The sequence below is a fragment of the Oncorhynchus tshawytscha genome, linkage group LG07 (genome assembly GCF_018296145.1).
Source record: "Oncorhynchus tshawytscha isolate Ot180627B linkage group LG07, Otsh_v2.0, whole genome shotgun sequence".
NCBI lineage: Eukaryota > Metazoa > Chordata > Actinopteri > Salmoniformes > Salmonidae > Oncorhynchus > Oncorhynchus tshawytscha.
The window spans coordinates 45,328,641-45,400,729 of NC_056435.1; the positions used below are offsets into that span (position 1 = coordinate 45,328,641).

At 43.4% G+C, this 72,089-nt stretch overlaps 2 protein-coding genes across 7 annotated transcripts in view; both read right to left on the reverse strand.

Moving 5' to 3' along the window:
- Nucleotides 1-5,526: 5,526 nt before the first annotated feature.
- Nucleotides 5,527-30,820, reverse strand: LOC112255492 (G-protein coupled receptor 22-like). The gene is made up of 4 exons (XM_042324488.1): nt 30,407-30,820; nt 8,664-9,360; nt 8,209-8,481; nt 5,527-8,042 (listed from the first exon to the last, which is right to left on the reverse strand). The coding sequence occupies exons 2-4, from the start codon at nt 9,232-9,234 to the stop codon at nt 7,507-7,509; spliced, it is 1,380 nt and encodes a 459-aa protein (XP_042180422.1). The 5' UTR covers nt 9,235-9,360; nt 30,407-30,820; the 3' UTR covers nt 5,527-7,506.
- A 35,563-nt stretch (nt 30,821-66,383) lies between these two features.
- Nucleotides 66,384-72,089, reverse strand: part of LOC112255281 (collagen alpha-1(VII) chain) — a 126,457-nt gene continuing 120,751 nt past the window's right edge. For 4 of the 6 annotated variants that reach the window (XM_042324490.1, XM_042324489.1, XM_042324491.1 and 1 more), the window contains 8 exons: nt 72,029-72,082; nt 71,815-71,863; nt 71,553-71,561; nt 70,981-71,070; nt 70,456-70,587; nt 69,695-69,757; nt 69,031-69,213; nt 66,384-67,106 (listed from right to left, as the gene is read on the reverse strand). In XM_042324490.1, the coding sequence (XP_042180424.1) occupies nt 67,078-67,106; nt 69,031-69,213; nt 69,695-69,757; nt 70,456-70,587; nt 70,981-71,070; nt 71,553-71,561; nt 71,815-71,863; nt 72,029-72,082 (609 nt within the window). In that variant the 3' untranslated portion in view covers nt 66,384-67,077. The remainder of the gene's footprint in view (nt 67,107-69,030; nt 69,214-69,694; nt 69,758-70,455; nt 70,588-70,980; nt 71,071-71,552; nt 71,562-71,814; nt 71,864-72,028; nt 72,083-72,089) is intronic. The other 2 variants (XM_042324492.1, XM_042324493.1) reach the window with 2 other exon arrangements.

Consider the following 72,089-nt stretch of genomic DNA (forward strand, 5'->3'; position numbering starts at 1 on the left):
GCTTTGTTATTCTCACAGGGTTTTGTATGACCAACATACACTGGGTTTTGTATAACTGATATACACTGGGCAGGTTCGAAAATAACCTGTGGTAATGTGCACTACCGTAAATAAAATAAACTTAATCACGAGAGGCATATTCGCCCGAGATTAAGACGGGATATTAAATAGGTGCTGGGGGATAGGACGGTGATCTAGTACAAATACTAGGCGTGGGGAGACAGGAAGGAATGCTATGCGGACAAGATAACTGGAATGGTCATTTGAATTGTGGGAGTATTGATCATCGTTCCGATTCAACAAATAGTACTGAAATATCCAAATGAGGAGGAGAGGGTAACCAAAATCTAGAGAAATGGGATAAAAGTCAAATCTATAGACAAGAGGTTCCATGCGAGAGGGAAGCCTAAGAAATAGTGGCATGAGATAACGATTATAAGCGTTCTTTGAAAGCCCTCTGACACAACCGGAAAATAAGATATTAACTAGGGATTTACGACCCCTGAGCTTATAGTTGTATAGGTAAGACCTAATATCTGAGACCTAATAAAGCTATTGACAAGGTTTCCATAAAGGTGAAAACACAAATAGAAATCCAAAGAGGTCCCGGAACTAACGGGAGATTACCGTTATAGGAGAACAAAGAGAATGGAAGGGAGGCGTCCAAAATCTGACTCAGACAAAGAACCTGAATAGAAGCTGATATTACTAAAATAGTCAGGAAGGATTTTAAATGAGGACGATTTTCTGGGAATTCTCGGTATCGAAGTTTGCGACTACAGACAATTATAATAATATAGTTATTGGCGGGGAAACTCAATCATTTTAATAGACACCAAGGTTCGTATTTCAGCTTTGAACCCAATAGACTAAAATTGATTTTAGATTGTAATTCATCTATTTGTATGTTTTGCCTGAAAAAATACGGTCGCTAGTGTTTGTATAAGATATGAACTGAATGTTTAATATGTTGTTTAGATTGAATTGAAAAAAGAAGTAATTAAAAATAATGGCGAGACAATTTCGATATAATACGCTATTTTGCCCAAAATGATCTGCTGGAATAATGTATTGAGAAGAGAGAGTCACCTAAACCGGTTTAAATGTAGGGAATAACGGAGAGATACGATACAGTTTTGTGCCACCAGGATGATATATTTTTTTATGAATCGACTGACATACGATAAATTTAGCACAGAACATGATACGTTTAAATATTAGGGTATAGAAAGTTGAGTAGTTTGGTTGGTTTTACTTTGTTGATAGAATTTAAAGCAGAACTCAATCTGAATAGGGAATATATATTTTACAGAGGCAGGCTGACTTGCGACGTCGTTTTACGTTGACAACACCGTTCCTCAAATTTAAACAGAGAAAATGGGTTGTGGCATTTAGAGGGAAAATGCATGCATTATAGCTTAGAGTTACTTTTCAAAAGTGGCTAAAAGTTCCAAATACATTTTTTTAAATGAGCTGGATAACGTAAGGATAGTCCGAAAAGATGCTACAGCTAGCAACGGAATTGCTAGGCATTCAATTGGGCTATATAGTGCACTACTTTAGACGAGAGTCCTATTCCCTATATAGTGCACTACTTTGGACTATAAAATAGGTAAGAATAGTTGAATCGTAAAAAGTTGTGATTGTTTTCCCGAGTATTGATTTTTGGTTAGGTAACGCCAGTGAATTCGAACAAGAAGTTAACGCATTCTAAAAACATGATCTGTTTTCATTACGGGGAACAAGTAAATATCTTATCTTAAAGGGACAGTGCACGTTTAGCACAGTGGTTTGAGTGTATGGCAGTGTATAAAATATTTTGGGACGACAATTTGGAGATAGACTTAATGAGTTACATGAAACGTTGAGGGATTTAAAACAAATGATGTGAAGGGATTATCATAATTATTAGGTTTCGTTGGTGTAGTAAACGTTTGGGTTAAGGGGATTTCCCTGTTCCCAGAGACAAGATATTTTAAAGGGGTACACTCACATATGGAATATTAGGAGTTTTAATTAGACAAGTGAATAATGTATTGGGAATAGAGTCGTAATTAAAATGCTAAGTCAAAGACGAGACAGTTACTTAAATCAAAATGAATTCTAAATAATAACGAAGAGACAATTATGATTTATGCCCATCGAAATGTTCGTATAAATTTAGCGAATTGAGAGATGAGAGATGTTGATTGATGTTGTAAATTCTAATTCAGGATTCAACAGATGTGATAAATTAGGTTTGGTTTATCGAACCCGTACTTCTGATGCTGCAGACAGCCAACAATTATTTACTATTCATTGAAAGTCGTTGCGAACCGGCTCTCGGTTGAGCGCTTGTTGATGACATCACTCGCAAGGCACTTTTGTCGCCACGGAAATGATGTTGTGACTGAGGGTAACGGAGAAAATTGTTTGCTGATAAAAATGTTTTGTTTATTTGGTTACTGGTTATGGTCTATTTTAGGGTTTGATTTAACTTAATTAAACATTGTATTCTGGTGTGTTTAAGTAGGATTCCTTATTCCGGGACGGATGGAAGTTATCTAAAATATGTAAATTGAAGGAGCCATGGGAGAATGCGTTTACATTTTTATTAAATATCTGGGATTAAATTACGGATTTCTTACACTGAGAAATGTACAACATTTGCGGCAGAGGGAAAAAGTAATACATTGGATAATAATGTTATCTGGTTAATTGTATCTAAGGGTAGCATGTTCATTTAAGTAAACATATATATTGACGTTGTTTAAAACTTATGATTAATGATTTGAGGTAAAGGGGAATTATGATTAGGTTTAGTTTATAGTTCACTTTGGAGTTTCTGAATTGAAGTAGCATGGTGAATGCTAGTTAGGCATTTTGAGTTCTTCTGGGAAAATTGATGTTTAGGTGTCTCACTTTTAGATGTTTCCTGGGATTATAATCTTGGGGAGATTGAGGGAATAAACGACCAAATAGAAAAAGACCTGGAAGTTTATTAAGTTGTTTATTCATTAAGCTTTGCAAATATATACACATAAAACATTTGTTAGGACTATTTGTTTTAGTGCAAAGGTATTTTAAAGAGGCACGCTCACATATGGAACTTTACGAGTTTTTATTTTATGAGTTTTAATTACACAAGTGAATTTTTATTTATTTTAAGGATAAAGGGTTCTTTAATATGTCTAATGTGGTATGGAACATGACTATAAAAGGGTGGCATGACCTATTGACCTTATCATGGCTATCTTTTGGGGTCTGATCAGCCTCAGGGGAGAGCCATTTGTATAATGAATTTGTGGTCATTTGGGTTACTAGTTTTAAGGTAAATTAATTATAATGGAGTTTTAGTTTGGGGTTAGAATTATTGTTTGAATCATTGATGAGAAAGTGTTTCGGGATTCTGTTTTACAATATTAGCTGTGAAGTTTTTGAATAGGCTATTATTGATTTGGTATTACAACAGAAAATAATCCTATTTATCATTGAGAATAAATAGGGGGAGATAAAACATGGTCCTTTGAGGTTTGGACAGGACACCTATTAAGCCAATAGGGCAGGAAATTACATAGAAAAACAAGTTTCAGTTCTTAGGGGTGATAAATTACTGTAGATAAGGTATTCCACACTATGCAACATATATTAAATTGCGTCAGGTTGTCAGTGGTCAGGTTACTGTAAACTTGGTATCGTTTGATTGGTTAATGGTGGTTGGTTTTGGTTTGAAAAAGTTACATTTTCAAGTGTTAGAAATATAATGAAATTACACACTTTGTTCAGTCTCTTAACCTGTAGCCTGTCCATGGATGAAGGTTGTATAATCCATTCTAAATTCCTAGGCTTCTAGGCATTCTCTTTGTTCAAGCTTTGTCTTGAAAGTAAACTTTAGGATCTATATTCCTAGAATTATGCTTAGTTAATGTCAGTATTGCTTTGTAACTTACGTTTTATGTCTTGTATGTATATCCTTTCATTTGACAAAGTTATTAAATAATACTAGCTTTGATATTCACTTCCTTGATATTAGTCAGCCATACCCATAATACATGATTGAACATGGTTTTACTAAGTCAAACTCTCCACAAGTAGGGGATAAACCAACGTGTCGACCATTTTACAAGGTTGATTTTGAAGTTGGACAGCAGGACTCCCTCATCACGAGACTGTGAGCCTGACTCACGTCTGCTACGTTAGCCTGCACAAAACATTGGTGAAAAACCTAGCAAAACTTGGGGCCTTAATCAGACACATCATTTATACTTTCACAGCACAATCTGATTTGACTAAATGTTATGCTGTTTGTTCTCAAATGAAACAAAATACCTTGCTCTTGTTAAAGCTTTTAGAATGGATTTGTTTGTTTGTGCATGTAGAGTGGTGTTACATTGGTAATCAATTACGTTTTTCTTTGTGTGTCAAACTCATTGCAATATTAATAGAAATTGCATGTCAATAACTTGTTCATGATTACTATTTTTTTGCCCCATGTCGTCAAATTGGTAGAACCACTTTTCACAGAGTGCTGTCATAAATTTGAATCAACTAGATGAAAATTGTAACTGAGATTGGTCTTAAAGGAAATGACAACAACAGTCAATTAAATATTTTGAAACTGACTGCTTTTAGGTCCTATAAGAGCTCTTCACACTAACCATCAAACAACACCAATCCTGAACGCTCAGAGCCCCAGTCGACGCTAACTGGGATTCATTTAAGATACTCTTTGAAGAGGTAGGATTTCAGACATTTTCAGAAGATGGGCAGGGACTCTGCTGTCCTAGCTTCAGGGGAAGCTGGTTCCACAATTGGGGTGCCAGGACACAGAAGAGCTTTGACTGGGCTGAGCGGATTGACACCCCATAGGGGTGAGATGGCCAAGAGACCAGAAGTGGTCTCGGGTTGAAATGTAGGGTTTGAGCATAGCTTGAAGGTAGGGAGGGGCAGTTCCTCTTGCTGTTCCGTAGATAACCACCATGGTCTTGTAGTGGGTGCGGGCCTCGGCTGGAAGCCAGTGGTGTGCGTATGAGTGGGGTGACATGGGAGGACTTGGGAAGGTTGAACACCAGGTGGGCTGTGGCATTCTGGATAGGTAGCAGGGGTTTGATGGTAGTCTAGACAGGAGATTACAATAGCTGTGCAGAGTTGATTGACAGGAAGACAGGTGCATGATTGGACTGGATGTGCTCTCTCTCACACACACACTCAAGCTCCTCCCTCTATCTCTCTGTAAGCTACTCACTATGTAAATGAGAAAGCATGCGTGCATGTTGGCATGTGCACATGGCAGCTCAGGAGCAGTGATGAGTGAGAGTGTGTGCTACAGGGACAACCTAATAACTCTTTATCAACCCTTTTTTCTAATAGTGTGCGGTTAAAAATATCAACTGTTCTATCGGATAGGAGACAGTTGTTGAGAGTGTGTGAATATAGTCCAATGTGTATATTTGTAAGGAATATATTCAGGGAATTTAAGTTATAAAAATGGACTCTTAAACACTTACATGGTCTCTTCAAACAAATGATTGGCACAAAAGCATACAGTAAATAGTCAATTTCTTTAATACAGACTTTGTTCTTTTCTAATAAGAAATACAATACAATAACACAATATAAATTATATACAATACTATCATATCTCTATATACATGACCATGTACAGTACACATATACAGAAACACAATACATTTAGATGTTTGATCTCTTCCACGTGTCTTCTCGCCCTCTCACTTACCATGGCTGATATTATGGCCAACAGATGACTGCTGCAACCCAAAACACTCCAACCACTCAAACCCCTAAGAGCTAGATATTAGAGTATTTACATCCCTGATCATGTACATATATATAAATACACAGGAATCCATTCCTTCCGTCTGGCTCCAAAGTGAAGAAAGAGGGAACAACGGGAGAGAAAAATGACCTATATTATAGTATCCAACAAACAAGCCTGAAAAAACTCCTTCACACTTGAGAGCCATACATAGTCTACCCAAACTGTTGATCATATGTAGCCTACCCGCATGGCAAGAACTAAGCTAATACCTATCAGAATAAGTGAATGAGGGCTGGTGCAAGGGTGTAACTGATGTTCAACATGCTTCAGAGGGAGATTGATATAAATCCCTGAGGAGGAGGGAGACACAGAGAGAAAACAACCCTCAAGAGCTGCTCCAGGACCTGTTTATCTTTGGGGCCTGGGGTGGTTCACAGCGGTGTTCCACTCTGTTGACTTGTCCCATTGATAAACAGTTGTGAGGGTTACCAAATATTGCCCTTTGATTCCTAAAAGTCCTCTATAAAATTGATGTTTCACTAGTAAATGAACACCATGTTCTAATCACATGGTTACAGTTCTACATGGTTTGGAGGTTATCTTCGCAGGTATCATGTCAGGTGCTCCACACATATCGCCATGGCAACAGGGTATTGCAGTCAATCAATAGATGAAGTCCTTCCCTCTTCTGTAGTCTAGCCCATGAGAACAAGCATGAGAACAATCCCACAATGCTTTGTTCACATCCTCAGGGAGGTCGAAGATGATCTATTATATTGATAAGATAGTCGAGTAACTGCTCTCACGTGCCAAGATGCCACGTGCGTCCACTTATATCAGTGAATTCTTAACAACCTAACCACTACGAAACTTTAATACGATCAACTAAGCCTCATGTAGCAAATTAGCAATAACATTTTTTGTTGACCAAATTTGACACTCATTGCCCTCAATACAAAAATTCCTCACTTCGTAGTCTTATTTTCGTGAACAGATTTTTTTTACTTTGCCTTTTCCTCTCTGGGGAGGCTCAGCCACTGTTGAAGCTTTATTGCACATGATCACATGATCACACACACACACACACACACACACACACACACACACACACACACACACACACACACACACACACACACACACACACACACACACACACACACACACACACACACACACACACACACACACACACACCATTCTTGTAAACACAATACACATACAGTAAAACATTCAGAACCATGGGAATCAATTAGGAATTAAGGCATGACTAATCAAATTATAAAATGTCACTGGATATTGACTCTCACTGAGTTCTGTGTGCAGGCAGATATTGTGTGCTTACTTGCTCCGTGAACGACTACAGGTTGATCAATGTGCCTGCATGTATGGATTGTGTGGATTGTTGCTGTTTACCTGTACTGGAATGTATCTAAAGTAACTAAGGTTGTGGCGGAGCAGGTGATGTCACATATTGCTTGGTAGCTTGGTGTTGCCATGGAGACGGAGCAGGCATCTTGCCTGGGGGACTAATGAGGAGCTGTGTATATCACAGAGCAGGTCTGACATTAATTAGAGCTCTGGGCTCACCTGCCATCATCACACCTGGATGGAGGGAGGAGCTAATGACGTCTCCTGACCTTTGTCAACTATCACATGTACACATAGACACAGACACACACACACACAAACAGACACACACATAAACACAGACAAACACACACACATACACACAGACACACACCCTATCATTCTCTCACAGCCACTGTCAGACAGTTACTGGTGGCATCACTGCCCTCCAGTCGAGGCTTGCGTCCCTTCCTCTGTCCTCCCCCCTCCACCCAGGAGTTGTGAATAACAGTTCCCCCGCTGGGTGCTGGGTCCACCTGCAGCAGGGACACCACCCTCTTCTTGACACGGGTCTTCAGTGCTTTACGCAGCTTCTGTCTGGTGAAGGCATAGAGCAGCGGGTGGAAGATGGTGGTGCCATATGCCATGGCCAGGAAGCAGAGCCTCACACGTACCAGGCTGTCACTGGGGCCCATGCACAGGATCAACACGTTGACCATGGACAGAGGAGCCCAGCAGCCCAGGAAGGTGGAGATTATGATAAGGGACATCTTGAAGACTCTCCGCTGGCGTTCCCGCCGGTCTCGGTGACGCCTCACGGCCCGCCTCAAGGCGATGATGGCTGACACAGAGGCCTGGACACCTGGGCGGTCTGCCGCCACCGGAGGGGGGGAGGTGGCGTCAGTGGAGGTTGGGGCCTGGGGGGCAGGGGTCGCTGGTGTGGTGGCAATGGGGGTGGTGGCGGCGGTGTTGGTGACCCCCGTGGCCCCGCTGTCAGAGATGACCAGAGGGATAGAGGAGAAGGGTGGGGGAGGTGGGGGTGGGGGTGGGAGATGGAATGAGGGGCGGGTGGGTGAGGTGCTGGTTCTGGCTGGAGGAACCTCCCCCCTCTGTGGCCAGACTCAGCCCCTTCCTCCTTCGTCTCCGCCTGCGGATCCTGCAGCCTGAGTCCTTATTGGAGGCCCGTGGGCCCCTCTTGATGTGGGTGCCGATGCGGATGTTGAGGGCCTGCAGGATGCGGTAGTATGTGAACAGCATGACAATGACTGCGATGAAGAAGCAGGGCACTTGCAGCAGAAGGTGGTAGTACATGGCCAGCCCCGTGTGGTAGCCCTGCCCCCCTACACACAGCAGTGTCCGGTTCTGCCACACTGGCGGCAGGTGGTGAGTATAGTAGGGAGTAGAGGGGGAGGAGGGGGTGAGGGTCAGCCCAGTAGGGTTTAGCCGAGTGGGGGTCAGCCCAGTAGGGGTCTCAGAGTCAGATTCTGGGCCAGAGGTTAGATCCCCCATATCCATCTCCCCCCCTCCTCTTCCTCCCTCGCTGTCTTCCACCTCCACCCCGAGAAGAAGAAATCCCCCTCCAGGAAGGGCAGGAAGAAGACGGCCAATGACATGGCCCAGACAGCGGCCAGGAGGAGTGCAGCTCGCCGCGGGGTCAACAGCCGTGTGGCTGGCCGGACGGAGATGTCGTAGCGATCCAGGCTGATGACCAGCACATTAATGGCCGTGGCCACACTGGTGAAGGTGACGCAGGCCTCATGGAAGCAGCACAGTGTAGCCAGGCTGCCCCCGCCACTACCGTCTGCTGGGAGCAGGATGACCGCCACAGTCAGCGGCAGACACAGCAAACACACCAGGATGTCCAGCACGTGCAGGCTGACCGTGACCATGTTGCTGACCGAGTCGACCAGGTTGGACTGGGCGCAGTAGAGCACCAGCACGGTCAGGTTGCTGCTGAATCCCAGCACCAACTCCAGCATCAGCACACTGGTGAGGGACACCTGAAAGCCCAGGGGTAAGGGGGGGCTCCAACCCTCCTCAGCCCCCGGCGAGTCTCCACCCTCCAGAAGCCCCGTCCCCTGCCCATCGCTAGTCTCCAGAAGGTTGCTGTAGCCCTTGGTCTCCATGGACACCGCGGCACTCGCTCACGCATAGCAATGGCCACGCCAGCCCATTTCCCGCCCTCTCCCTTTCTCTTGGCTGTGACGGGACCCCGGTGAGGGTGATTGAGTGGTGTGCAGTTCACGGAAATTCTGTGGCGAGAGAGAGAGAGGGAATAGCTCAGCTTAGCTAGTATCACCACATTCAAATATAGCACATCCTAAGTCTCCAACAACAAATGTGTGACAAACATGTTATTTTTCATGAAATAGGGTGCAGCTATGAGAAGAAACAACAGTAACAGTGTGATCAGTTTTCTTGGCAGCTGACTGTATAGACTAGGCTAGAGGTATGATGTATGTTGAGAGCTGAGACAACAACATGTGTCATGAAGGCAGTGGAAATAGTTCTGGGGGTGGGAGTACTTTCCTCTCCGAGGGTGGCACGGAGTTAATAGGTGTGTGTGTGTGTGTGTGTGTGAGTGTGTGCTGTGCAATGAGAGGTGAACAGATGGAGGTAACACAAACAGCCCACAGCTTTTAAACAAGCCATCAGGGAGATATTGGCCTAAAGAACTCCCTACCTCCTGTATTGTTCTGCCTGGCTGTATCCCTGCACCAGTAAGGAGGCATATCTCACTGCTCACACTGAGTGAGTGGGTGGGCGGTTCATCCTTACACAACATACATCCTCCATTAACTAGGTCAGATAACATACATACATTATGAAAAAGCCTGCTTTTAGCAAAGAAATACTCACAAATATATGTCCAGAAACAAGACAAGCACATTTCCAATGATATCGGTGATGATTAATCTACATATGAGTACAATCTCTCTCTGCCCACAGATGATTGTGATGCACTCCCATGAGAAGGTGAAACACAATTTAAAACTGTGGATAGCTAACGAAAGGAGAGGTTTGCCATGACAATAAGCAGGTTTCAGTTTTCCTCGTTGCGTGGGATAGCTCGCGGGGCTGGTCGACCTAGCCCAGGCCCAACCGAGTGTGGCAGTCAATAGTTTTCAGAGAGACACGTAATGAAGACGAATGATCCACAGACAGTGGCACATAAACAAGGCTAACAGGGATGGAGGACCCAACAGCAGCACTCGCCCATCTCTTCCCTCCATCTCCTTTCGCTCTTCTGTCTGTTTCTTCGTGAGCCTTGCCCTGCCTCCCTCCATCTTATGTTGTCCTAGTTGGCACATATTGACTTTCAAGTTGGATTCACTCACAGACATACGGTTCTGCATTATGCTCAGAACCTTATGCAACCCAGTTGAATTGGTTAAACTAACTCCTTAGCTTGAAATATCCCCACCCACACACCATCCAATTGCTAGCTTTTAAGTGGCTGCTGTAGCTGGCTAAAGGTGTTTCAAAAAGGCTGTCACATGTTTACGAGACAAAGGACCAGAGATCTAGGGCTCTATTTTCGTCTGGCGCTAAGGAGTCGCAAGAATCAAAGCAGGTTATTTTGCAATTTCGGCATGTAAAAACTGGCACACTGGGATTTCCCACCCCTTACATCAGGTTCTGCAATTTATCTGTCTAACATCAGCTCACTTGAGCTGAGGTGGGAGGGGTTGAAATACACTATATATACAAACGTTTGTGGACACCCCTTCAAATGAGTGGATTCGGCCATTTCAGCCACACCCGTTGCTGACAGCTGTAAAATATCAAGAACACAGCCATGAAATCCCAATAGACAAATATTGGCAGTAGAATGGCCTTAATGAAGAGCTCAGTGACTTTCAACGCGGCACCATCATAGGATGCCGTCTTTCCAACAAGTCAGTTCGTAAAATGTCTGCCCTACTAGAGCTGCCCCGGTCAACTGTAAGTGCTGTTATTGTGAAGTGGAAACGTCTAGGAGCAACAACGGATCAACCGCGAAATCGAAGGCCACACAATCTCATCTGTCCTCGATTGCAACACTCACTACCGACCTCCAAACTGCCTCTGGAAGCAAAGTCAGCACAACAACTGTTCGTCGGGAGCTTCATGAAATGGGTTTCCATGGCCGAGCAGCTAAGCTAGCCTAAGAACACCATGCTCAATGCTAAGTGTCGGCTGGAATGGTGTAAAGCTCACCGCCATTGGAAACGCGTTCTCTGGAGTGATGAATCACGCTTCACCAGCTGATGAATCTGGGTTTGGCGGATGCCAACAGAACGCTACCTGCCCCAATGCAGAGTGGCAATTGTAAAGTTTGGTGGAGGAGGAATAATGTTTTTCATGGTTTGGGCTAGGCCCCTTAGTTCCAGTGAAGGGAAATATACTTAATGGGTGGATCAGCTTTAATATTGTGGATAGATTGTTGCTTCCATCAATGTAATTGTTTGCATAATTTCCAATGAAGGGAAATCTTAATGCTACAGCGTACAATGACATTCTAGACGATTCTGTGTTTCCAACATTGTGGCAACAGTTTGGGGAAGGCCTTTTTCTGTTTCAGCCTGACAATGCCCCCGTGCACGAAGCGAGGTCAATACAGAAATGGTTTGTCGAGATTGGTGTGGAAGAACTTGCCTGCACAGTGCGCTGACCTCAACCCCATTGAACAGCTTTGGGATAAATTGGAATGGCGACTGAAAGCCAGGCCTAATCGCCCAACATCAGCACCTGCCCTCTCTAATGCTCTTGTGGATAAATGGAAGCAAGTCTCCGCAGCAATCGATGTTCCTAGAAGAGTGGAGGCTGTTATAGCAGCAGTGGAGGCTGTTATAGGACCAACTCTATATTAATGCCCATGATTTTGGAATGAGACGTTCGACGTGTAGTGTATTTGAGGTGTGTCCTTAAAAACATGCACCCATATGTCAATTTCAATCAGCTGTCCGGATGGCTGGTCTCAGACGATCTCGCAGGTGAAGAACCAGATGTGGAGGTCCAAGGTGCACCTGTGTAACGATAATGCTGTTTAATCAGCTTCTTGATATGCCACACCAGATAGGTTGATGGATTATCTTGGCAAAGGAGAAATGCTCACTAACAGGGATGTAAACAAATTTATTAAAAACATTTGAGAGAAATACGTTTTTTTGTGAGTGCAGTATGGAACATTTGTGGGATCTTTTATTTCAGCTCTTGAAACATGGGACCAACACTTTACATGTTGCGTTTACATTTTTGTTTAGTGTACTTAGAACAATGTGGACTGCAAACATGTTCAACATATTTAGAAAATATGGGATAGGCCTAGCTACAATTTGTTATTTTGTTTCTGTAGGCTATTTAACAAACTAGGCTATAACGGACTAGTGCTGCATTCGTAACCAAACCTGTGCCCTCCTCTCCTCTCCTCTCCTCTCCTCTCCTCTCCTCTCCTCTCCTCTCCTCTCCTCTCCTCTCCTCTCCTCTCCTCTCCTCTCCTCTCCTCTCCTCCTCCTCTCCTCTGCTCTGCTCTGCTCTGCCTCCTCTCCGCTCTCCTCTCTTCTGCTATCCTCTACTTGCCTCTCCTCTGCTCTGCTCTGCTCTCCTCTCCTCTCCGCTCTCTTCTGCTATCCTCTACTTGCCTCTGCTCTGCTCTGCTCTCCTCTCCGCTCTCTTCTGCTATCCTCTACTTGCCTCTCCTCTGCTCTCTTCTCCCATCATGTCTCCAGTTTAAAGCCGCAGCCAGACAAAGTACAAAAAGTCATTATGTTGAACCTTGTTCCTCGTAATCCAGTAATGGGATCCGTGGTGTTTGAGGTGTGGCTGGAACATCAATGTAAGGCATCATCGATCTGCCAATTTAACGGGCCTGAGACAAGAGAGAACACACACACTCACTCCACAGAACACCTGGAATGAAGTCGCTCTGTTGTGATACATCCTGTCACTGTGTAAGCTCTCTGGGAGGTGATTTGTTGTAACCTTTAAAAGTTGCCTGCAACTTGGGCCTAGTATTTATGTAGACACATTCTCTTTGAAAAGTTGTGACCATGGAACAAGGGAAGGGAGATGTAATGAAAAAGAAGATAAGTTTTGCATGGATGGTAAGATGATGAAAATGTATGATGTTTGAAAAGGACTTTGACATTCATAATAGACACATACTGTATATTCTGAGTCCTAAATGGCACCCTATTCCCAATATGGGCTCTGGTCGAAAGTAGTGCACTACACTCTTAGAAAAAAGGGTTCCAAAAGGGTTCTTCGTTTGTCCCCTTTTTGGTTCCAAGTTGAACTCTTTTTGGTTTCAGGTAGAACCCTTTTGGGTTCCATCTCCCTGGAACCTAAAAATATTTTTCAAAATATTTTTTGTTCTAGATAGCAAAAGAATGCCTAAGAGTGTGTGTAGGTAATATGGTGCCATTTGGGACGCACACAAAGGCTGTAACAGTATAGTATGCTAACGATGATGACACATATTGCTTTAACGTTTTTAAAGGTTGGCCTATAGTACAGTGCTGAATGGATGGCCAGTGTTTCCCAACTCCAGTTCTTGATTATCCCCATCAGCACACATTTCTGTTGGAGCCCTGACAAACTCACCTGATTCAACTCATTGAGGGCTTGATGATTAGTTGACCATTTGAATCAGGTGTGCTTGTTGGGGCGCTCGAGGACTAGAGTTGGGAAACACTGGGTTAGACCACTATGTGAGCGGATGAGATGTTGATTTGGTCGCAGAGGGACAATTAAAAACATGACAAGAACAATTGTTTTCACACCCTATCACAGAGACAAAGATATCTCAACGGTAGTTAAACACAACAACATTTACCATGAAGTCCTTCAAACTTCAATATCAATACTCTGTCTCACCTCGAAGAATAACCAAAAACTACATTGGTCAATTATCTCAGAAACTATTTTCTTCAGAGATAGTTAAGGTCATATGGAAAAATAAATTTTGTTGATAAACAAAATCCAATGACAAAAATAGATGTCAGTTGTGATACTAAAGAAATAGCCTAAAATATATTTGAATCCTTATCCTTTCAAGTGACATTTAAATTACTTTTAACAATCCTCACATTAAGCTAATCAATACACAAATCTGTCTGACGCATAACGTTACGGACAAAGGTCAAGAACGGAATGTTCCATGATCCAAGGGGAGGTATAAAGGGTCAAGGGTCATGTGTGAAATATCATAAAGGTTGTAGATACAGTGCCTTGCGAAAGTATTCGGCCCCCTTGAACTTTGCGACCTTTTGCCACATTTCAGGCTTCAAACATAAAGATATAAAACTGTATTTTTTTGTGAAGAATCGACAGAGTATCGTGAGTATTGGTGGGCGGCCATCTCTTGGCAGGTTTGTTCTTGTGCCATATTGTTTCCATTTTTTAATAATGGATTTAATGCTGCTCAGTGGGATGTTCAAAGTTTCTGATATTTTTTTATAACCCAACCCTGATCTGTATTTCTCCACAAATGTGTCCCTGACCTGTTTGGAGAGCTCCTTGGTCTTCATGGTGCCACTTGCTTGGTGGTGCCACTTGCTTAGTGGTGTTGCAGACTCTGGGGACTTTCAGAACAGGTGTATATATACTGAGATCATGTGACACTTAAATAAAGTCCACCTGTGTGCAATCTAACTAATTATGTGACTTCCGAAGATAATTGGTTGCACCAGATCTTATTTAGGAGCTTCATAGCAAAGGAGGTAGATACATATGCACGCACCACTTTTCCGCATTTATTTTGTTCAGAATTTTTGAAACAATTTTTTTTTTTCATTTCACATCACCAATTTGGACTATTTTGTGTATGTCCATCACATGAAATCCAAATAAAAATCTATTTAAATTACAGGTTGTAATGCAACAAAATAGGAAAAACGCCAAGGGGTGAATACTTTTGCAAGGCACTGTATGTAATAGGAGGGCGCTGTCGTGGAAATTTCCTCTATTTACCAAATCATGGGAGCAAACCACAAACACAAGTCAGAGTTAGTTATAAAAGTCCATCTTTAATTATATAAGCTCTATAGCATTTTGACTTTCAACAGTTCAGTATCTCTAATGAAAAGTTGAGAGTCCCCACACAATGGCAAAATGGGATCCTTTATAGCAAAGATCACACATAGTCAGACAGGATAGACATAATTCATCGTTCAGCTTTGTCTCCTTTCCCAAACCCCATAACCATAAACCAATCCTCCATATCAACAGGCATATATCAAATTGTCATTTAGATACAACCAACTCAAAATACAACCAAACCTGGACAAGCTCACGGAGAGGAGAGTGAGGCTTTAGGTTAAGATAAAAGGGAGCATGAGAATGATTCCAGACACTGCCACCCTCCTTTCCCCACTAGAAAAAGGTAGGGAGTAAAAGATATGTTTACACATGATGACACTTTGACCTCTCCCCTCTCAGCGGCCCATGCAACTTAGTCTTGACATAGAACAGATAACTGCAACCTCACCACAGTATTATACAAAAATACCATTCTGATGAGAATTAACTTACACACATTTGATGAATATAAAACATCTTACATATGTTACCAACAAATTCTGAATCTTCCACGACAGCGCACCCCAGTGCTCAAGCTACGTAGCCTGCGCGCCACGCAGGAGTCAGTACGTTGAATAAGAGAAATGTATTGCCTAAATATTATTAAGTCTGATTAAGACGTATATACCAATGTAACAATGGTTGTGAAAATTGCCTTTTTTCATTGTAGAACCAGTTTATTGTTTAATTGCCAATTGGGTAATTGTATGGTCCTGGGAGGGGCCAAGTACTTTTATTTTGGCTTATACATTATGATTATGTATTTGTAAAATATGGACTTTATAGCAGTCATAAGGGCATGACATCAGCAGAAGGCGAGGCAGGTTGAAGTGCTCATTTATTTACAGGTCTTGGTGATCCAATTTTGAATGCGCCATATATTACAAAATACACAAGTAGATTTACGAAATATACACAGGCAATACTCGTTGTCAATTGACTCAAATTATGTAAATTAGCCTATCAGAAGCTTCTAAAGCCATGACATAATTTTCAGGAATTTTCCAAGCTGTTTAAAGGCACATTCAACTTAGTGTATGCAAACTTCTGACCCACTGGAATTGTGATACAGTGAATTAAAAGTGAAATAATCTTTCTGTAAACAATTGTTGGAAAAATTACTTGTCATGCACAAAGTAGATGTCCTAACCGACTTGCCAAAACTATAGTTTGTTAACAAGGAATTTGTGGAGTGGTTGAAAAACGAGTTTTAATGACTCCAACCTAAGTGTATGTAAACTTCCGACTTCAACTGTATATACAGTGGGGAGAACAAGTATTTGATACACTGACGATTTTGCAGGTTCTCCTACTTACAAAGCATGTAGAGGTCTGTAATTGTTTCTCATATGTACACTTCAACTGTGAGAGACGAAATCTAAAAAAAAATCCAGAAAATCACATTGTATGATTTTTACGTAATTAATTTGTATTTTATTGCATGACATACAGTAAGTATTTGATCACCTACCAACCAGTAAGAATTACGGCTCTCACAGACCTGTTAGTTTTTCTTTAAGAAGCCCCCCTGTTCTCCACTCATTACCTGTATTAACTGCACCCGTTTGAACTCGTTACCTGTATAAAAAGACACCTGTCCACACACTCAATCAAACAGACTCCAACCTCACCGCAATGGCCAAGACTGTGTAAGGACATCAGGGCTAAAATTGTAGACCTGCACAAGGCTGGGATGGGCTACAGGACAATAGGCAAGTAGCTTGGTGAGAAGGCAACAACTGTTGGTGCAATTATTAGAAAATGGAAGAAGTTCAAGATGACGGTCAATCACCCTCGGTCTGGGGCTCCATGCAAGATCTCTCCTCGTGGGGCATCAATGATCATGAGGAAGGTGAGGGATCAGCCCAGAACTACATGGCAGGACCTGGTCAATGACCTGAAGAGAGCTGGGACCACAGTCTCAAAGAAAACCATTAGTAAAAAACTACGTCGTCATGGATTAAAATCCTGCAGCGCACGCAAGGTCCCCGTGCTCAAGCCAGCGCATGTCCAGGCCCGTCTGAAGTTTGCCAATGACCATCTGGATGATCCAGAGGAGGAATGGGAGAAGGTCATGTGGTCTGATGAGACAAAAATAGAGCTTTATGCTCTAAACTCCACTTGCCGTGTTTGGAGGAAGAAGAAGGATGAGTACAACCCCAAGAACACCATCCCAGCCGTGAAGCATGGAGGTGGAAACATCATTCTTTGGGGATGCTTTTCTGCAAAGGGGACAGGACGACTGCACAGTATTGAGGGGAGGATGAGTGAGGTCATGTATCGCGAGATCTTGGCCAACAACCTCCTTCCCTCAGTAAGAGCATTGAAGATGGGTCGTGGCTGGGTCTTCCAGCATGACAACGACCCGGAACACACAGCCAGGGCAACTAAGGAGTGGCTCCGTAAGAAGCATCTCAAGGTCCTGGAGTGGCCTAGCCATTCTCCAGACCTGAACCCAATAGAAAATCTTTGGAGGGAACTGAAAGTCCGTATTGCCCAGCGACAGCCGCGGAACCTGAAGGATCTGGAGAAGGTCTGTATGGAGGAGTGGGCCAAAATCCCTGCCGCAGTGTGTGTAAACCTGGTCAAGAACTACAGTAAACGTATGATCTCTGTAATTGCAAACAAAGGTTTCTGTACCACATATTAAGTTTTGCTTGTCTGATGTATCAAATACTTATGTCATGCAATAAAATGCAAATTAATTACTTAAAAATCATACAATGTGATTTTGGATTTTTGTTTTAGATTCCATATCTCACAGTTGAAGTGTACCTATGATTTTAAAAAATTACAGACGTCTACATGCTTTGTAAGTAGGAAAACCTGAAAGTGTATCAAATACTTGTTCTCCCCACTGTATATGTATTTTTTACTTGTCCTGGTGATTGAGGAGACATTGTGAGTCAAATCTGCAGTAAAACTGGTTTAGTTTATTCAGCAGTGAGGGGTCATCTGCCGTCAGAGCTTTTGGTTTGTAGTTGGTAATTTGTTTTAGTCCTTTCCAGACAAACAAGCAATCATTGCTGGAGAACTATTGTAGCCTGACTTTGTACTGCTGTTTGGCTGCCTTAATTCCTAAGAGTAGCTTTTTCTTGGCCTCTCTATAGAGGTCCCCGGTCTTTCTCCTGTGGTCTTCCTCTCTGGCAGAGCAGAGAGCCCTGCAGGCTTCCACTTTGGCACTGGAGAGCCCTGAGCTCACCAGTGAACCATGGCTTGTCGCTGCTGTTTGATACAAAAGTGTTTGATGGGATGCAGTTCTCCCCACATACACTGATGTAAGATGTGACCCTGTCTCTGTAGTCAAGTATGGTGGCATTGTTGTTCTTGAATATGTTCCAATCCGTGAACACGACAAGTATGAGAGATTGGTGTTAACCCTCTATTGAGATGGACAACATGATTGACATCAAAGCAGTGACCCGCTCCTGCAGGTTCATGCTCTACAACACCCGGAGAGTAAGATCCTACCTCACAAAAGAAGCGGCGCAGGTCTTAATCCATGCACTTGTCATCTCTTTTCTGTACTACTGCAACTCTCTGTTGGCTTGTGCCATCAAACACCAACAACTTATCCAGAATTCTGCAGCTCACCTGGTGTTCAACCTTCCCAAGTTCTACCAAGTACCCCCACTCATACGCACACTCCACTGGCTTCCAGTTGAAGCTCGAATCCACTACAAGATCATGGTACTTGCCTACGGAGCAGCAAGAGGAACTCCCCCTCCCTACCTATGCTCAAACCCTACACCCCAACTGAGCACTCAAAGCACTCCCTCCCCTCCAAAAAAAAACACTTTCGTAAACGAACAATCGTACTTGACTCTTTTCCCACTTACTAGCTCTGACTTTGCTGATAGCTACTTTATTGAGGAAAAATGTACTTACTATGACTGTGATATGTGGTTGTTCCACCTAGCTATTTTAAGATTAATGCACTAACTGTAAGTGTCTGAGTGTCTGCTAAATGACAAAAAAATTTAACAATGTAAAAATGTAAGGAGAGGTAAACTCAAGTTATTCCTTTTGACAAGAGGCGAGAGGGTGAAGAGAGTACCAAGAGGCAGAGCCAGAGAGAGAGAGAGAGAGATAGATGGTGTTGAGAAATGGCAGGGAGAAAATGGAAGTAAAAGAGGTTCACAGAGAACACTGGATTAACCTTTTCACTAGTTGCAAAGAAAAAGCCATATCTCAGACCGGCCAATAAAAATAAAAGATTAAGATGGGCAAAAGAACACAGACACTGGACAGAAGAACTAGAAGGCCAGCATCCCGGAGTCGCCTCTTCACTGTTGACGTTGAGACTGGTGTTTTGCGGGTACGATTTAATGAAGCTGCCAGTTGAGGAGTAATGAAGCGTCGGTTTCTCAAACTAGACACTAATGTACTTGTCCTCTTGCTCAGTTGCGCACCGGGGCCTCCCACTCCTCTTTCTATTCTGGTTAGAGCCAGTTTGCGCTGTTCTGTGAAGTGAGTTGTACACAGCGTTGTACGAGATCTTCAGTTTCTTGGCAATTTCTCGCATGGAATAGCCTTAATTTCTCAGAACAAGAATAGACTGACGAGTTTGAGAAGAAAGCTCTTTGTTCCTGGCCATTTTGAGCCTGTAATCGAATCCACAAATGTTGATGCTCCAGATACTCAACTAGTCTAAAGGCCAGTTTTATTGCCTCTTTAATCAGAACACCAGTTTTCAGCTGTGCTAACATAATTGCAACAGGGTTTTCTAATGATAAATTAGCCTTTTAAATGATCAACTTGGATTATTGGAATTGGAACACAGGACTGATGGTTGCTGATAATGGGCCTCTCTGTACACCTATGTAGATATTCCATTCAAATCAGCTGTTTCCAGCTACCATTGTCATTTACAACATTAACAACATCTACACTGTATTTCTGATCAATTTGATGTTATTTTAATTAACAAAAAAAGGGCTTTTCTTTCAAAAACAAGGACATTTCTAAGTGACCCAAAACTTTTGAGTGTATGTAGCCTGAGAAACAAGGTTCATGAAATTGACATCTTACTAACATCAGAAAACGTTCTTATTCTGACCATCTCTGAAACACACATAAATAATTCCTTTGATGATGCAGTAGCAGCTATACATGGTTATAGCATATACAGAAAAGATAGGAATGCAAATGGAGGAGGTGTATATGCTATACATGTCCAGAGTAATATTCCTGTGAGAGACGATCTCATGTCAGATGAAGTGGAAGTAATATAGCTACAGGTTCATCTGCCTTACCTAAAGCCTATTCTCATAGGAAGTTAGTATAGACCACCGAGTGCTAAAAGTGTCACACCCTGATCTGTTTCACATGTATTTGTGATTGTCTCCACCCCCGTCCAGGTGTCACCAATCTTGCCCATTATTCCCAGTGTATTTATTCCTGTGTTCTCTGTTTGTCTGTTGCCAGTTCGTCTTGTCAAGCGTACCAGTGTGTTTTTCCGAGCTCCTGGTTTTTCATAGTCTCCGTTTTTCTAGTCCTCCCATTTCTGACCTCTTGCCTGCCCTAACACTAAGCCCGCCTGCCTGACCACTCAGCCTGCCCTGATCTCGAGCCTGCCTGCCGCCTTGTACCGTTTGAACTCTGGTTTATGAACTTTTGCCTGTCCTCGACCTGCCACTTGCCTGCCCCTTGTTGTTTAATACATTTCAGAGACTCGAACCATCTGCATCCTGTGTCTGCATCTGGGTCTCACCCTGTGCCGTTATAAAACAGTATGTGTTAAATGCTCGATAATGTATGTGAAATCACCAGAGAGATGTATTATATTTGTTGTGTTTTGTTTCCTTTTTGGACCACAGGAAGAGTAGCCGCTGCCTTGGCAGCAGCTGATTGGGGATCCGAATAAAATACTAATACACTCGCCTGTGTGTGTTATTTGGCCAGCCAAGTATGCAGTAAACAGTGAACAGTATAGCTGGAAGCAAGGTGACACACCACAGACACAAAGCCTAACAGGCATGTGATTGACAGGCCAGACAGTGATGGAAGGGATAGGGGAAGAGATGAAGACAACCAGCCTCATGTTCTATTTAACAACAACCCAAATAGAGGAGAAACGAGGGGAAAATGCTAGTCCCTGAGGTCATTAAAGTTTGATGGCAGATCCAGCACATCTCCCCAACCAGGAGCAAAAACTCCTAACAAAAAACAAGCAATCAATCAACTGATTTGGCAAAAGTCAAAGGAACCAATAAGATCCCAGGCCTCTCATTACCCATTCAGAAGCTTCATTTGGACTCAGGGGGTGACGTGAGAGCCTTGTGTGTTCCTCTGTGCCCTCTTCATTAGTTTGACTCTGTTCAAATTGATTTGTGACTGGAACAAACTTTGCACCAGTCACACATCATTGTTCTCAGAAAGACAGCAAGTTCTACCACCTCACCTAGCAGGCAACCAATAGACCTTGCTTATGGCTATCGAGCTCATGACATTCAATTTGATCTAACTACTAGCCTCAACCAGCAGACAGAAACATTGTTTTAGAACTTATAATAGAATTAAGTGCACACTGTCTTGTTGACAGATTTAACAAATAAACACAAAACACAGTATTTATTGGTCCTAAGTAGAGGTGTGTCACTCTAACCAGAGCGTGAACTCTGCTCCATCTACTACAGTTATGGGGCTCTGTTGCTATGGTATAGGTGAGAGTTGACTGACAGCTAGTCAAGCTCCTATAGTTCCACTGTCACAGGAGGCAAATCTATAAACAGATCCGGCTGTCAATGTGACAGCTTCTCATTAAGACACACACACACACACACAGCCATGGCCTTGGGAGACAAAATGGTGTGACATCTGCAAAAGGACAGAGACCACCACTAAATCGAGAGTGAAAATATAGTGATAAAGTGTATTGATAGATGGGTACTGACAGACAGAGGGAGCAAGGGGGAGGGACAGAGAAAGAGAGAGGGGGGTTGGAGAAAGAGAGAGAGTGATAGCGAGAGAGAGAGAAAGAGAATAAGAGGGCTAGAGAGAGAGAGATGGGAAGAGAGTGAAGAGACTGCTGACTCATGGCTGTCTTAGGTGTTTCTAATGTCCGCAGTGAGACAATCGATCAAAGGCTTAATTTTCCCACTCAATTCATCCCGCAGTGCTAACCGCTAGCAGCCACCAGCTGGGCCAGCAGCCTCCCTGGAAGCCAACCAACACCTAGCAGAAAAAGCAGCCTGTCCAAGCCCAACACAGAGCATGCTACTGCCAGCTCAATGCAAAGAAGCCAAATGAGAAAAGAAATGTAGCTGCCTAGTTCACTCTATTTTCTCTGGACAGTCATCAATAGTAAATAGAAATATTCATACTACGGCTAGCGCTACTGGGATATGCTATTTAAATCTGACAGTAAAATAATAGAATACGCTCCACCTGTCATTTTCACTTCTGCTCAGTTCGCTTAATGCACACCCCCACCACCCAACCATACACTGATATACACACTCACATGTACACACACTGCCTACTGCGTCCCGCCTCAGAGATGGCTACGTCACACACGAGCACACACACGCCATATTGTGCCAGCAATACACACAGCCTATCCCACCATCCACTGATTCAAACCCCCACACAGGAAAGTATCCTCTATCCCACATCACCACCAACAAACCACACAAACCTACTCCCCTTTGAAGATTGATAACCATCTGTGGTAAATTACATGTTGTGTGTTTAAAAGACTGCTGGTTCCCATCCACCTGTTTGAGAGTGAGAGTGAGACAGAAAGAGAGAAAAAGAAAGGGGGATGTAGGGAAGGAGTGATGAATGGGAGGGAGGTACAGAGTTGCAGATGGATGTTGAGTAGTGTAATCGCTTGAGGGGAATGTTTGAGCCCTATTCACTCCCTCTATCCAGCTCTCATTTGACCACTCCCAAACCCTCCTCCTCTTCTCTCCTCTTTCCCATCCATCATGCCTCCACCTTCTCTTGCTCGTTTTCTCTCTCCATATTTTCAGTATCTCCTCAATGTATTGAGATCTTTAAAGCTCTTTCTGTATCAGCTATAATATCAATTAAAAACAGATTTCCAATGGAAATCTCTGTAATCACAATTCTACTCATTTCTATCACCAACATTTTGTATTTCCTTATAAACACTAATACTTGCTCTTTAAAAGAGCCTTTGATTCCCACTATCTCTCTCTGCCTTACTCACACAAACGGACACAGATGGCCTAACACCTACACAAAACAGCCCACAACTCACCCACCCAGCAACACATCCACATGCCTGAGGTGAACCCAAATCCTGTCCAAAATGTCCCTGGTACAGTAAGGCAGAGGAGCCCCTAAGGATAGCTATAGATGAAGAGGACCTTGATCTCTAGGTAACCCTTGGGTCCTGGGGAAGTGTCATCATTATCATGTGTCGGCTTATCAGATTGTTGTCAATGGAAGTTGCTTTAGCATCCGTTATAAAACCTTCTCACATCACATAACTATCCCCAGCCCGAGAGACCAAGTCTGTCATTTAGCCATTACAAGTACCAGCCCATCAATAAGGCCAATCAAGACCGCAATGCAATCAAGCCTCTTTAAAAAAGAGAATGAATCCAAATCAGGCGCCACTGAGTCACTGTATAATCAAGCTATGACGGAGAGGGTTTAAGCATAGCAGGCCGCATGGAGAGAAATTATGATGCTAGTAGGTTGTGTATTCTAGCACAATGTGAAATGTAGTGCTGTTGAACAATAACTTAGTGGATTATAATTACATTCATTAGGATACATTTTTTTCCCCATAATTACTCCCACATTACTTGAGAGGTTTTAAGTGCTAAGCGGTGCTAAGCAACGGTGGCGTCACAAACCTTTCTGTCATGAGCCGTGAATGAGTTCCGTCTGGGGCACAAATGGACATTTTAGGTGAAAAATACATGAGAATATCATAAATTGTGAGGACCAGCTTCACAGAAATTGCACTGTTTTCCAAGAAAAGCATTCAAATCCTGTGTATTTTTCTGACCTGGCCTGGGTTTCAAATACTTAAAAAATGTATTCAAATACTTTGAGCTTTGCTTGAGTCTACCTGGCGTGCCAGATGGGCAGGTTTGCAATTTTAGTAGGCTACTTTTCTGTTGGTTTATTAAACCAGACAGGCTCAAACAAGTATTTGAATCAAATTCACAAGTATTTGAAACTCAGGTGTGGTATTTTCCCCATTGTCATTCCATGCCTCCCCCCCCCCCCACATGAAAACTAAAGTTTTCGCAGACAGTTTGCCACATTTAGGAAGTGTTTATGTATGAATTCGTCCCAGATAAGCAGGCTGCTGGTGTTGGGACGGAGGTGTAGTTTTGTTTTTGTTTCACCATACGCCAGAGTCCCATTGTAACATTACAGTTCAACATCTGCCTGAACAAGCCAAGGGAGAGAGAGAGGGGGGGGGAGAAGGAGAGAAAAACAGGAACAGAGAGATGGGTAGATCAAGAGAGGTTACATTTTTAGAGCAAAGGGAAAGAAAGAGAAAGGGACAGAGGATAGACACAGTAGCAGAAAGGCAAGACAGACAGACATGACAGATATGAGAGGCCTAAGTAGGGTTAAAGTGATGAAGTTAAATCTCTCCAGAAGGCAATTAGAGCTCAATGAATCCCATCTATCTCCTGCAGACAGGGCGTCATTTGGGCAGGAGGGGAGGGCCACTACTGTCATCTCCCTCACTCCCTCCGCTAGGCTATCACACTGCAGTGACAGACCTCAACAACAGAAGGAAAGGGAAACCAGCACCATACCGTCCTGCACGTGGCCCTGTCATACTACACATGTACACACGCATACAGGCACACACATACTCTCACACCCATGAACGGATGCACACGGGCACACATAACACGGACACACCCACGTGCACACGTTCACACACCCGTGGACACACACAGCAAGCGCACACACGTATGCACTCACACAGACACATGAACGGATAAAAAAAGCACACACATTTGTGTTTTATCTCCCCACTTTCACAGCGATCTCCCCCACCTTGATGGCATATCTCTCCTTAGTGTCTCCCTCAACCTCACTGGCGATTTATCTTTCCATCTATCCATTTTGTCTGCTTTTCATGTGTCCCTCCTTCCCACCCCCTCTCCTTACTTTTATCCTATCTAGCTTTGGATCACACACATCTCTCTCACTTTCTCAATGTATTTATTGTGCGGTGGAGAAATCTCTTCTCGTCACTCATTATCTTGGATCAGTGAATTAATTGCAATGTGCTTCTAATTTCACATAGCCACCTCACTGCTTTACACAGGGGAAAAGTCTGCACAGTAGAGCTGTGTAAAACTGAACCCTCTTCATATTCATTTGTATTCATCCAACCCTGTTCAAACCTTCTGAGTCAGAGAGAGAAAAGATTAGAGATGGTTTTGGATGACTTTAAATATCCGGCCATGAAGAATAAGCCGAGGCTGCAGATCCGTACGTAACCGTCCTGCCCCCCTGGATCTTTTTTTCCCCAGAGCTGAAGGTCCGATTCAAGTTCTGCATGTGTTATTTTACGCACTATTTTGTTTTTACGTATCTGCTGCTCTACCTCCCCTTCACGTTTCTCTCTTTATTCATCTTCTTCTGAACCCTCAACCAATTTGATCGACATGATGATGTAGCCTATGTCTCGGCCTTATATTACTCAGGGTAATTTAGGACGAAGGCTGCCACTTTCTCCGTCTGTTGTAACTAAGGATATTGCAGCAGCATAAGCAGGGCGCAGTCTACACATTGCATTGAGGAAAAACAATCTGCTTTTTAAACACACACATACATTTGCGATGATGTAATCTTTATAGTTATGCTGCCTTATTGTATCCTGAAAAAGAACACCATTACGTTGACTGCTTTTCTGCTCCCTACCATGCCAATGTTGCAATGATGATGAAAAAATGTAATTAAATCATTATTTAGACTGCATGTCTGTGTCTTGCTTGTGTTTGATATGCTGCCTAAATAGCTGCATGTACTCCCTTCTGAAAAAAGAACATGACATTGCTAATTAGACTGCCTGTTTGTGTCATGCTTATGTTTGCAATAGCCTAGCCTACTGTTCCAACAGACAAAGAAGTTTGTTAAACAACATATCGGTCATGTGCAACATGTCGAAGTTGGTAGACTACAACAGGACTAGACGCCCGATCATTGAAGCGGCAGCAGAGTGAGCAGCAGCTATGCAAAAAAATATATATATATACGTACTGTAGAGACCTCTCGGACCTTTAGTTGGCAGGAAGAAAGGTCCAGGAAAAGTTGGATCTGCAACCACTCTGTTAAGAATAATAGTCTCCAGCAGTCTTAGGAAATAGCTGGAACCAGTGAGTCTGTACTGTAGGCCCTCAGATTCACAACACAAAAGCCCATCAGATATACCAACACAGATGAAAACATACTCTATGAACACATTCAAAACCACAAATGACTTAACCATAGACAACTGCCTTAAACAACAACCTTTCTTAGCCTTTCTTATTTCTGATGTCCCTAGACTTCCAGGCAAATTGAGACTCTCATGATGTTGTGAAATCTTAGGATAGTGAGTGTATTAACCTCTACATCAGAACATTCAGTGCATTACAGAACAACTGTAGGAGAGCAAATATTTTACTCATTGTACAGAAATCAAATATGACAGCTTCGCTCAATTACTGCAGCAGCTAGCTGTAGAGTGACACATTTGTAAAAATATATTCCCCCACCACATCCACCATCAAATCCTCCATGAATACACACACGTGCACCACATCATGCACAGAAAGACAAACACCAAACAAACACTCTAGTGTGCAAAATTGTAAATTGTATGCACACACACGTTCTTTCTCTCGCTCGCACTCTCTCTCACACGCACACACACAGGGCCGGCTCCAGGCATAAGAGTCATAAGTGTTTTTTAAATGTATTTTTATAAAGTCAGCGGGGGTCTCAACTTACTTTTGAGAGTTAGAATAGTAGAAGACTCAAGGTGCAAGTTCGAAATTTGGGTGTGCATCAGTAGTTCTCTTGTTTTGTCAGTAACTGACAGTCACTCAATTAGCCATGTCAGCTAACAATTTTTACATTGGTAAGTTAGTCTATATAGTTATCTAAACTTTTAGTAATCATGGCTGAATACCAACCAGGCACACAGGGTACGTGCCCAGGGGCCCTGACCTCCATGGGGCCCCCATTGATTTTGCTAGTCACTCCCACTCAGATATCATTCCATGACATAAGTCATGACAAAATGTGTAGAATAACGGGAAATTAGCTTTAAAACATTATCTCTGCCCCATGGGAAAATGTGTAGAATTGCAGAAAACCTGCAACATATTCTCTATGCCTGCCCCATGGCTAAATGTGTAGAATTGCAGAAAATTAACATAAAAACTCACGTTTTTCTCTCTGCCGTCAAGAGTGGGGAGCCACAAAAAAAATGTGAGTGGAATGGGAATTGTTTTTTTGAGACAATCCCTTTGGGTTTCACAACAGGGACTCCCCAAGCAACAATACGAATGAGGAGAAAAGCAGCTCCTATAACACACAACTGATTGCATATAAATACACAGGCAATGTAAAATACTGTGTGACTACACAGCCTCTTTGATAACAGTAGGCCTATCGGTTATAGAGATACTTTAATGTAGTAATCCATAGGCTAGTTCTGAAACAAAACACTCCGATGCTATAGAAGTTTATATAGTAGCTTAGGCCTATATAAACACATACATACAGTGCTAGTCCAAAGTTTGGACACACCTACTCCTTCAAGAGGTTTTCTTATTTTGAATATTTTCTACATTGCAGCTTATTAATAGTGACGACATCAAAACTATGAAATAACACATATGGAATCATGTAGTAACCAAAAACGTATTAAACAAATCCAAATATATTTTAGATTTTAAAAGTATGCACCCTTTGCTTTGAGGACAGCTTTGCACACTCCTAGCATTCTCTCAACCAGCTTCGCCTGGAATGCTTTTCCAACAGTTGAAATAGTTCCCACATATGCTGAGCACTTGTTGGCTGCTTGTACTTCACTCTGCCGGCCAACTTATCCCAAACAATCTCAATTGGGTTGAGGTTGGGTGATTGTGGAAGCCCAGTCATCTGATGCAGCACTCCATCACCCTCCTTGGTCAAATAGCCCTTACACAGCCTGGAGGTTTGTTGTGTAATTGTTCTGTTGAAAAACAAATTATAGTCCCACTAAGTGCAAACCAGATGGGATGGCTAGCCATGCTGGTTAATTGTGCCTTGAATTCTAAATAAATCACAGACAGTGTCACCAGCAAAGCACCCCCACACCATCACACCTCCTCCTCCTCCATGCTTCACAGTGGGAACCACACATGCTGAGATCATCCGTTCACCTACTCTGCGTCTCACAAAGACATGGCAGTTGGAACCAAAAAATCTCATATTTGGACTCACCAGATCAAAGTACATATTTCCACGGTCCAGTCCATTGCTCGTGTTTTTTGGCCCAAGCAAGTCTCTTCTTCTTATTGGTGTATTTAATAGCGGTTTCTTTGCAGCAATTAGACCATGAAGGACTGATTCACGCAGTCCCCTCTGAACAGTTGATGTTGAGATATGTCTGTTACTTGAACTCTGTGAAGCATTTATTTGGGCTGCATTCTGAGGTGGTTAATGAACTTATCCTCTGCAACAGAGGTAACTCTGGGTCTTCCTTTCCTGTGGAGGTCCTCATGAGAGCCAGTTTCATCATAGCGCTTGATGGCTTTTGCGACTGCACTTGAAGAAACTTTCAAAGTTCTTGACATTTTCCAGATTGACTGACCTTCATGTCTTAAAGTAAGGATGGACTGTCGTTTCTCTTTGCTTATTTGAGCTGTTCTTGCCATAATATGGACTTGGTCTTTTACCAAATAGGGCTATCTTCTGTATAACACCCTTAAGTTGTCACAACACAACTGATTGGCTCAAAAGCATTAAGAAGGAAAGAAATTCCACAAATTAACTTTGAACAAGGCACACCTGTTAATTGAAATGCATTCCAGGTGACTATCTCATGAAGCTGGTTGAGAGAATGCCAAGAGTGTGCAAAGCTGTCATCATGCAAAGGGTGGCTACTTTGAAGAAAAAATATATTTTGATTTGTTTAACACTTTCTGTTTTCCACATGATTCCATGTGTTATGTGTTATGTATTCACTATTATTCAAGAATTTAGAAAAAGAAAAATATCCCCCCCCAAAAAAGAAAAAAAACTGGAATGTGTAGGTGTGTCTAAACTTTTGATTAGGGCTGTATAGTAGGCAGCCTGTAGGGCAGGGATATAATATGGACGTGTGATTGTCTGATAGTACTCTATACATTTAGGTGATAAATGGATGCAGACTGCATGAAAACAAAGCTGTTTTACTACAGTAGTGCAACTGACTACTCAAAGGACTCTTTAGACTGAGTGCTACTAGTCCATCTAGTCTATGCTGTAACATGGCTCTTCTCTCATCTTCCTTAATTTTGCCTTTCTGGGACAAACTTAAACAAAATGCATTCATGGAATGAATTACGATTTTTGTTTTTTAAATACCCCTGCTATGTGACAGTCAGTGGTGTTTGCAATGGTGTATGCCTCTAGTGTATGCCTCTATAATAGTGGTGTATGCCTCTATAATAGTCTAACATTTAGCCTACTTGCCACAATGAAGCATACAAAAAAAACTAGACCATGTACTATTACAGCATACACAGTAACAACTATGCACTCGGCGACTTATGTTTATTTGTCGTTCCAAAGCATCCATAAAAACAACCATTCGACAGAGACACTCCTCGGCAGGACAGGCTTTGGTAAGCATCCCATTACTGCCATGGCTACGTTAGGTTACTGAGCTGGTAATGACGCTCTATGGACGTCTCTTCCCGACCCTCTGGGCTGATCGCACACTTCTACCGACTCTGCGTCCTTGCCATGTGGCCTGAACTGCAACATGTGTGTTAATGTTGCATAATTCAACATTTTTCAATTTAACAATTTCTTCCAACTTCTCCTGTATCAATGTCTAAAACAAACAAATTATCCTTCAATAGATAAATGAACTCTCAAGATGCAGTATATATATATATATATATATATATATATATATATATATATATATATATATATATATATATATATATGTAGAGGATAACATGGTGGAAGGCTAACGGCAGCCTATAACCTATATAGAATTATAAACATAATGTAAATGGTTTAATACTTTTTTTGACTTACCTCCTTGCGCCGGTTTAGGAGGGGAATTCCCGCTACATTCTACTGCAGGTGTCCGCGCTCTGCGCTATCTCTCGCGTGCACAGAGCACCAAAGCTCCAGGACAGCCCGCTTTCAGCGCGCGACGTGACCGGAATTATTTCGCGCCTTTAGCGCGGGATTGGTACGAAATCCTCCACGGGACAAGAAAGAGAGGTTAGTACCGACCTTTTTCTGTTCATAAATCAATTAATTCCTCAACCTTTTAGCGTTTTCCCTCTCTAGACGAAATCAGCTCATTGCCTCTACACAGAATGAAGCATCCCACACATGGATCAATCAAACGAAACGCATAGATTACACATGCACTGCAGCTGGTTGCCGCTCATAGAAGCGCAGCCAATCCAACCCTTCTCCAATATGGTCACTATCTGCAGGCATAAAGGAAGGCATGTAGAAAGGGGAGGTGGGTGGAGAAGGGGGGATTGAGCGCTATAGTTGGAGGGGGAATGGAATATGAGGGAGGGGGTGTGATGGGTACTGTTACAAGGACAACCTGAGATTCCTCAAGGGTGAATGCTCCCTAATAGTGATTCCTGAAACATTTCTGCTCCCTCTCACACACAGTACAACACTATATTGCACCACCTCCACCTTCTCTATCTCTCAGGGTGGGTATGCGAGGACAAGATGAAAGAATGGCAGGTCCGCTTGAGAAAAAATGGCCACTGTTTTCCTCTCTATTCAACAGATATTGTATTCAGACAATGTTCTGTTCATTTGGTTATTTTCCTCTATTTCCCCTGTATTTTCTAGAGGTGAGAGCTCCCCACAAGCAATCACACTGCCTTGAATATGAACGGGAGTCAGTGACGAGTGCAAAACTGAATTACTTTTACTGAATTACTGTTTTTGGTTTTCCACGTTTATTGTTTTGTAGTGTTCGTGTTTATCTTTTTGTTATTAAACATGAATCAAAGAAACCACGCTGCATTTTGGTCTGCTTCTACTTCACCCCAGGAAAACCCTTACAGAATCACCCACCACAACAGGACCAAGCGGCGTGGTAACGGGCAACAGCAACAGCGGCGCAAAGAGGAATGGACATGGGACGAGGTATTGGACGGTAAGGGTTGCTACACCTGGGAGGAGATCCTGGCGGGAAAGGATCGCCTTCCATGGGAACAGGTGGAGGCAGCTAGGAGAGCAGAGGCAGACGGAGAGAGGAGTCGGCGATATGAGGGAACACGGCTGGCAAGGAAGCCCGAGAGGCAGCCCCAAAAATTTCTTGGAAGGGGGCACACAGGAAGTGTGGCGAAGCCAGGTAGGAGACCTGCGCCAACTTCCTGTGCTTACCGGGGGGCTGGAGAGACCGGACAGGCACCGTGTTATGCTGTGAAGCGCACGGTGTCCCCAGTGCGGGTGCATAGCCCGGTGCGGTACATTCCAGCTCCGCGTATCGGCCGGGCTAGAGTGAGCATTGAGCCAAGTGCCATGAAGCCGGCTCTACGCATCTGGTCTCCAGTGCGTCTCCTTGGGCCGGCTTACATGGCACCAGCCTTGCGCACGGTGTCCCCGGTTCGCCTGCATAGCCCAGTGCGGGCTATTCCACCTGGCCGCACTGGCAGGGCGACCGGGACCATTCTACCGGGTAAGGTTGGGCAGGCTCAGTGCTCAAGAGCTCCAGTGCGCCTGCACGGTCCGGTCTATCCGTCACCAGCTCCACACACCAGCCCTCCGGTGGCAGCCCCCCGCACCAGGCTGTCTCTCCGGCTCATCCTTACAGGGGCTCCCGCCTGTCCAGCGCTGCCGGAGCCTTCCTCCTCTCCAGCGCTACCAGAGCTCCCGCCCGTCATTCCAGAGGCGCTAGAGCCCCTCATTCCAGAGGCGCCAGAGCTACTCAGTCCAGCGCTGCCAGAGCCTTCCTCTCCAGCGTTGCCGGAGCTTCCCGTCTGCCCAGCGCCATCTGAGCTACCCGTCTGCCCAGTGCCGCCTGAGCCACCCGTCTGCCCAGCGCCACCTGAGCCACCCGTCTGCCCAGCGCCGCCAGTGCCGCCAGTCTGCCCAGCACCGCCAGTGCCGCCAGTCTGCCAAGGGCCGCCAGTGCCGCCAGTCAGCCAAGGGCCGCCAGTGCCGCCAGTCAGCCAGGGGCCGCCAGTCAGCCAGGGGCCGCCAGTGCCGCCAGTCAGCCAGGGGCCGCCAGTGCCGCCAGTCAGCCAGGGGCCGCCAGTGCCGCCAGTCAGCCAGGGGCCGCCTGTGCCGCCAGTCAGCCAGGGGCCGCCAGTGCCGCCAGTCAGCCAGGGGCCGCCTGTGCCGCCAGTCAGCCAGGGGCCGCCAGTGCCCGCCAGCCAGGGGCCGCCAGCAGCAGGGGCCGCCAGTGCCGCCAGTCAGCCAGGGGCCGCCAGTGCCGCCAGTCAGCCAGGGGCCGCCAGTGCCCCAGCAGCCAGGGGCCGCCAGTCAGCCAGGGGCCGCCAGTGCCGCCAGTCAGCCAGGGGCCGCCAGTGCCGCCAGTCATCCAGGGGCCGCCAGTGCCGCCAGTCAGCCAGGGGCGGCCAGTGCCGCCAGTCAGCCAGGGGCCGCCAGTGCCGCCAGTCAGCCAGGGGCTGCCAGTGCCGCCAGTCAGCCAGGGGCCGCCAGTGCCGCCAGTCAGCCAGGGGCCGCCAGTGCCGCCAGTCAGCCCAGAGGCGCCAGTGCCGCCTGTCAGCCCAGAGGCGCCAGAGCCCCTCAGCCCAGAGGCGCCAAAGCCCCTCAGCCCAGGGGTGCCAGAGCTTCCACCCCTCTGTCCCGAGCAGCTGCCCCTCTGTCTCGAGCTGCCCCTCTGTCCCGAGCTGCCCCTCTGTCCAGTGGGGTCATTAAGTAGGGTCGCCGTGGCTAGGATGCCACGGAAGCGGACAAGGTGGGGGACTAAGACTATGGTGAAGTGGGGGCCACGTCCAGCACCAGAGCCGCCACCGCGGACAGATGCCCACCCAGACCCTCCCCTATAGGTTCAGGTTTTGCGGCCGGAGTCCGCACCTTGAGGGGGGGGGGGGATACTGTCACACCCTGACCATAGTTTGCTTTGTATGTTTCTATGTTTTGGTTGGTCAGGGTGTGATATGAGTGGGCATTCTATGTTGGATGTCTTGTTTGTCTATTTCTATGTCTGGCCTGATATGGTTCTCAATCAGAGGCAGGTGTTAGTCATTGTCTCTGATTGGGAACCATATTTAGGTAGCCTGGGTTTCACTGTGTGTTTGTGGGTGATTGTTCCTGTCTCTGTGTTTTGCACCAGATAGGGCTGTTTTTGGTTTTCCACGTTTATTGTTTTGTAGTGTTCGTGTTTATCTTTTTGTTATTAAACATGAATCAAAGAAACCACGCTGCATTTTGGTCCGCTTCTACTTCACCCCAGGAAAACCCTTACAGTTCTGTCATTCATGGGGATACTACTTCACCACCAAGTCTAAGGATAGAGCTCTAAAATTCCTGCCCCTTGTATGCTGCTATAGAGTTACATTAGTAGTGCCCATCCAAGAAGGCTCAAGGTGATTGGCCACAGACAAAATGACGTCTAATCACGTTATATCTACAGTAGCTTTGATTGGACAACATCATACTTTCTTAGCTAGCAGTCATCATCATGAATCAAGCTGACAATCTACTGGCAAATCCTTTTTAATCCTTGTCATATGAAGATAATTAATGAAGAGAAATTATAGATCAAACGTATCGGTGCACATCGGCCATTGGACATAAACATTACACAGCAAGTTGGAAATCGCAAATTCAACAATGAGTGGTTTGGAAGGAATCAGTGGCTAACTGCAAACATTACAAAGCAATCATTAGCCTGTTATTCAGTGGAGTGGCTGTGTGGTCCCAAGTCTAAGGGTCTCTTTTCCTAGTTTAAAATTATAAACATTCAACATTGTCCATGTTGTCAATGAAGCATGAATTGTGCCGCGCTCAAAACAACTGTTAATTCAGAACTGCAAAATCTGACTTTAGTGAGTTCAAGACAACTGGCAACTCTGGAGAAACGAGCTACGACTGAGAAAATGCGTTTTAAACTTTCATCCAACTCGTAATTGTACATTTGGAACTCGAGCATCTTTCTAAAGCTACGACCTGAAGATCACTGACATCATCATGATTCAACCCTTTTTTTCCAGAGTTCCCAGTTGTCTTGAAAGCACCATAAATCCAGAGAATGCCAGACTTTGATGACAAAGTCAGATGACAAAATTTGCCCATGAAAGGACCGCCGTGCCACCTTCCTGTTCAAGTCAGCAGAGCACAACAAGGTGAGACTAAAAATGTATTGTATGCTGCTGCATAAATTATGTAATATGCCAGGGAGATATGTATACTGCAGCTAAGAAAGTAATACTAAGTGTATGTTGTGTAGTAGGCTGTTAGTAGCCCATGTGCCTCACCCTAATAATTTGGTCTATTTTCACCTCTTAATTTTGCCTACTGTTCTGACTTGGTGGTGCACATGTAGCCTATAACCTGTTTTTGAGAAATGTAATCATTGAATATTGTAAGAGATTTCATTGTCTGCTTAAATGTGTCACGCATCCTCCTGCTCTCTCTCTCTCTCTCTCTCTGGCGCTCGAGGGAGCCAGGTTGCTCATCATTACACACACCTGTCACCATCATTGGGCGCAGCTGCGCAATATTGGACTCACCTGGACTCCATTATTTTGTTGATTACCCCCCTATATCTGTCTGCTCCCTGTGTCAGCATTGATGTGGTTATTTTTCCCCTGTCCCGACGCTGTTCCTGTTCTATTTCATGTCCGTTGTTTATTAAATGTTCATTCCATATACCTGCTTCTCGTCTCCAACGTCGATCCTCACAGAATGCTGACACCACGAAAGGAAGCATCAGAGAGTTTTTTTTGTTTTTGTTTTGGTTGGTGACGTTGGGTCCGGGTGCCGTCGCCGATGGAAACGGGGTTGCCTCAGGTAGCTCATCGGTCTTCCATGCTTTAGCTGGCTCCAGAGGTCTTCTTGGCTCGGCAGGCGCCCACCCCACGTCATGTTTCAGCCGGCCCGTCAGGCTCCCATGCCTCAGCGGGATCGTCAGGCTCTCACGCCTCAGCTGGATCGTCAGGCTCCCACGTCTCAGCCGGCTCGTCAGGTGTCTACGCCTCAGCCAGCTTGTCCAGTGCCCATGCCTCAGCAGTCCCACTCCCCCTCTCTGGCGCTCGAAGGTGCCAGGCTGCCCTTCATTACGCACACCTGTCACCATCATTACGCGTTACCTGTCACTATCATTTCCCCCTTTATTTTTCCCTACGGTTCTGACTTGAACACTGTAAAAATGGCCCATGTTCTGAATTCTGTTGCTGTACATTTCAAAAGAACTGATCAAATAGTTATATTTTGTACATCTGTCCTAGCTCGCTCATTAATGTCTTAATCGAAATTACAGATTGCTTCTTATCCGCTTGTCGTCCCCATATGCCATAGTTTGTACATCTCAATTGTCAGTAGAAACCACATTTGTTTAAGCAAGTCAGCAATATCAGCTATGTTTTTTAAAAAGGCAGTAAATGAGGCTGAATGATCTGTTTCGCTGCCAGACAAGGCTCCGCTGATAGCCATTTGTAGTATAGTGCAAATAATGTATTGTTTAGTGTTGTGTAGTGTCTTTGCTGGCATGCATCCCACATTTACATTTTTTGCCCCACCAAGATTTACATGCTAAAACTGATAATATCACAGGGAGAAATTAAATATCAATGTGGATAGGGGGCCATGTCTACCAGAGATAGTCTGTGTCCTATAGTGTACTTTTACATTCATTCACTCTCTCTCTCTCTCTCTCTCTCTCTCTCTCTCTCTCTCTCTCTCTCTCTCTCTCATGGACACACACCCGCACGCACACACACACGTGTTTATGTTTTAGTATTCAAAGACGTTCTCTACCTGTCTAACGATCAAACCCTTGCCATCGCCAAACGTGCACTAAACTTCATACAGCAAGGGAAAACACAGCAGTGTATTCAGGGAACAGCGGGAAATACAGACTAAGGTAAATGAGGGCAGATAAACAGAGGCCGGAGGGTGCTGCTGGGGAAAATTATGGAGTGAGTTCGGAGGCTCATGTTAGGTTAGAACACAGTGATTTGACTGACATCTCTCTCTCTTTCTGCCTCTTTCTAAAACACACAATCTGGCCTTGTTACCCATCAGTATTGCTGATGACCTCAGTTGTATTAAAATGCAGAATGAGCCAGCGATCATGAGGGCCAGCCAAACGCCCATATACCAGACGCTACACTTGTGTCCTTGAGCCAGGGTGCAAAGACACACATGTATACATGCATACACACACACGCGTGCGCACACACACACACTTGTATAATTGTATCAACCACTTACCTGACCAGGTAAAACTCTGAGCCCTTGCTCTGGGCTAGGGGCATCTTTTAGAGCACAGAGTTTTTCCTGGTCAGATTACACTGTCAGGAAAACTCTTGACCCTGTATATAGTGTCACATCATTAAGACCTACTAGTGTCCTGTCTGACAGCAGGCCTAACTGCGCCCACATACTAGGTTCAGTTTGCTTGTAGCAGAACTCGGCTAAGCGAAGCAAACATCTGTGCCTTGCATACTCCCTTAAAATATATTTTGTTGAAAAACGAGAAAAAAGCATCAATATTACTGTTTGTCCCTTTTGAGACACCATAGCAACAACATAGACATGATATACACTTCCTCAAAATAGTTGCAATTAATCGAAGATAAACCAAGATATTTTGTAATGCATTTTGACGTTTTTGCAGATGAGGTCTTAGTTGCAAAAGTTGAAAAGATCTAACTTAGATGTTTGCAAAAAATGTGGCATCTAACAGAAATTTGCATGAAAACTACGTAATGTTCCAAAATGCATACTTGTGTTCTATCTAGAGCATATTATAGCGAGTATGTACCGGAAGTTCTATAAGCTTACTTGGGAGGTCTGGAAAACAAAGCGCACATGGGTGCATACTTTTTCATTCTCTTCACCGGGGGAGGCTATCCCATAACAAATTGCGACACAGAGAAAATTCCCACTTCAGAGAAAATGTTCCAGAGGATTAGGGATTAACTTTGTAAAATGTAAGTATTATGTTTATTTATTCACCAAATTATGTTAAAATGTTCAACTAATTTCTTTCATATGAATTCAAAAGTTGAGTCATTGCTCTTTACCCGGACAGTTCCTTAATCCTGAATTGGTAAACTTGCTCGCCAGCTAATGATGATTGTAGCAAATCTTTTTTTTCTATTTGTTTTCAGGGACAGATGGCAACTGATGCCTTCATTTCACTCTATGGCATTGGCTTGGCAGGACAAAATAGTAATTCCTGACTGGTTTAGAGGTAAGACATTTTAACAACATCTGATTAAAAATGTAGAAAAGGCAGCTAGCTGTGTTCTGTTTAATCTAGGTGTGCTAGCAAGCCAAGTTACTTGTGTATTCTTACATGATCAGTCAATAAATGCATGCATTGTCTATTTACCTAACGTTAGCTAACACACTCTGTCACTTCCCCTCCCCTCGTGTTTCACCATCACATATAAAGAAAACATTTTGAATAATGAAATGATCAATTAAATGTAAATCGGTGACAACTTGATCAACCCTATGAATATGCAAAGCTGTTTACAAAACCATTGCACATTAACAAAAACATAATTTTTTTGCAGTGAAGTAAATGTCTCCTCCCATGGCGTTAGGTTTCTTCACTGTTCTCCTCAGGTTTAAGCACATCCTACCCCATCACCCAGACATAATTTTGGATCCTCTCGCCCACAAGGTAAATCACCCTATCCCAGGAGTTTATTCAGCAGTGTGCAACATCACTATGTTAGAAGTAGATCCACACATTATTCTCTATCATGCAGAATTGTCAGCTCATTGTAACATATGAAGCTCATTCTAAAATACAGACGTGGGCATTTTCTGCCCCAGGGAACTGCACTGTGCATGTTTTCAGTCCTGCTCAGCAAAGACCACAATTAATTGAATGAGGCGTTAGTGAAAGACTGGAAAAACCCTGCAAACTCCTGTGTATAAACAACCCATGGCTGTCGTGACAAAAGTTGCCCTCATGTACTGAACAAGATATTGAATGTTAATCTCCTCGATGTCGCTCACTTGGGGATGCTAAAAGGTGTATTCTACAGAGCCATTTACTTTATGTTCGTATTCTTATCTTTTATTATTTCTTATTTTTGTTGCATTGTCGAGAAGGAACCTGCAAGTAAGCATTTCGTTGGACCATGTGTATCCGGTACATACAACCAATAAAACTTGAAACTTGACTTGTTTTGTACAAGGGGCTGTGTTCTAAGGATTCATCCATAGATACAGGAAAGCAAATAAAAGGGTTAATACTTATAAAAAATGACAAGTGTTGATGTCTCGGCACTGTTCTGGTTTTGAGGCTTGGGCATCTGGGGGCTGCAGTTCATCTGTCTAATCCCCTGTAAGGAGAGAAATACATTAATAATATTACAATGGTGTATTCATTTAATGTAATATATATTCCTGTTTGAAATGCATGCATATCATTAAATTGGACATGTTCTCCTCCATGTTCTCCTATAATGTGCCAGCGTTTGTTTTGTATCCAGTGCATTTAGCTTACATTAGGATGAAGTAGTCTAGGCCTTCTAATCTAATTGTATTGCATCATATCACTTAAATATTTGCTATCAATGCGTAACGTGAATATAAAACCAAACTATCTTGAACATCAGTGTCATTTAATAATATGCATGGATGTAATACACTATATATACAAAAGTATGTGGACACCCCTTCAAATTAGTGGATTCGGCTATTTCAGCCACACCCGTTGCTGACTGGTGTGTAAAATCGAGCACACAGCAATCTCCACTGAAGAGCTCACACAAGCTCACAGAATGGGACTGCCGAGTGCTGAAGCACATAGCTTTTTTGATGCTGGCTACGTGATGATGCTGGCTACGTGATGATGCAGGCTACCTGATGATGCAGGCTATGTGATGATGCAGTTTCCTGTTCATGTTAGAGGTCATGTCAAGGTATTTAGGTGCTCTGCGGTCTCCCATACTAGACGGTTTTCTCTCTCAGGAGTTCTTGGTAGATCGCCCTTGAAAGAACGGGAGAACGCAAGTGCGCATTTTGGAACACAGCTTTCTCAAATCAAATCAAAGTTTATTTGTCACGTGCGCCGAATACAACAGGTGTAGACTTTACAGTAAAATGCTTACTTACAGGCTCTAACCAATAGTGCAAAAAAGGTATTAGGTGAACAATAGGTAGGTAAAGAAATAAAACAACAGTAAAAAGACTGGCGATATACAGTAGCGAGGTTCTCTAATTGAATGACAACACTTCATTGAAGAATCCCGTCCATAGTTCCCAGTCCTACTAGGAGTAGTACTGTTGACCAATCACAGATGAAGGGGCGTAGACTTTGGCTACTGAACTTCGACTTGCCTCAAGAAAAAAATGTGTATGCACGAACAGCCAGAAAAAAACCTGCCGAACACCAAGACGAACGAAAGCGTAAACAAATGTCATCATAATATGTGTGGCAACCTTTTCAACTGGGAAGCATGCAAAAGGCTTTTGGAGATGTGGGCCTCCACCTGCCCAAGCAGCGGAGCATCAAAGAGCCCCAACACCCCCACTTGTGACCCTGGCACAGTATCAACACAGGAACCCTCACATGGCTCGAGCTCTGGCAACACCTCAGTCAAGAGGACAAGCCTAGCCAGCACCACAGCCACTAGTGGGCGCACACACACACACACACACACACACACACACACACACACACACACATAGGCCTATATAAACAGGGATGTACAGACAAGCACGTACATATCCACACACACACTTACTCACTCAAACACACAAACATACGCAAGCATGCACAAACACACACTTGTGTAACACCCCCATGCACGTTCTAGACAGGCTCTTGATCTTTGAAACAGCTGTGACCAAAGACCTCAGCAGCTGAGCATCTGTTAGGGACGTGCTGGAATGCACACACACACACTTGACTTGACAAATAAAAGGAGCTAAATGAGTTATCCCACAAAGACAATAGCAAATCATTATTGTCATGATACTTTTAAAACAATCTACTCAAATGAATTACATTCAGGAGGAGTAGTAGTGTTTTTGAAGACAACTGATCTTTCTTTACTTTATTGACTTTTTCACAAAGAACTTAAAGATGAATCCCAGGCACCTGGTCAATAATGCATTTGAGAATTAAATTAGGATGTGCTTTAAGCTGATTTACATTCAGACACAGCTTGCACCGCCTTTGAAGGCCGAGACGCAGTGACAGGAACCTCACGGCTGACCTTATTAGAGCCTCTGAGTGAAGACCAGCTGGAGTGGATAACGAAACTGAGACTGTGCAGTTTAAAATGTCACAACGCTGCTACAGGTGTCAGATCTTAACTTGATGATTATTTTTTCACAAATAATTTTCCTGCTGCATTAGGAAACTGAAATGAGCATCGAGATTCTTAGAAAATGAGCAGTTCTCTTTCTCTCCATGCAGGTGCAGTCGAGTCATTGAGATCAGGCCTGCTATCAAAATAATATTCTCTCTCGCTCGCTCATAACGCTAGGCCAAGGTTCTATTACTGCAACATTCAAATGTACGAAAATGTATCTGAAATGCAGGCATACACATCAACAACCGCCGTTTTATATACACTGATCAAAAATATAAATGTAAAGTGTTGGTCACATATTTCATGAGCGTGTATGGCAAGTGGTTTGCTGATGTCAGCGTTGTGAACAGAGTGCCCCATGGTGGAGTTGGGTTATGGTATGGGAAGGCATAAGCTACAGACATCGAACACAATTGCATTTTTATCGATGGCAATTTGAATGCACAGACATACCGTGACGAGATATTGAGGCACATTGTCGTGCCATTCATCCACCGCCATCACCTCATGTTTCAGCATGACAATTCACAGCCCCATGTCGCAAGGATCTGTACACAATTCCTGGAAGATGAAAATGTCCCAGTTCTTCCATGGCCTGAATACTCAGCAGACATGTCACCCATTGAGCATGTATGGGTTGCTCTGGATCGAATTGTACGACAGCATCAGTGGTGGTCAGTGCTGTTTAAGATGAGGGAGGACGATTTATTTTTTATGAGCATGGCTTTATTTCTATTACAGCATATTGGATGACTCTCATTCATATTCCATTAACCCAGGACAATGTAACAGCATTAGGTTTAGGCTACTACATGTTTGTCACGGTTTTCTGTATGGCAAAGAGAGTCGGACCAAAATGTGGTGTGGCTATTGAGATTCATGTTTAATAAACACAAAGTAAACACGAATCAATACAAAAACAATAAACGTAATGTGAAAACCGAAACAGCCTAAACTGGTGCAAACTAACACTAGACAGTAACAAGGACAATCACCCACAAAACCCAACACCAAACAGGCTACCTAAATATGGTTCCCAATCAGAGACAATGACTAACACCTGCCTCTGATTGAAAACCATATCAGGCCAAACACAGAAACAGACAAACTAGACACACAACATAGAAAGCCCACTCAGATCACACCCTGACCAAACAAACATAGAAACATACAAAGCAAACTATGGTCAGGGTGTGACAATGTTGCTAAAGTTTTTTTTTATCCTAAAAAAGTCCCTAATGATTACAAGCATAACCACTATGCTTGAAAATATAAAAAGTGGTACTCAGTAATGTGTTGTATTGGATTTGCACAAAACATAACAGTTTTTATTCAGGAAAAAAAGTTAATTGCTTGCCACATTTAATTGCAGTATTATTTTAGTGTCTTGTTGCATTCAGGATGCATATTTTGGAATAATTGTATTCTGTACAGGCTTCCTTATTTTCACTCTGTCAATTAAGTTAGTATTTTGGAGTAACTACAATGTTGTTGATCCATCCTCAGTTTTGTCCTATCACAGACATTAAAATGCAATGCTCAACTGAGGGATCTTACAAATAACTGTATGTGTGGCATACAGAGATGAGCTAGTCATTCAAAAATCATGTTAAACACTATTATTGCACACAGAGTGAATCCATGCAACTTATTATGTGACTTGTTAAGCACATTTTTACTCCTGAACTTATTTAGGCTTGCCATGGTAAAGGGGTTGAATACTTATTGACTCAAGACATTTCAACTTTAATGTTGTATTAATTTGTAAACAATTTCGAAAATCATAATTACATTTGACATTCTGGGGTATTGTGTGAAAGCCAGTGACAAAACATCTCAGTTTAACCTGGCGTCCTAGTTTCAGGCTGTAACACAACAAAATATGGAACAAGTCACGGGGTGTGAATACTGTCATTTTCTCTTGTCCCTCTCCCTTCCCCTATTGTGTTTCACCATTGGGTTTGGTGTTACTAGTTCAAATTAGTGGCTAAATGATTCTACTCTTACTGTAAACAACTGGACCAATACAAAACAATATGCAAAACAGTTAACAACATGATTGCACATTAATAAAGGTAGCTAGCTTATTCTAAAATACAGATGTGATTTCTGTACCAGGGGATTGTACTGTGTGCAAGCCTTCAATGTAGACCACAATTTGTTGAATGAGGTGTTAGTGAATGGCTGGAACAAAAATCTTAAAACAGGTTTATAAAAAAAAAACGATGGCTGTCATGACTAAATTTGCCCTCATGTACTGAACAAGCTTATGAATGTTGGAGGTTAACCTCCTTGATGTGCCTCACTTCGGAGTGACTTTTTTTGTACAATGGGCTGTGTTTTTAAGGACCCATGCACAGACACAAGAAAATCAATAAATCTTAACATTTATTCAAAATGACAACTGTTGATGTCTCCACATGTTTCTGGTTTTGAGGCTTGGGCATCTGGTGACCCCTGCAAGGAGAGAGAAAGGCATCAATAATATTACAATGCTGTATTAAGGCTCCCGAGTGGTGCAGTGGTCTAAGGCAATGCATCTCAGTGCAAGAGACGTCACTGTAGTCCCTGGTTTGAATCCAGGCTGCATCACATCTGGCTGTGATTGGGAGTCCTATAGGGCGGCGCACAATTGGCCCAGTTAAAAAAGAACATGAGTGAAAAAACACAGGAATCGCCCCATCAACATTTGTGGCCCTGAAGAGAGATAGAGATTAAGATAAAAGAGAGAGACATTTGAGTGAACAGAAGAGGAGAATGAAACGTGTGTCATTGAGCCTATGAGCCCTTTGAGCCATTGTGGCTCTGACTGTCTGGGGTTAGTCAACAAAAGGACCACGACAGACAGCGAGGATTATGCAACAGGTAGATTGGTGGAGTGGATAAGACGGACAATAAAAGAGAGGGAGAGTTAGAGAGCAAGAGAGAGAGAGAGAGAGGGATGTGTGATGGAAGGGAAGAAGTGAAGCAGCTGTTTGATCAGAGCTAATTAGGACATTGAATCATTGATGAGACCTACATTTACCTTACGAACATTAAAAGGATAGAAAATCAGGGACAGAGAGGAAGCTCTTTAAATACCACCCCTGAAGTGTGTTTATAACATACTTTTTCATCATCTTATTACCAAACCCAGCTAGCACATTTGGTTCCTTAGAAGTTGTGGGAACTAATGTTTTTGGTTTCACATTGGTTGTGGGAATGAAGCTGACCGATGATTTCCTGACCGATAAAACAGAATTTCACCTGTTCTGGGAATTTTAGGTTGCAGGGAGGTTCTGAGAACATTTTACTCTGGTTCATTTAAACTTTTCCTGGTAGGTTTTATTAACGCTCTGAGGAAGTAAATTCTAGATTATTTAGATTTTTTTTTATAACTTCCTTAAAACTTTCACTGAATGTTTCAATAAGACCTTTAATAAGACTGCTAGCTTATTTTGGGTCAACTTTTTTTTTTACTCCAAGCACAGATAGGACAAATGACAATTCATTTCCTTAGCCATTAATCATGCATACTCATGTCTTTTTTCTTGTGACACGGCATCAGTGCAATTCAAACCTATTATTTTGTGTTCTCTATCCATGGAATTAGTCCATTGTGCCACCATGACTGAGGTAGAATGCCATGTTTTTTACACATACAAAGCTGTTCATTTTAGTTTATTGAAACAGACCTAATTTCAAAGGAAACAAGCATTCATTAAGATGAGGTGTGACAAATTAGCGAGCACGGCCAACACACATGAACAGGTAGAGGATAGAGAGAGTTTTGTTGATACTGAGAACAGAATGTGTTGGTCCCATGTTTTCTGAGCTGAAATAAAAGATCCCAGAAATGTTCCATACACACAAAAAGCTTAATTCTCTCAATTATTGTGCACAAATCTGTTTACATCCTTGTTAGTGAGAATTTCTCCTTTACCAAGATAATCTATCCACCTGACATGTGTGGCATATCAAGAAGCTGGTTAAAAAGCATGGTCATTACACAGGTGCACTTTGTGCTGGGGAAAAAAAGGCCACTAAAATGTATAGTTTTGTCACACAACACACTGCCACAGATGGCTCAAGTTTTGAGGGAGCGTGCATTTGGCATGCTGACTGCAGGAATGTCCACCAGAGCTGTTGCCAGATAATTTAATGTTTATTTCTCTAGCATAAGCCACCTCCTATGTCATTTTAGAGAATTTTTCAGTAGTTCCAACCATTCTCACAACCGCAGACCATCAAATCAAATCAAATCAAATGTTATTTGTCACATACACATGGTTAGCAGATGTTAATGCGAGTGTAGCGAAATGCTTGTGCTTCTAGTTTCGACAATGCAGTAATAACCAACAAGTAATCTAACTAACAATTCCAAAACTACTGTCTTATACACAGTGTAAGTGGATAAGGAATATGTACATAAGGATATATGAATGAGTGATGGTACAGAGCAGCATAGGCAAGATACAGTAGATGGTATCGAGTACAGTATATACATATGAGATGAGTATGTAAACAAAGTGGCATAGTTAAAGTGGCTAGTTATACATGTATTACATAAGGATGCAGTCGATGATATAGAGTACAGTATATACGTATGCATATGAGATGAATAATGTAGGGTAAGTAACATTATATAAGGAAGCATTGTTTAAAGTGGCTAGTGATATATTTACATCATTTCCCATCAATTCCCATTATTAAAGTGGCTGGAGTTGAGTCAGTGTCAGTGTCAGTGTGTTGGCAGCAGCCACTCAATGTTAGTGGTGGCTGTTTAACAGTCTGATGGCCTTGAGATAGAAGCTGTTTTTCAGTCTCTCGGTCCCAGCTTTGATGCACCTGAACTGACCTCGCCTTCTGGATGATAGCGGGGTGAACAGGCAGTGGCTCGGGTGGTTGATGTCCTAGATGATCTTTATGGCCTTCCTGTAACATCGGGGGGTGTAGGTGTCCTGGAGGGCAGGTAGTTTGCCCCCAGTGATGCGTTGTGCAGACCTCACTACCCTCTGGAGAGCCTTACGGTTGTGGGCGGAGCAGTTGCCGTACCAGGCGGTGATACAGCCCGCCAGGATGCTCTCGATTGTGCATCTGTAGAAGTTTGTGAGTGCTTTTGGTGACAAGCCGAATTTCTTCAGCCTCCTGAGGTTGAAGAGGCGCTGCTGCGCCTTTTTCACGATGCTGTCTGTGTGAGTGGACCAATTCAGTTTGTCTGTGATGTGTATGCCGAGGAACTTAAAACTTGCAACCCTCTCCACTACTGTTCCATCGATGTGGATAGGGGGGTGTTCCCTCTGCTGTTTCCTGAAGTCCACAATCATCTCCTTAGTTTTGTTGACGTTGAGTGTGAGGTTATTTTCCTGACACCACACTCCGAGGGCCCTCACCTCCTCCCTGTAGGCCGTCTCGTCGTTGTTGGTAATCAAGCCTACCACTGTTGTGTCGTCCGCAAACTTGATGATTGAGTTGGAGGCGTGCGTGGCCACGCAGTCGTGGGTGAACAGGGAGTACAGGAGAGGGTTCAGAACGCACCCTTGTGGGGCCCCAGTGTTGAGGATCAGCGGGGAGGAGATGTTGTTGCCTACCCTCACCACCTGGGGGCGGCCCGTCAGGAAGTCCAGTACCCAGTTGCACAGGGCGGGGTCGAGACCCAGGGTCTCGAGCTTGATGACGAGCTTGGAGGGTACTATGGTGTTGAATGCCGAGCTGTAGTCGATGAACAGCATTCTCACATAGGTATTCCTCTTGTCCAGATGGGTTAGGGCAGTGTGCAGTGTGGTTGAGATTGAGATTGCATCGTCTGTGGACCTATTTGGGCGGTAAGCAAATTGGAGTGGGTCTAGGGTGTCAGGTAGGGTGGAGGTGATATGGTCCTTGACTAGTCTCTCAAAGCACTTCATGATGACGGAAGTGAGTGCTACGGGGCGGTAGTCGTTTAGCTCAGTTACCTTAGCTTTCTTGGGAACAGGAACAATGGTGGCCCTCTTGAAGCATGTTGGAACAGCAGACTGGTATAGGGATTGATTGAATATGTCCGTAAACACACCGGCCAGCTGGTCTGCGCATGCTCTGAGGGCGCGGCTGGGGATGCTGTCTGGGCCTGCAGCCTTGCGAGGGTTAACACGTTTAAATGTCTTACTCACCTCGGCTGCAGTGAAGGAGAGACCGCATGTTTTCGTTGCAGGCCGTGTCAGTGGCACTGTATTGTCCTCAAAGCAGGCAAAAAAGTTATTGCCTGGGAGCAAGACATACTGGTCCGTGACTGGGCTGGATTTCTTCCTGTAGTCCGCGATTGACTGTAGACCCTGCCACATGCCTCTTGTGTCTGAGCCGTTGAATTGAGATTCTACTTTGTCTCTGTACTGACGCTTACCTTGTTTGATAGCCTTGCGGAGGGAATAGCTGCACTGTTTGTATTCGGTCATGTTACCAGACACCTTGCCCTGATTAAAAGCAGTGGTTCGCGCTTTCAGTTTCACGCGAATGCTGCCATCAATCCACGGTTTCTGGTTAGGGAATGTTTTAATCGTTGCTATGGGAACGACATCTTCAACGCACATTCTAATGAACTCGCACACCGAATCAGCGTATTCGTCAATATTGTTATCTGACGCAATACGAAACATATCCCAGTCCACGTGATGGAAGCAGTCTTGGAGTGTGGAGTCAGCTTGGTCGGACCAGCGTTGGACGGACCTCAGCGTGGGAGCCTCTTGTTTTAGTTTCTGTCTGTAGGCAGGGATCAACAAAATGGAGTCGTGGTCAGCTTTTCTGAAAGGGGGGCGGGGCAGGGCCTTATATGCGTCGCGGAAGTTAGAGTAACAATGATCCAAGGTCTTTCCACCCCTGGTTGCGCAATCGATATGCTGATAAAATTTAGGGAGTCTTGTTTTCAGATTAGCCTTGTTAAAATCCCCAGCTACAATGAATGCAGCCTCCGGATAAATGGTTTCCAGTTTGCAGAGAGTTAAATAAAGTTCGTTCAGAGCCATCGATGTGTCTGCTTGGGGGGGATATATACGGCTGTGATTATAATCGAAGAGAATTCTCTTGGTAGATAATGCGGTCTACATTTGATTGTGAGGAATTCAGGTGAACAGAAGGATTTGAGTTCCTGTATGTTTCTTTCATCACACCATGTCACGTTAGCCATAAGGCATACGCCCCCGCCCCTCTTCTTACCAGAAAGATGTGTGTTTCTGTCGGCGCGATGCGTGGAGAAACCCGTTAGCTGCACCGCCTCGGATAGCGTCTCTCCAGTGAGCCATGTTTCCGTGAAGCAAAGAACGTTACAGTCTCTGATGTCCCTCTGGAATGCTACCCTTGCTCGGATTTCATCAACCTTGTTGTCAAGAGACTGGACATTGGCAAGAAGAATGCTAGGGAGTGGTGCACGGTGTGCCCGTCTCCGGAGTCTGACCAGAAGACCGCCTCGTTTCCCTCTTTTTCTGAGTCGTTTTTTTGGGTCACTGCATGGAATCCACTCCGTTGTCCTGTTTGTAAGGCAGAACACAGGATCCGCATCGCGAAAAACATATTCTTGGTCGTACTGATGGTGAGTTGACGCTGATCTTATATTCAGTAGTTCTTCTCGACTGTATGTAATGAAACCTAAGATGACCTGGGGTACTAATGTAAGAAATAACACGTAAAAAAACAAAAAACTGCATAGTTTCCTAGGAACGCGAAGCGAGGCGGCCATCTCTGTCGGCGCCGGCGCGTTATGTGGGCATGCAGTTTCGGCAAATGTTGTGAACAGTGTCCCATGGTAGCGGTGGGGTTATGGTGTATGGGCAGGCATAAGCTATGGACAATGAACACAATTGCATTTTATCGATGGCAATTTGAATGCATAGAGATACCGTGAGAAGATCCTGAGGCCCATTGTCGTGCCATTCATCCGCTGCCATCACCTCATGTTTCAGCATGATAATGTACAACCCCATGTTGGAAGGATCTGTACACAATTCCTGGAAGTATCATGGCTCGGAATAAGACCCAGATGTAGACACAGGAGGAGGAAAGTTCGAATCTCATATATTTATTATAAAACAGGGGGCAGGCAAACGGCAGGTCAAGGGCAGGCAGAGGTCAGTAATCCAAGGCAGAGTCAATTAGGGACTGAACGGCAGGCAGAGTCAGAGCAGGCAGAATGGTCAGACCCGGGAAGACTAGAAAACAAAACTTGAGAAACAGGAAACGCTGGAACAACCTGACAAGACAAGACGAACTGGCACAGACAAACAGAAAACGCAGGTATAAATATAGAGGAGATAATGAGGACAAATTGGAGACACCTGGTGGAGGTTGGAGACACGCACAACACAGGTGAATCATATAAGGGTGTGACAGTCCCCCCCCCCTTCCCCCCACTAAGGGAAACTTAGCGCTGAGGGCTGGGTCCAGGATGTTTCTAGCAGGGACCCAGCACCTCTCTTCCGGGCCATAACCCTCCCAGTCAACCAGGTACTAGAATCCTCTGCCCTGAGGTTGAACATTCAGGATTCAGGAGATGTCTCACCGTGTACGCCAGATGGCCGTCGATAAGATGGGAGAGAGGAGTGGACCTTGAAACAGAAGACAAAGGGCTATGAGACAGAGGTTTAATCCTAGACACATGAAAAGTGGGATGTATACAGAGGGTGCAGGGAAACAGAAGACGAACAGCAGAAGGGCTAAGGATTTTAGAGATGGGGAAAGGGCTGATAAAATGGGGGGAAAGCTTATGGGACTCCACCCAGAGGGGCAGATCCCGAGTGGAAAGCCATACACTCTGTCTAAGACGTAGCGTGGACCGGTTCACCTGTCGCCGATATCTGGAGGTGGTCTTGAGAAGAGCGGACCGGGCTCTCTTCCAGTCACGACAACAGCAGCGGACGAACATCTGGGCAGAGGGTATGCTGACTTCTTCCTCTTGCTCAGGGAAGAGCGGGAGCTGATATGCCAAGGAACACTCAAAGGGCGAGAGACCAGTGGCCGAGCAGGGAAGGGTGTTGCAGGCGTATTCCACCCACACGAGTTGCTGGCTCCAGGTGGTGGGATTGGCAGAGACGAAGCAACAAAGAGCCGTCTCCAGGTCCTGATTGGCTCGCTCCGACTGTCCATTAGACTGGGGATGAAACCCAGAGGACAGGCTGGCCGACGACCCAATTAGGGTGCAGAACGCCTTCCAGAACCGGGATGAAAACTGAGGACCGCGATCGGAGACCATGTCGACTGGAAGTCCATGGATCAGGAAGACGTGCTGCACCATGAGCTGGGCTGTCTCCTCGGCTGAGGGCAACTTGGGAAGGGGGATAAAATGGGCGGCTTTGGAAAACCTATCCACCACCGTTAGACATCTGGTGGGGGGTGGAGACAAGCATCAGACAGCTGAAACAGATCAGGGTGTGACAGGGGGAGTGGGACAACATTCCACATGCTACAATCAATAGCCTGTTCAACTCTATGCAAATGAGATGAATCGCGCTTCATGAGGCAGATACGGACTGGTTTTCTGATCCCCTCCCCTACTTTTTTTAAGGTATCTGTGACCAACAGATGCATATTTGTATTCCCGGTCGTGTGAAATCCATAGATTAGGGCCTAATTAATGTATTTCCTGATATGAACTCAGTAAAATCTTTTAAATTGTTACATGTTGTGTTTATATTTTCGTTCATTATACAGTACCAGTCAAAAGTTGGAACACACCTACTCATTCAATAGTTTTTCTTAATTTTTTAATTTTCTATATTGTAGAATAATAGTGAAGACATCAAAGCTATGAAATAACACACATGGAATCATGTAGTAACCAAAAAAGTGTTAAACAAATCTAAATATGTTTTATATTTGAGATTCTTCAAAGTAGCCACCCTTTGTCTTGACGACAGCTTTGCGCACTCTGAACAATTTGAGAACATGAATTTAAATAGAACCACGAAACGCTTTGATGAAGTACTGAATTTCTGACGGAAGAACGATGTTTCTTAATGTTCTCAGAACTATTGAGAACATTCCCAATGTCAAACAATTTGTAGAACGTTCCTAGAAAACTACCAAAGATGTCATTAAATGTACCTATGTTTTGAACTTTTAGGAAACTTTATGCTAAAGTAATGAAATACCAAGAAAATAACATATTTGTGTCAAGTTCCTTAAGTGTGTTGAGCAATGTTACTGTCACGTTATCCCGATTATACCACACACCTGTCACCATCATCTTGCGCACCCGCGCCTCATGACACTCACCTTGACTCCCTCACCTCCTTGATTATCTTCCCTATATCTGTCACTTCTTTCCTCAGGTGTTATTGACTCTGTTGTCATGTCGGTGCATTGTTTGTGGTTTGTTGTCATTGTTTCTTTTATTTATTAAAACACTCACTCCCTGAACTTGCTTCCTGACTCTCAGCGTACTCATTACAGTTCCAAAGCCAAGCAACTCTTCTGCACCATTCCCAGAATGCTGAGAGAAGGTTGTATGCAACATAACCATAGGACAACCATACTCTTAGAAACATAAGGTTGTCAGAACGGTATGTGTTAGCTGGGCACTGTACTGTACACCAGTAATACATGAAGATTTAGGATGGAATTGAATCAAACATGCTATAGCATGTTTACACAGTGTCTTTGTTTGAGCCCTTACTAATGCCCAAAGTGGACACATCTACAGGCACCTGTGCAGGAAGTATATCTGGTAATAGGTTTTTAGTAGACCTAAAAAACATTCTATACTTTTATTTGACCATAAGAAAAGGGGCTACTGTGTAGTAAATTCTGCCCAAATAGAGCTTTTAATCTATACATCCTTTTCACAATGTTTGAGCATATGGGTTTATAGTGTTTGTTGGTTATCATGCACAGGCAGCTATTATGTCTCTTTGTGTGTTTGTTGGTTATCATGCACATGCAGCTATTATGTCTCTTTGTGTGTTTGTTGGTTATCATGCACAGGCAGCTATTATGTCTCTTTGTGTGTTTGTTGGTTATCATGCACAGGCAGCTATTATGTCTCTGTGTGTTTGTTGGTTATCATGCACAGGCAGCTATTATGTCTCTGTGTGTTTGTTGGTTATCATGCACAGGCAGCTATTATGTCTCTTTGTGTGTTTGTTGGTTATCATGCACAGGCAGCTATTATGTCTCTTTGTGTGTTTGTTGGTTATCATGCAGCAGGCAGCTATTATGTCTCTTTGTGTGTTTGTTTACATGTCATTGTTGTTCCCTTTCAGTCAGTCAACTTCAGTACAACATATTATGGGGCGCAAAGGTGGAAAAAGTAGTACATTCTCATAGTTGAGTAAAAGTAAAGATACCTTAATAGAAAATGACTTAAATTAAGTAAAAGTGATCATCCAGTAAAATACTAGAGTAAAAGTACTTAAGTATTAAAAGTAAGAATAATTGAATATTCCTTACATTAAGCAAACAAGATGGCACAATTTTATTTATTTATTTATTTACGGATAGTAATGGTCACACTCCAGCACTCAGATTTAATTGAAAAACAAAGCGTTTGTCTTTAGTGAGTCTGCCAGATCAGAGACAGTAGGAATGACCAGGGATGTTTTCTTAATAAGTGTGTGAATTGGACCATTTTCTGTCCTGCTAAGCATTCAAAATATAACAAGTACTTTTGGGTGTCTGGGAAAATGTATGGAGTAAAAAGTACATCATTTTATTAAAGAATGTAGTTAAGTAAATTTAAAAGGTGCCAAAAATATAAATAGTAAAGTACAGATACCCCCAAAAAACAACTTAAGTATTTTTACTTTAGTACTTTACACCACTGATGGGGAGTCACACTCTGAAGACTTCGGTTGAAGGATCTACAATCAAGCCTGACAGGCAAATACAATTCTAGCCTCACTGGAATCCCAATTTCCACAGGTGATAAGTGTGAGGCTCGGATTAATTCCTTCAATTATTCCGCTCTTCAACTTGGTGTGAACAGGAACGATTCATACTACTAAAACAAATCATTGGAACACGAGAACATGTCTTACCGTGCCGCATGCAGTCAGAGGCTAGCTAGCATAGTTTAGGCTAAAGAGCCTCCTGGCTAAGGTCGGCTAGCATGCATATCTTCCGGTGAATGAAGCTTACTAGCATTCCCCCGGCACTATGGCAACCCCATTCCTATTTTAAATTCCTGGAGATTGGATGGAGTAAGGAGAGTGGGACTTGCACTCTCCTCCAATGAGGAGGTAGTCCTGAGCAGCTGCGCCACTCCGCAAAAAAATTGCTGTGATGCCAGTGCTCCTACATTTTGTTACGCAAACGGGGACCTACGTCAGCCATTGCTGGAGCCATCTGTGACCATGAGAGGGGGCCGGGCTTTATGCAGGCTATACAATCTCACGGAAGTACAATGTGTGTTGAAAGCTTGTCCAAGTTTAATCCCCTCTGGTACCTTGCGTTACATGGTGTTAACAGGGTTCAAGGGGAATATTAATCTCCCCAGGGCAGGGAGTAATAAATTGGGTGATTCACTCTCTGTCCGCAAATTTCTGCCTGTAGCTCACTAGTCCCTATAAGGTGTCATGTGATACAGGTTATGGGCCCTGTAGGTGATTGGTGGTTGGTAGCGGAGTTGAGGGAACAAGCAAGGTTGGACACGACCATGCTATTATCCCACACAGTCCCTGTGGTTCATATGTATGCCGAAATGAACTGTCTTACTCCAGCTCAGCACTTTTCATTCCTGGGAATTAGATTTGATTACCAATCGCCCCTGTCTGTTATCACAGAAGGCGCCAGTTTTTCAGAGCTGTCTGTCCCAGCTGGGTTACAAGGCGCTTTGTCGCCAGTAACGATAGCTGGTTGGTAGGTTAACCTCCATGATAAAGTGTTTTATGTGTGCGGTGCAGATATATGTTTTATTGTCACGTACACCAGATTGGTGCAGTAAAGTGTTGTTTTACAGGGTCAGCCATGGTAGTACGGTGCCCTTGGAGAAAATTAGGGTTAAGTGCCTTGTTCAAGGACACCTGTCGCCAGATGGCACTGCCAATCGTGGTACGTCACGGATTGCAGGAGACTTTTATGCAAAACTTGGGACATAAAATATTTTTTCAACCTCAAATGCCACAGTTCACAGGTGCCAAAAGTGTTGTCTCCTGCATGTTAGTTAGATGAAAAGCGTCCCTTCTCCAGTGGTGGAAAAAGGACCCAATTGTCATACTTGAGTAAAAGTAAAGATACCTTAATAGAAAATAGCTCAAGTAAAAATATAAGTAGGTATAAAAAGAAAATGTAATTGCTAAAATATACTTAAGGATCTTAAGGATCAATCAGGGGTCTGGCAGCGTTTTAGGTGTTGTTTAAACTGTTGACTGTAGGAGATATTTGTGCTGCAGCGATTTGGCCATCACCACACACTTTTGTGAGGTTTTATCACTTGGATGTCACTGCTCCCAGTGTAGCCCACAGGGTGCTTATGGCTGGGACAGGTGAAAATCACTAGGCAGCACGCCGTGTGCACAATACCTAGACTGACACATCTGGCAGGGTCAGGTCTGGGTGGTTTGCCATGGGCCGTTTTCATTTAGTATCCGTTGGAGTCGGCTTGGGGCGTGATTATATTTCCCCATATTATGTTGTACCAAAGTTGACTGACTGAAATGTAACGTAACATTATGACTATAACTAATATTCCCTGAAGGAGGGAAAAGAGGTCCAACATGAGGTACAGCCTGTTACTGGGCTGGGTGAAGAGCGGTATTAAATTGAAGGAATGAATCCGAGCCTCACGCTTATCATCTGTGGAAGGTGGGGCTTCCAGTGAGGCGTGGATTTCATTGGTCTTGTCAGGTGTGATTGTAGATCCTTCAACCAAAGTTGCGAGAGTGCAACTCCCCAAAGTACCTTGTATCTTGTATCCCTCCTTCAGGGAACAGTAGTTAATAGGCATAGCGTTACATTTTCACATTTCTAATGGGCTGTGAAATTAGTCTCATCTGTGAAGACAGTGATGCTTAGAAACCAACTCTGGGTCTAAGGCAACCCAGACCAAATGATGGAAGCATCAACTGAAAGATATAACCACTGGCCAAACCATTTCACAGAGGTATGATAATCTATTCCATTATTGTTGGCCTAACTACAGAATCGGTTCAAATGTGTGTGTCAGTGTAAGCGTCTATACAATGGTGCCTAAATGTACACATTGTGTACATGTGCCTGTGTGTGTGTACGTGTCTGTGTGTGTGTGTGTATAAGGGAGGCTTCCTGTCCAGTCTAGAAATCTTTCAATCCACAGCATCCAGTGACAGATAGAGGATGAGAAGCGCATTGACCTGTCACTGCAACCCCAAACACCCTTTCTCCTCATCCCCCTTTTCCTCCACCTCCACTCTCTCCAGTCTGTTCTCCCAGGATGCCAGTGACCCATGTACCTATCCGTCAGCTCACCCCCTCTCCCCCTCACCACCTTCTGTCAACCCCTCCTACACTCTCCTCTCCCTCATTCCCTGCCATCTGTTCTCTCAATAACCTCAGCATCCCATCTTTAATAAATCTTCACCATATTCCACCTGTATGGCTGATGGCGTCACAACGGTTCACAATGGCATAAGCCTCCACTCTCGAGAGCATCCTTCACCTTCACAAAATGACCAGTGAAGACTGGCTCCAATTGGGACCCCAGCTAAAGCTGCCTAAGACGAGAGCAGAGGAGAGCTACATCCAATGAAAGAGAAGCAAGTCTGGAGTCCAGTAATCTAAGATGACACATCATTATAGAGTGCAGCTCTACTCGTGATGCAGAACGCCAATAACAATACACACAAATCTGTCTGCATTGAATGACCCCAGTCAATGGCAGATCTAATACCTAACCTGCTAATATATCCCTCTCTTCCTCTGGAGAGCTGACAGCTGTGTGTGTGTGTGTGTACTCAAGGTAAACCTTGTGAAGTGTTTTCAAAAGAAAACTTTGAACGCACTGAATCAATAATTAATTACCTAAAGGAGTCATTTGACTGGCCCAGATGTAGTTAACAATTGCACAGGAAAACAGAGGAGCTAATCCCAGTAATGATCCCATGGTTCGGGAGTCTAGACAGAGTTTGGTTCATGGAGATCATTGTGGAATTGACTGGTGCAACTGGGTGGTCCACGCTGGCCATTTTGTGCCAAAAAACTCTAACTCTAGCTAGACTATCAGTTATCACTGAGAAATTAAGAATCATTTAAGCCACATTTGTCAAACCAGAGAGGAAATGGAAGAGATAGGCCCAACTCAGCTAAAAATCTGTCTCCATCCAGCAGGTGGTGTTTTTTTTGTCGTTTCCCTACCAAGCAAGGAAGAATGGAAGAAGCATGGAAGAAGTGTGTTAGTGTAGGCATGGAAGAAGTGTGTTTAGTGTAGGCATGGAAGAAGTGTGTTAGTGTAGGCATGGAAGAAGTGTGTTTAGTGTAGGCATGGAAGAAGTGTGTTAGTGTAGGCATGGAAGAAGTGTGTTAGTGTAGGCATGGAAGAAGTGTGTTAGTGTAGGCATGGAAGAAGTGTGTTAGTGTAGGCATGGAAGAAGTGTGTTTAGTGTAGGCATGGAAGAAGTGTGTTAGTGTAGGCATGGAAGAAGTGTGTTTAGTGTAGGCATGGAAGAAGTGTGTTTAGTGTAGGCATGGAAGAAGTGTGTTAGTGTAGGCATGGAAGAAGTGTGTTAGTGTAGGCATGGAAGAAGTGTGTTTAGTGTAGGCATGGAAGAAGTGTGTTAGTGTAGGCATGGAAGAAGTGTGTTAGTGTAGGCATGGAAGAAGTGTGTTAGTGTAGGCATGGAAGAAGTGTGTTTAGTGTAGGCATGGAAGAAGTGTGTTAGTGTAGGCATGGAAGAAGTGTGTTAGTGTAGGCATGGAAGAAGTGTGTTTAGTGTAGGCATGGAAGAAGTGTGTTAGTGTAGGCATGGAAGAAGTGTGTTTAGTGTAGGCATGGAAGAAGTGTGTTTAGTGTAGGCATGGAAGAAGTGTGTTAGTGTAGGCATGGAAGAAGTGTGTTTAGTGTAGGCATGGAAGAAGTGTGTTAGTGTAGGCATGGAAGAAGTGTGTTAGTGTAGGCATGGAAGAAGTGTGTTAGTGTAGGCATGGAAGAAGTGTGTTAGTGTAGGCATGGAAGAAGTGTGTTTAGTGTAGGCATGGAAGAAGTGTGTTAGTGTAGGCATGGAAGAAGTGTGTTAGTGTAGGCATGGAAGAAGTGTGTTAGTGTAGGCATGGAAGAAGTGTGTTAGTGTAGGCATGGAAGAAGTGTGTTAGTGTAGGCATGGAAGAAGTGTGTTAGTGTAGGCATTGGAAGAAGTGTGTTAGTGTAGGCATTGGAAGAAGTGTGTTAGTGTAGGCATGGAAGAAGTGTGTTAGTGTAGGCATTGGAAGAAGTGTGTTAGTGTAGGCATTGGAAGAAGTGTGTTAGTGTAGGCATTGGAAGAAGTGTGTTAGTGTAGGCATGGAAGAAGAATGTAAGAAGAAAAAAATGTGTCAGCTGAGGAGGCCCCAGGACTGGAATAGAACCCCCCCTGGATTAAATCCCCAAAAGATCAAGAGGGTCAATTAACTTGATAGAAAAGGCAGGGTGACATTGTCCAGGGGTGGGGGTGGAGGTAAAAGCAGGGCAGGGCCAGATAGTCCATTCTCTCTCTCAATGATGGCTCATTTCCACCACTTTCCACTTCCTGCTCAGCTGCACAATTATCCTAATTTCAGCCGAGAGATAAAGATGGGAGGAGGAAGAGATGCTCTTCCAGATTCTCTCATGTTGGTAAAGCCAAAGTATACTTGAGAACAGTCCAGCACTGCACTGGCCAGGGGAGAAGGTAAGTTGAGCCACCTCTCAAAGTCAATGGCAGTTCTCTGTCCTGAGAGAGTTGAGAGGGAGCCAGACGTAGAGAGAGAGAGAGAGAGAGAGAGAGAGAGAGAGAGAGAGAGTTGACTGTGTGTATGTGCATTGTTGTATGTGCACGTGTGTGAGGAGTGGGGGAGAGCAATGCAACAAAAACAACCTAATAAAGACTGGGGGCATCAATAGTTTTAGCATAAATTGGAATGGGGAATGAAATAGTGAATGACAGCTGGCGGGAATGAGGAATGGCGTATGTTAATGTGGGTTTATGAGCCTGAGACGGCCCCAGAGACTTTTAATAACGCTCAGCTACTCTGGCACAGCCATTCAGGTGGCCCATAATCTGCACTGTCATAATGAAGAAAATATGCTAATGTGAAACCCATCAAACGAAACAACTTGTTTGTGCGTGTTCATGTGTGAGAGAGAGAGAGAGAGAGAGAGAGAGAGGGAAAAGGGGAAAGAAAAGGAGAAAGGTTATTGCTTTTCATACTGTGACTGCACACACTGTCACTCCAGAACTTCTCAACTATGTCATGAATATTGCAAGTATGATGTTCTCAATTTTGCACTTTTCTCTTCAATTTGTGCTTCTTAAATACCTTCATAAGCATTTAATCATATCCCTGAATATACAGTACCAGTCAGTTTTGACACACCTACTCATTCAAGGGTTTTTCTTTATTTGTACTATTTTCTACATGGTAGAATAATAGGTAAGACATCAAAACTATGAAATAACACATATGGAATCATGTAGTAACCAAAACAAATGTTATATTTTAGATTCTTCAAAGTAACCACCCTTTGCACAATCTCTCAACCAGCTTCACCTGGAATGCTTTTCCAACAGTCTTGAAGGAGTTCTCACATATGCTGAGCACTTGTTGGTTGCTTGTCCTTCACTCTGCGGTCCAACTCATCCCAAACATCTCAATATGGTTGAGGTCGGGTGATTGTGGAGGCCAGGTCATCTGATGCAGCACCCAATCACTCTCCTATGTCAAATGGCCCTTACATAGCCTGGAAGTGTGTTTTGGGTCATTGTCCTGTTGAAAAACAGATGATAGTCCCACTAAGCGCAAACCAGATGGGATAGCGTATCACTGCAGATGCGGTGGTAGCCATGCTGGTTAAGTGTGCCTTGAATTCTATATAAATCACAGACAGTATCAGCAGCAAAGCATCTCCTCCTCCTTGCTTCACGGTGGGAACCACACATGCGGGGATCATCCATTCATTTACCAAATCTGCGTATCATAAAGACACGTTGGTTAGAACCAAAAATCTCAAATTTGGACTCATCAGATCGAAGGACAGATTTCCACCGGTCTAATGTCCATTGCTCGTGTTTCTTGACCCAAGCAAGTCTCTTCTTATTGGTGTCCTTTAGTAGTGGTTTCTTTGCAGCAATTAGATTATGAAGGTCTGATTCACGCAGTCTCCTCTGAACAGCTGTTTAGATGTGTCTGTTACTTGAACTCTGTGAAGCATTTATTTGGGCTGCAATTTCTGAGGCTGGTAACTCTAATGAACTTATCCTCTGCAGCAGAGGTGACTCTGGGTCTTCCTTTCCTGTGGCGGTCCTCAGAGCCAGTTTCATCATAGCGCTTGATGGTTTTTGCGATTGCACTTTAAGAAACTTTTAAAGTACTTAATGTTCCAGATTGACTGACCTTCATGTTTTAAAATAATGGACTGTCATTTCTCTTTGCCAATTTGAGCTGTTCTTGCCATAATATGGACTTAGCCCTATTTGGTAAAAGACCATCTTCTGTATACCACCCCTACCTTGTCACAACACAACTGATTGTCTCAAACAAATTAACTTTAAATGAACTTTAAGGCAGACTTGTTTACTGAAATGCTTTCCAGGTGACTACCTCATGAAGCTGGTTGAGAGAATGCCAAGAGTGTGCAAAGCTGTCATCAAGGCAAAGGGTGGCTACTTTGAAGAATGTCAAATATATTTTGATTTGTTTAACACTTTTGTTTGGTTACTACATGATTCCATGTGTGTTATTTCATACTGTTGATGTCTTCACTATTATTCTACAATGTAGAAAATAGTAAAAATAAAGAAACCCTGGAATGAGTAGGTGTGTCCAAACTTTTGACTGGTACTGTATATCTGCCATGCATTATAGTCCTTCCGCTAATAGTTATTGAGAGGGGTAGATAGGGAATGTATAAAGAGGCAGATAATATGTATAATATCAATTTGTAATTCTAATTCGTTTCCAGTAAAACTGCTTACTGGCAAAAGAGAGAGCAGCCAAAAGTCCTGCAGGGCGCAACCAAGGTCCGGATCAATAGGCCAAATAAATGCTTACAGTGACACTACTCTGATTTAAAGACTTACAGAACAGGGAACTTTGAATGCCCTCACTAACACACTCCTTGGATGATAGATAAGACCTGAGGTCAAAGCCTGAATGAAGCTGATGGGTAAAGGGGACACACACACAGACGCAAACACACACACACAGCGCATGGTTGGTCATCACCACACAGATGTACTGTATATGCTTAAGATAAGATATACTATTGTTACCTGAGGATTGCACAATAGTGTCAAGGTTATAAGGTAAACGGCAATAGAAGCAAAACATACATGGCAGTAGATTTTTATTTCTGTGACAACAGCCCTCGGAGTACTTGGATAGGGAATATGTCAGGAGACAGTGTGATAAGGAAAGAGGGAGGGAGTGAGGGGAGGAGAGAATGAGAGAGGGAGAAAGGGTGACTTCTTGGCATGCGCCATCCATCCTCTTAGCTTATTCCTATTACTCTAGCACTGCCAACCACAGACCCTGCAGACAAGGTCACTCGACGACTTCAGAACGTGCCTCTGCATCCTTCTAACTGAAAGGTGTTAGATGGATGATAACTACTTTATTGAGGTAAAATGTACTTGCTATGACTGTGATGTTTTTTTTCACCTTGGATATCTTAAAGTGAATGCACAAACTGAGTCGCTCTGGATAAGAACGTCTGCTAAATGACAAACCTAAAATAAAAAAGTTAGGGTGCAGTACTCACACAGAGACAGACGGAGCCCCCTCTGCACTGATACACAGGACTGAGATTCAAGATTCACTGGGGTATTGAAGTGACCTTGAAGGGATCACTCACCACAATCACCCATGAAAAGCTCCAGGTATATCATCTTATATGTGTATGCCATAAACAAGGATCAGCAGGTTAGAGTGGTAAACAGGTTAGAGTGGCACTCAATTTAAATAATGTAATTACAATGCAAACATTGTACATGTGCACACACAATCCTTGGCCCATGAAGGGCAAACCACATGCAACATAATTACTAACATTCATGGAAAATGGGAAAAACACAGAGTACAAATGTGCTCCAACACACACACACACACACACACACACACACACACACACACACACACACACACACACACACACAGACAGGGGTCTGGCATGAACCACCTGGGGTGTCTGAATCTCAATTAAGTTAGTGGATTAAATCAGAAATGTGATTAAACCCAGAGGTACCCCCCAGAGGTACCACAGCCCCCTCTCATCTCTGAGATACCACAGCTCCCCTCTCAGAGGTACCACAGCCCCCCTCTCCTCTGTGGTACCACAGCCCCCTCTGTGGTACCACAGCCCCCTCTCCCCTCTGAGGTGTCACAGCCCCCTCTCCGAGGTACCACAGCCCCCCACTCCTCTGTCAGTAGGTACAGTACCAAAGAGGAAAGCAGGAAAGAAGTCTCCCAGGCAGAGGCTCATGGGAAGGATAACTCCCCCTCCTCTCGTGTCCCTCTCTAGAGCTACGGTTTTGATCGGTGACATGTTGCTTTATGTACCACTGACTGGTAAAAGCTGTATGACTCAATGACAGATGTTCTTGATCAGATATAAGGAGGGGAAAATATATTACTCTACCATACACACACACACAGATCCTGACTGACAGTAATAGACAGAGGGACTGAGTAGATTGAGAGCCAGGCTGGGTGCAGAGAAATGTGACAAATGCTAAAACACATCCAGGTCTTAAGCCTCCTATTCTGGGGCTCAACCAACCCCCCTCACCCACACAAGCACAACTTTCATGAGCATGATCACACCTGTAATAACCATGTAATGGTGTGTATGCCCAAGGTGTGTATTCCCAGGGGATATATATATATATATATATATATATATATATATATATACGTACATACACATACCTACAAATATATATATATATTGTCTCGCCCTGGTCTTAGTATTTTGTGTTTTCTATATTTATTTGGTCAGGCCAGGGTGTGACATGGGTTTATTTTGTGTTGTGTTTATATATGGGGGTTTTTCGTAGGTTTTGGGATTGTGGCTTAGTGGGGTTTTCTAGCAAAGTCTATGGTTGCCTGATGCGGTTATCAATCAGAGGCAGGTGATTCTCATTGTCTCTGATTGGGAACCATATTTAGGCAGCCATATTCTTTGAGTGTTTCGTGGGTGATTGTTTATGTCTCTGTGTGTGTTAGCACAAGATAGACTGTTTAGGTTTTCACGTTTGTTGTTTTGTTCGTTTTTTTCTTCATCATTAAATATGTATCTAACTTACCACGCTGCATTTTGGTCCGACTCTCTTTCAACGGAAGAAAGCCGTAACATATATACAGTACTACTCAAAAGTTTGGACACACTCATTCAAGGGGATTTCTTTATTTTTTAAAACTATTTTCTACATTGTAGAATAATAGTGAAGAAGTCAACACTATGAAATTACACACATGGAATCATGTAGTAACCAAAAAAGTGTTAAACAAATCTAAATATTTTAGATTGTTCGAAGTAGCCACCCTTTGCCTTGTTGACAGCTTTGCACACTCTTCTCTTGGCATTCTCTCAACCAGCTTCACCTGGAATGCTTTTCCTACACTCTTGAAGGAGTTCCCATATGCTGAGCACTTGTTGGCTACTTGTCCTTCACTTGTCCTTCACGCTGCGGTCCAACTCAACCCAAACCATCTCAATCGGGAGGTTGGGTGATTGTGGGGGCCAGGTCATCTGATGCAGCACTTGATCACTCTCCTTCTTGGTCGAAGAGCCCTTACACAAGCTGGGAGGTGTGTTGGGTCATTTTCCTGTTGAAAAACAAATTATAGTGGGACTAAGCGCAAACCAGATGGGATGGCGTATGGCTGCAGAATGCTGTGGTAGCCATGCTGGTTAAGTGTGCCTTGAATTCTAAATAAATCACAGACAGTGTCACCAGCAAAGACCCCCAACACACCATCACACAAACTCCTCCATGCTTCATGGTGGGAACCACACATGCAGAGATCATCCATTCACCTACTCGGCATCTCACAAACACACAATGGTTGGAACCAAAAATCTCAAATTCAGACCAAAGGACAGATTTCCACCGGTCTAATGTCCATTGCTTGTGTTTCTTGGCCCAAGCAAGTCTCTTCTTATTGGTGTCCTTTAGTAGTGGTTTCTTAGCAGCAATTTGACCATGAAGGCCTGGAACACACAGTCGTCTCTGAATTCACTGCAACTTCTGAGGCTGGTAACTCTAATGAACTTATCCTCTGCAGCAGAGGTAACTCTGGGTCTTCCTTTCCTGAGGCGGTCCTCATGAGAGCCAGTTTCATCATAGAGCTTGATGGTTTTTGCGACTACACTTTGTGGCAATTTACCAGATTGACTGACCTTCATGTTGTAACGTAATGATGGACTGTCATTTATTTTTGCCTATTTGAGCTATTCTTGCCATAATATGGACTTAGCCCTATTTTGTAAAAGACCATCTTCTGTATACCACCCCTAACTTGTCAAAACACACATGATTGTCTCAAACACATTAAGGAAAGAAATTCCACAAATTAACTTCTAACAAGGCACACCCGTTAATTGAAATGCATTCCAGATGACTACCTCATGAAGCTGGTTGAGAGAATGCCAAGAGTGTGCAAAGCTGTCATCAAGGCAAAGGGTGGCTACTTTGAAGAATCTCAAATATAACTTGCATTTTTATTTGTTTAGCACTTTTCTGGTTACTACATGATTCCATATGTTTTCTTCATAGTTTTGATGTCTTCACTATTATTCTACAATGTTGAAAATAGTAAACATAAATAAAAACCCTGGAATGAGTAGGTGTCCAAACATTTGACTGGTACTACAGTACATACATACATACATACATAACAAAAATATAAAAAACAACTTTTTTTTTTTTACTGATATACAGTTCATAAAAGGAAATCCATCAATTTAAATTAATTAATTAGGCCCGAATCTATGAATTTCACAAAGTAGGGATGTGGATCAGAAAACCAGTCAGTATCTGATGTGACCACCATTTTCCTCATGCTGCTATGACACACCTCCTTCGCATAGAGTTGATCAGGCTGTTAATAGTGGCCTGTGGAATGTTGTCCCACTCCTATTCAATAGCTGTGTGAAGTTGCTGGATATGAACGGGAACTGAAACATGCTGTCGTACATGTCGATCCAGAGCTTCTCAAACATGCTCAATTGTTGACATGTCTGGTGACTCTACAGGCCATGGAAGAACTGTGACATTTTCAGTTTCCAGGAATTTGTACAGATACTTGTGACATGGAGCCGTTCATTAACATGCTGAAACATGAGGTGATGGAGGCGGATGAATGGCACGACAATTGGCCACAGGATCTTGTCATGGTATCTCTGTGCATTCATATTGCCATCGATAAAATGCAATTGTGTTCGTTGTCTGTAGCTTATGCCTGCCCATACACCATAACCCCACTGCTATCATGGGACACTCTGTTCACAACGTTGACATCAGCAAACCGCTCTCCCACACAACGCAATACACGTGCCCTTCAGTTGTGAGGCTGGTTGGACATACTGCTAAATTGTCAAAAACGATGTTAGAGGCGGCTTATGGTAGAGAAATTAAAATTAAATTATCTGGCAACAGCTCTGGTGGACATTCCCTGCAGTCAGCATGTCAATTGCACGCTCTCTCAAAACTTGAGATATCTGTGGCATTGTGTTGGGTGACAAAAGTGCACATTTTAGAGTGGCCTTTTATTGTCTCCAGCACAAGGTGCACCTTTGTAATGATCATGCTGTTTAATAAGCTTCTTGATATGCCACACCTGTCAGGTGGATGGATTTTCTTGACAATGGAGAAATGCTCACTAACAGGGATGTTAAGCTTTTGTGCCTATAGAGCATTTCTGGGATCATTTATTTCAGCTCATGAAACCAGCAGTTGACATGTTGCATTTATATTTTTGTTCAGTATATATATATATGAAAGGGGGGGGGACCAGGGGAGGATGAGTCATACCCAACAGGCAGAGCATCCTCTCATTAATAAAACATTGTACAGCTGAATTAGAACATTCACCAATATGAACACACACACAGGAGTCGTGAAGCAAGGGAGTGTAAACTGATCAAAGTATCACCCTCAACCATGTGACTTGACCAGTAAACACCCATGGCCCTACTACAGTGGCTTGCGAAAGTATTCACATCCTTGGCATTTTTCCTATTTTTTTGCCTTACAACCTGGAATTAAAATTGATTTTTTTTGGGGGGGGTTGTATCATTTGATTTACACAACATGCCTACCACTTTGAAGTTGCAAAATATTTTATTGTGAAACAAACAAGACAAAAAAAACGGAACTTAAGCGTGCATAACTATTCCCCCCCTCCCCAAAGTCAATACTTTGTAGAGCCACCTTTTTCAGCAACTACAGCCGCAAGTCTCTTGGGGTATGTCTCTATAAGCTTGGCACATCTAGCCACTGGGATTTTTGCCCATTCTTCAAGGAAAAACTGCTCCAGCTCCTTCAAGTTGGATGGTGTTCTCAGGGTGATGAGAGGTGTTGTGTTTGTGCCAGACATTGCGTTTTCCTTGATGACCAAACATTTCAATTTCAGTCTCATCTGACCAGAGTACCTTCTTGCATATGTTTGGGAGTCTCCCACATGTCGTTTGGGGAACACCAAACATGTTTGCTTATTTTTGTCTGGCCACTCTTCTGTAAAGCCCAACTCTGTGAAGTGCACGGCTTAAAGTGGTCCTATGGACAGATACTCCAATCTTCGCTGTGGAGCTTTGCAGCTCCTTCAGGGTTATCTTTGGTCTCTTTGTTGCCTCTGATTAATGCCCTCTTTGCCTGGTCCATGAGTTTTGGTGGGCGGCCCTCTCTTGTCAGGTTTGTTGTGGTGCCCTATTCTTTCTTAATAATAGATTTAATGGTGCTCCATGGGACGTTCAAAGTTTCTGATATTTTTTTATAGCCCAGCCCTGATCTGTACTTCTCCACAACTGTGTCCCTGACCTGTTTGGAGAGCTCCTTGGTCTTCATAGTGCTGCTTGCTTAGTGGTGTTGCAGACTCTGGCCTTGCAGAACAGGTGTATATATACACAGATCATGTGACACTTAGATTACACACAGGTGGACTTTATTTGACTTATTATGTGACTTCTGAAGGTAATTGGTTGCACCAGATCTTATTTATGGGCTTCACCACTTTTCCGTTTCTATTTTTTTATAATTTTTTGAAACAAGTTATTTTTTTCATTTCACTTCAGCAATTTGGACTATTTTGGGTATGTCCATTACATGAAATCCAAATAAAAATCAATTTAAATTACAGGTTGTAATGCAACAAAATACGAAAAACGCCAAGGTGGTTGAATACTTTTGCACGGCACTGTATACACCTCTAAAATTATTTTATATATAAAAAAAACATTGTAGAAATGCTATTATTCATTCTCTGGTTTATTCACATATTTCATAAAACAATGAGTAATGTTTCTGAGCCATCATGAATGAGTGTGCTTTTTGCAATTTGAACATCAAACATGGCGAAAATACAAACAAATTTTTCTTTGAAAACAACAAATGAAATGTGCAATATAAAAATATATTTTAAAATAGCACCTTTTCTCTGTCAGGTTAAAACATGCAGAGTTTAACATGAATCATTAGGACACACAAAACATTATTTCCCAGGTAATACAAATATACATTTATATGTACATTACATTGGCAAAATATGATAACATGTATTGTGAGTGCCTCTTTATACATACAGAACAGCTATTTAGTGGACAGATTTGGAACTTATTACCTGTACATCCACCAACGACAGATTCTGCATTCTGTGGTATGGTTGCATCAATGTTTGGACAACATTGTCTTCCTGTAATACGGTGCTGCTGTAATCGCTAGACGTAATTTTGAGGGGGATTTAAAAGTTTGGCTGCAGAGTTAACGTAATAAAAATGTACTTGAAATAAATAATAAAATCATCAACCATGAGAAAAGATCCATCAATGGTGTATGTACTGTATACTCAAAACCTTGCCAATGTTTATAGCTTTAAATATGAATTAAACAACCATTTGTTGCCATTCTTTAGGGTGGAGAGGAGGTAGTCATGACATGCCCTTCATCATCGCCCCTTTTTCAAAGGAACAGCATCTGCAACAAAACACAAGAATCCGTTTTGGGGATACATGTTCTTGTGTGTACATGTGTGTATGTGCAGCATGAATGTGTGTGTATTCAGCATGATATACACTACCGTTCCAAAGTTTGGGGTCACTTAGAAATGTCATTTTTTAAAGGAACACATTTTTTGTCCATTAAAACATCAAATTGATCAGAAATACAGTGTAGACATTGTTAATGTTGTAAATTACTTGTAGCTAGAAATGGCTGATTTTAATGGAATATCTACATAGGAGTACAGAGGCCCATTATCAGCCGGTATAGCACTGGCTAATTGTACCCGTAAACCACCAGTCTCAGCAGCAAACAGTGAAGAGGCGACTCCGGGATGCTGACCTTCTAGGCAGAGTTCCTCTGTCCAATGTGTGTTCTTTTGCCCATCTTAATCTTTTATTTTTATTGGCCCATCTGAGATATGGCTTTTACTTTGCAACTCAGCCTAGAAGGCCAGCATCCTGGAGTCACCTATTCACTGTTGACGTTGAGACTGGTGTTTTGTGGGTACTATTTGATGAAACTGCCAGTTGAGGACTTGTGATGCGTCTGTTTCTCAAACTAGACACTCTAATGTACTTGTCCTCTTGCTCAGTTGTGCACCGGGGCCTCCCACTTCTCTTTTTATTTTGGTAAGACCCAGTTTGCGCTGTGAAACACAGGAGTGATGGTTGCTGATAATGGGCCTCTGTACGCCTAGATATTAGATATTCCATAAACAATCTGCCGTTTCCAGCTACAATAGTCATTTACAACATTAACCATGTCTACACTGTATTTCTGATCAATTTGATGGTATTTTACTGGACAAAAAATATGCTTTTATTTAAAAAACAAGGACATTTCTAAGTGACCCCAAACCTTTGAACGGTAGTGTATGTCCATGTTTTAAGCCTCCTATTGTGGGTCTCAGCCAACACCCACACACAGAGACACACAGAGAACTTTAATAAACATGATTAAACCTGTAATAACAATGTAATGAGACACAAGGTGTCTCCCCAGGGGAAATCAAGATTAGACTACTGCAATACTATGCTCTCGGGCTACCCGGATAAAGCACTAAGTACATTTCAGCTAGTGTTAAATACAGCTGCTAGAATCTTGACTAGATCCAAAAAATGTGATCATATTACACCAGTGCTAGCCAGTGCTATACCGGCGTTCTGTTAAAGCTAAGGTAGATGTCAAGGTTTTACTGCCAACCTACAAAACCTATCTCGCTGATTTGATCCTGCCGTACATACCTACACGTATGCTACGGTCACTAGACACAGGCCTCCTTATTGTTCCTAGAATTTCTAAGCAAACAGCTGGAGGCTTCCTCCTATAGAGCTTCATTTTTATGGAATGATCTGGCGATCCATGTGAAACACACAGACTCGGTCTCAACCTTTAAGTCCTTACTGAAGACTCCTCTCTTCAGTAGGTCCTATGATTGAGTGTAGTCTGGCCCAGGGGTGTGAAGGTGAACGGCAAAGCACTGGAGTGACAAACCACCCTTGCGGTCTTTGTCTGGCCAGCTATCCTCTCTCCACTGGGATTCTCTGACGCTGACCTTATTACGGGGGCTGAGTCACCGGCTTGCTCGCACTCTCCCATGCCGTCCCTAAGAGGGGTGCATCACATCTTGCCAGGCTTTTTTCGCTATACTTGACTTGAGTGGGTTGAGTCACTGGCATGATCTTCCTGTCCGGTTTTGTGCCCCCTTGGAGCTTGGTTCTTCTCTAAGTTTATTAATTGGTTCCTGCTTTTCTTTTCCTAGCCACCATGCTTCTACATCTGCATTGCTTGCTCTTTGGGGTTTTAGGCTGGGTTTTATAAATATATTTGATTGATTGATATGTATGTGTGCACAGTAAGCTACTATGTGTGCTTGCTTGTGTGTGTGTGTGTGTACCTGTGTCCTCCGGGAGGCAGCGCTCCTCACAGGTCTCCTGATGGAGGAAGCGGTTGCCGTTGCCCTCACAGCCGCTGTAGATGAAGGGTCTACACGCCTGCACCTGGCTGTTAAAGTACCAGCGCAGAGTAAACCTCCCACAGCTGCCCTCCTCCAGGGGCAACACACAAAGGTCCACTGGAGCTTGAATACATCACACATACACACAGTGAGGAAAATCACAGTGAGAGAGACAGAGAGCTCCAACAGTAAGCTAGATGAATGTGATGTTGGTATTAATGTTAATGAACAGTAACTTAAAATTCTGTGATGAACATTAAATAAGTGACCATACAATTAACACAGTCTTTAAAGGATAGAACATCTAAATTATGTCTGGGATAAAAGATGAAGATGGCTTGTAAGGTCAAATCCATTCAGGTTTTATAAAAAAAAAATGTTTCAGTATAATTCTTCGTATATCATCTATAGTAACTTTTGTCAATTTGCCACACAAAAACAATTCAGTGCCCAAATTCAGATATGCTTGGGTGTTTTGATTAGTTATCAACAGCAATCAAAGAAAATAAAACCATCATGCTAGAGAGGCCAGAGGCATGCAGAGATGGAGGCGGAGTTAACCCTTAAAACCCCAGCAATGTAGGAGAAAGTGGGCGGGGTTTACCTTCCCCTTTGACCTCTCTCCTGGACCTTTTTGCTTTCAGAGGGTCAACAGTGACTGTCTCACCTGTCGACATGCAATCATTCATCAACATCTATCAACAGACAGCCTGTAATAAGCAAACTAACACAAAACAGACACACTGAATCGACAACACAATAAAACGCACAAATACAGTCCTAACTTGATAAACATGCACATAATGTAACGTTTCACGTAAATCCCATATTGTTGGAAATTAGAGATTTGCAAGACTGCTATATATACACCCATATATCTTAAGTTAAGAACAGACCACAGTAAAACAACACATACAAAAACACTATCAACACAATAAAGACACACAGGAAGCTGTTGATGTTGATGGCAGTGTGTGAAGGGGATCCAGGGTTGGTTTGTGTGTTAGACTGGGTTCAGTGTGTGAGGATGGATTAAGGGTTAAATGGATACTTCAGGATTTTGGTAATGAAACCCTTTATCTACTTCCTCAGAGTCAGATGAACTCGTGGATGCCATTTTTAAGTTTCTAACTAGTGTTAGCGCAATTGCTAACTAGCATAAGCACAATGACTGGAAACCTATGGGAGCAATTCCTGTAGACTTCCATTCATTGGGCTAATGCTGATTTGCGTTGGCTTGAAAACTACCTCTAACCTCCTACATACTGGATGCAGAGACATAAAAATGGTATCCACTAGTTTATCTGACTCTGGGGAAGTGTATTGCTATCCCTTTAAGGGTGTGCGTTTGTGTGTGAGAAGTACCGTTGTTATGATTCGCAGCGGGGGTTAGGTGGATGCTCTGCTCCATAGCCATGGAATCATCGTAACTCTCTATAGAGTAGATATCTTCGTAGTCAGGGTCATTGGTGTTCACCACCACACGCAGCTCACGCCCTGCAACACAGCACAGGGCAGGGGGCGCCACAGCGGTCACAACCCTAACCCCGACCACCCCACGGCCAGAGGGGAGACACCCCCAACTCCTACAGCACAACACTGGACTTTCACCAAGGGCTCAGTCCACCCGTGAATGGGCCTTAATTCAGCTGGAATACCCCACTTACAAACCCTCTAACTTTAAAAAGCAGACAAAACAGAGTTAGAGAGTGAGTAAAACTGATGGACAGACAGACAGAGATATCCTTTATAATGTTCAGAGAATACTGATGAGAAAACAGGGCCCATTGTTTAGAACCAGACACAGCATCACTCTGGGCTGTTTGTTAAGACATACTGATGGACAGACAGACAGGTAGTGATGAAGGACAGTTGGACAGACACACTCACCATCCTTACCATCCTTGCCCTGCCGGGCCAGCTGTTGCTCTGGAACAGGACGCGCCCTGGGGCGGGACATGGTTTCTGTCACAACAACACCTGAGAGCAGGCCAGGATGGGGGACAGGGGGGAAGGAAGAGGGGCCAGGAACATAAAAACAACAACAGGACATCCACACTGGTCAGTAACACACATAGACGTAGCCACCAGACACCACCGAAACCCAACATATACACCCATGAGAACATATAGTAGAACCAGTGGTTGAAGTGGACTGAAATAGATACCAGTACTCATTTTGGGTGCCGGTAGTATTTATATTTAGTTGCCAGGACTCATCATATTTTAGAGCCAATATTCTAAGCAGGTCAGCACTGGCCCTCTTTAAGCACTGAGTAGAACAGATAACCACCAACATGGACCACACCACATAACAGAACCAAAACTAAATAGTACAGACACACATCAGAACCAAAAACACAGTGACTACATAAACTAATAATAAAGCTAAAAAGTTAATGCCAAAGCTAGCTACTCCCCTCATCCCATCGGGTCCACGTGTCAGACTGATACCCACTCACCTCCACAAGCTGAAAGACAAAGAGAAAATGGAGGAGAGGAAAAGAGAATGTTACTTTCTCTTTCATTACAGGGAAAGTCAATAGCAGTGAGACGTTCTACATGGACAGAGGGTCTGAATCAGACTCTGTGGAGCATTACGTTCAATACAGATGTGTTAGCACCATTACTTGTTTCACTTGACGATGAGGAAGTGAAGTTTAACTGAGGACACCAGCATGTTGGATTGGGACATTGGGGTTTTGGCAGGTGACTAAGACTTACCACAGTGTTGGCTCATTTCTGTGCGGACGTATGTCCGAATTTCATCCTCCTTCACAGAGAGCCAGAGGGGAAGAGGAGGAGTGTAAGAGACAGGCAGAGAGACGTGACAGCATTATAATATATGTGTGTGTGTGGTTGCATGTGTGTGTATGTGTAGGCAGGTTGGTGGTAGAGTCAGCAGATTTGGGCCCTGAGGCCCAGGTGAAGCACTGACCGTCAAGCCTGGTTCTCCTCTGTCTCCCTTGGCTCCATCTGGACCCAACTCCCCCTGCAGC

What these genes read in the sequence shown, in the direction of transcription:
- LOC112255492 (XM_042324488.1), bottom strand. Translation starts at nt 9,234, where the DNA reads ATGGAGACCAAGGGCTACAGCAACCTTCTGGAGACTAGCGATGGGCAG. An exon ending in GGATTTCTTCTTCTCGGGGT is followed by an intron (nt 8,482 to 8,663) that starts GGAGGTGGAAGA and finishes ACCACCTGCCGC; the next exon opens with CAGTGTGGCAGAACCGGACA. An exon ending in TCTGGCCACAGAGGGGGGAG is followed by an intron (nt 8,043 to 8,208) that starts GTTCCTCCAGCC and finishes CCACCACACCAG; the next exon opens with CGACCCCTGCCCCCCAGGCC.